Raw genomic sequence first — 69,644 nt, forward strand, 5'->3', positions numbered from 1 at the left:
CATATCTAAATATTAAATTCCAACATCATGGTTTATCAATCATCAAAATCCGCAAGAACTTGTTGCAAATCTGCTTCGGTGGGATGATCTTCACCTTCATTCCCACCCTGATCAGCAGAAGAATCAAGAGATGCAGCATAAAGACCACTACTACCACCGCCACTTTGATATAAATCAGCATCAATTTCACCTAATAAAATAGACATGTTATCATTATATTATAAACTAACAACATTCTAATAGATCATTAGAAACTAAATATACTATACTCACGCAATAAGTCATCCACATTACTAGGAAGATCATGCTCTTTCTCTATAACCTCTTCAGTCACCCAAAAGTCAACTTGACTGATACTTTCATAATCAATTGGATCATATTGTGTCTTTTACTTTCTTTTTTCTTTTTCTTTCTTAAAAAGTTAAATACAATATATGAAGATTTAATAATTTACGAATTTGTTATGATAAAGATTACAAATGAAACAATATGGTATTTCATGAAACATATATTACCCTGGATTTAAGACGCAAATTATAGGTAACATAAACAATATCATTCAATCTATCATGCTCCAATCTATTTCTTCTTTTTGTATGAATCTGGTAAAAAAAGCTCCAATTTCTCTCACACCCAGAAGAAGCAGATGCTTGGCTAAGAATGCGAACAACTATCTTTTGTAGACATGGAGCAGAGCCTTCGAATAACCTCCACCATTCATCTACCAATTATAAAACCATAACATATTACAAGATATCAATTAAGAACATAGGAGCATAAAACAAGTTACTATTAATTAAACAAATATTCAGCCATATTCTAACAACCTGTGACCGTGGGGGCGAAGGAGGGCGACAGGGCGGCTATGGTTCAGGGCGGCTAGGGTTCTCCATTGGAGATGATTCAGATGAATCATGAATGAATGGGGTCAGGGAAAGAAAGAGGGGGGGGGGATGGGGTGCTCCACGAGCGGGTCGGGTCGAGTTCATTTTTTTATTTTTTTTTAAATCATAAAACAACGTCGTTTAGCATAACCGGTCGGTCACCGGTTCGGTCCAACTGGCTGGTCATCGGTTCGATCCAATCGGCCAATTTTTGGCCAATTTATCAGTTCTTGAAGAATTTTTTCAGATGAGGACCGGATCGTTTGCAGTACTAGTTTGCGGTTAAACCGGTCGAATCGGCCGGTCCGGTCCGATTTTCAAAATCTTGATTATTATTATTATAGTTGTTTCTTTACTATTCTAAAATATTAAAGATAAATTTGCCAAAATTGATTTGGACTAATTTTGAGTTTTATTCATAAAATAATAAATAAATTATGTTATAGATTTTAGATAATATACACGGATTTTTAATAATGAGTAAATAATGATGTTTTTTAAAGATTTGTAGGCACCGTTTTGAGAAAGCACAATATACAGTGAGTTATTATACTTCTGTATTTAGTTTTGAAAATAGATAAATTAAAATTAAAAATAAGACATAAAAAATAAATATATAAAGTTTTGTATAAAAAAATAAAAAAATAAAAAATATATTTATAAAGATTAATAAATAAATAAAAAATAAATTATATTTTTTTAATATTTTTATATTTTTTATTAAAATAAATATAAAATATATTAATTTAATATTTTTTATTTATACTTTATCTATTAAATATAATTTTATATTTTTATATCTTTATCTCAATATCTTATTTTTATAAACAATGACAATCAAGAGGCTATTGCGTGCATGTGTGACACACATTCAAATGTCAATCCTATAAACCCGTGAATATGATGCACTCCCAAAATCCAAAAATATGCCCCCTTCTCATTTTAACATTCAGTTACGTCTCTCTCTCACACTTTTTTTTTCCATTATCTCATTCAATTTTCACATTCAATTTCATTTTTTCACTCCCATTTTTAACCATCAAGTTTTCTCTTTCAACCATTTAACTAGCAGTAGCACCACTGAATAGTATTAATTAGTAGTTAAAAAAAACTAATAATATATAATTAGAGAATATACTTATATGCATAGCTGTATGATGTTAATATTAATTAGAGCTTACTATTAGTTTAAATATATTTGAATTTAAATATATATTTAAATTTGAGGGTTATAATTAAGTTAGCCACTATGTTAGTTGTTGTTAGTTTTATTTAGAAAAAAAATAATTAGACAACTTTGTTATTTTTATTTTTTTTTTATTTTTTCTGATTCAGCGTAAGCGCACAAGCCTATATATATTTTTTGTGGTTTTACTATATATTTAAGTATTTTTGTCAATTAAATTTAATTAAGTTGGTTTGAGTTCAATAAAAATAACTCACAGAACAAATGCATGAATTAGACACTACTTTTTGTTTGTGTTCTTTTTTCTTCACGTGTTTCTCTTCATCATCATTTTTTTATTGCGGTTGGTGTTATGGTATTTTTTTGCCGCATTATATATTTTATCTTCTTTTTTTATTTTTGTTCTTGCTAAAAGAGTAAAATAAGAAGAATTATAAGAAGGTAAAACAAAAAAATGAAAAAAGAAAAAGAAGATAATGATAATGACGATAAAAAATAAGAAAAGGGGGAGTTTTGAGTTATACATAGTTTATTATAAAATAGTACCAAAATTTTTTAACCATAACAAAAGAAGTTTTTTAATTTTAATACCGAAATTTTTTAATAAATTCTTGTTAAAAAGGTGAAACAAGAATTATGAGAATGTGAAATAAGAAAAAGAAAATGATCATGATAATAATGATGATGAGAGTGTTAGAAAATAAAATTTTTAAATAATATTTTAGTTATTTTTAAATACAAATAAAATTTTATAAATAAATAAATTAAAATAATTAATATTACAACGAGTTTATTATGAATCATGCTAGATATTATTTTTAAAGATTTATTACTATTCTATTCTTAAGTGGAAGGATTTTGACGAAATTTTTTTAGAATTATACGTAAATCACATAAAAAATAATGTTCATACTAATATTTTTAGAATATTTAGAGCAACACAATTTCGTTCTTCTTCTTAATTAATTTTATTGCAAACAAAACTTGCTAATATAAATAAATGCTTAGGTTGTCTTGTGATTACAGAGAACATGAAAGATGGAGATGAGAGATAAAAATTTGTGTGTATTATTAATGAAAAAGTATAGGATGTTAAAAGTTGTATCTGTCAATTATTATCAATAATTTTTAAAATTAATTAAATATAATTTATTATATTAATTAGTTATTTAGTGGGTCCATTATTATTGTATTTTCAAAGAATAAAAATTGGTAACGTAACGTGAGGTTTCATGTCATCGCAGTACAATCTATTACGCAATCCTATTCTTTTTTCACAAACGCCGGCTGTGATTCATTCGTACAAATTTTATGGTCACCGGGACGTCGCCATTACCAACCGACGGTGACTGCGCCTTCCTCGGATCCTACTTTGTGGCACCACCAGTCTTGTAGAAGAGAATTGCGACGTGAGTGTATGAAGGAGTCATGCAACCCTCTTCTCCTCAACCGTTTCTGGTAATCTATCCGTTCTGAAATTCTTCACTTCTCCAAAAATTTGTAATCACTGATCGATTTGTGACATATCCTCTTCCACGCGAATCGATTTTTTGACCCGCGCTTCCCGTGAGAGATAAAGCCATCATACGCAACCATATCACACCCCACCATCGGTCTTGTCGTTGTCGTGGATGCACATTGAGCCATAGCCATAGTCTTCCAACACCATAGGATCAAGGTGAACAGCTCTCAAATATCACCGGTAACGTGAAATCTGTCAGAATAAGGTGTATATATGTGTCTCAGTTGGAGGCGAGTGGACCACATTACGTCGATAGATCAATCAATTTGTGAAGAAGTATCGTACAATACTACATATGATGTGAGTGATCATTCTAGTTTCACCGACGTTAATGTCTCATCCCTAAGTGAAGATAACATACAACGTGTGGACACAATAATTTGTATGTTAGTAGTACATTTGATTATGTCTATTTGCAACTTTTTTTTAATATTTGAGTTATTAATAGTGATAGGCTTTGTTGAAAGGATTGTGATTTCATTTGTTTAATTACAATTGATTTGAATATTTTTTTCTTTCAATTATGCTAAAATGATTCTTTTTTTTCTACACTTGATGTGGTTTATTATTCTTTTTGTTCACCAGTTTGAATTGATGTTAACAACTTTGATGAATTTTTGTTTCATAGATATGAAAATGGATAGTGTTGTATTATATGAGTTGAGTTTTGGTTGTTTATTATTTGGTGTTATCAATGGATAAGTGGTTGTTGGAAGAGTTTTTATGAGCGTCGAAAAATTCATGGTTATCTTTGTTGGTGATATGTCCTCGGTTATCAATTTTATGAAATTAGACACAACCTTCGGAAGACACGTCCGCGATTACATGAAAACACGAAAGACACATTCGTATAAGACACATCCAGCTAAAGACGCATCTAACATAGGATGCCTCTAAAGCAAGTCATTGAAAGAAGACACTTTCCTCAAAAGACACATCCTTAGGTTAACAAAATCTGAAAGAAACATTGGCAAAAGACACTTTCATCATAAGACATATCTGTGAAAAGACACACCTGTCAACATTACACAACTAACATAGACACATAATGCAAAAAACACAGCCATATGAGGATGCCTCCAAAGAAGTCACTGGAGGAAGACACTTTTTTCGGAAGCCACATCCTTAGTTAAACAAATCTCTAAAGTCACATCCGCAAAAAACACTTTAATCATAAGACACATCCGTGAGAAGACACACCTGCCAACATTACACAACTAACATATACACATAATGTGGAAGATACATCCATATGAAGACATTACAATAAGAAAATAATTCCGTTTTCAGACACCTGTGAACATTACAAGACTAACAACACATGAATAACATATGTAAAGACAACCGGGGTCAATATATTGGAACCTCAACAAGATTAGTCACTAGCAGTAAAAATACTTCAAAATGCATAAGGTGTTGAGTCTGTGCACAAAATTACCACAAATCAAGGTGCAAAAGACAAGATTCACATCCACATTATATGCATTATCGTTGAATTAACCAATAAAGTTCGTCAAAAGACACAATCACTTTGTGTACAACAAGAAAAATAAATAGTCCTAATAGTATATAACACATAATGTGTGGCATGAAGCCTTTAGACTTTATTTTCCCGTGTTTAGTTCCTTTTGATGGTCTTTTTCTTCGGTTTTCTTGCAGCTCGCCGAAACATACTCTTGGTGTCAAGTGCTGTGAATGGTGTCCTAAGTGTAAATTAAAAAAAAAAAGAATTAAGCATAGAAATTACTTCACAGGATTCAATTATCCATATTGTAACCATTTATTTTTTTTAATTAGGCTTCGTTAGCAAGTATTTTAAGTAGTAACTAAATATACTTGTATTAAACCTATATTTTTCTTAAACCAAAACACAATTCATTACAAACAAATTAAAACAATCCAACTAATTATTTTTTGTTTACTCAACAACAATGAACTATGCATATTCAATTTAAAGCAACAAATCAAAATTTTTTTAAGACACATCCAAGATAACATTTAATTACTATGAGTACTTCTAATTTTTTACTCATCATCACAAGATATGGCTCCTACTCTATGGGAATCAGCACCGGACATATGCAAAAATAAATTATACGTTGACTCATTTCGAAACCTTCTACAATAGGATAAATTATACGTTAACTAATAATAAAAAGACACAAAGAATATACTCAATTTTTTCCCTAAAAAACACAAATAAAAGAATCATCGTGTATTTATCTATCTTATATCGGTAAGAATCTATGTTCATAAGAAATGTTTATAACCACTAACCCTGTGTGACATGGCGACTAGGAGGCGAGGTTGTAAGCGGCGATGGCTTGAGCTCCACAAGCAGAACAGGGGCCGCACTTGCTACTTATTTTTTCGCGCTGGGATGGGTCTTCAACTCCTCCATGCACTGTGGCGGAGAAAGATGAGGTGTGGATACAGGATCGACAGTGACATGCAATAGAACTGGCGGCGCAGAGGTGAGTTTCCAATAGTAACGTGGATTGTTGAGTCAATGTGTTTTCGTGGGTTTTCGTGGCACAGTTGTAACCTCGAAGTGTGAGTCGACGACTGGCGTTCCAACAGGGCTAATCTTGGTTGACGGCGGCGCTGACTACGTGCAAGAGAAAATGAACGACGCCGAAGAAGAAAAGGTTGGGGAAAAGAGGCTGTACGGTAATCTTGTATAAATTAGATTTTCACTTAGCTAAATTTAATTTCTTAGAATTTACTTTAGGTAAATGGGAATGTGATTTTTTGAGGTTATTGGATTTTTTGGTTTAATCCATTAAAAATTGGCCAGAATTGGCAGATATAGTATTTATAATGTAGCATGATTGATTATTAATTTATTATTGTGTTTCCGAACAATAACATATGTGTAGTGTTTGCTTGCTTTCTTTTATAATCTTTTAAATTGAATCCATCATCATTGCCATTCATAATTGTGAATTAATTTGCCAACTAATGCATTCACTAATTACTTCAACGTTTAGATTCTTCATTTGAAAGAATAAGGTCCATTAGCACATCTCTTGATTTCTTTCGAGTATAAATATCCGACACTGTACTAACATATAAAGATTTGGCCAATTCTTTTATGTCTTTAATTTTGGTGTCGAAATTGTCGAAGTTGCTTTTTATAGTAAGCTTTAAATATTAAAAAATTGTTTACTTTTATATTTTTTAATTTAAATATTAATTTTTATCTCTTTTTAGAAAGTTAGGCAATTATATATAGGCATCATAGCATACACCTAAAGACTTTTATATTTACTACTAGAGTATCCTATCCGAAATTAAGTTTGAAACATAACAACACAAGTATATAATAGGGAGGAGGAGAAAAAAATTTTTTAAATTGTGTAAAATTTATTAAAAAAATAATATAAAATTTTTTTAGCTATGACACAAATTTTTTTTAACTAATTTCTTTTATTATTAAATTAGTTAAGTGGTATTAAATTTGAGAGATCTAGTTATATATTTTTATGTCATTTAAACTAATATATAAAATATTTACTCATTTTTTTATTATTTGTAATAATTTGTTGTATTTTTTAGTTTAAAACACATTTAAATATATTTTGTTGGTTGATTGAATGGATTTTAAATATGTGATGAGTAAATAGTCAAATTAATCCTTAAAAGGTTACTCGTTTTTTAAATTGGTCTTCAAAAGATTTTTTTAATAAAATTCATTCTTTAAAGATTTTAAATTAGTCATGTTAGTTCTTTCATCACTTTTTTTATTGATGGTGTCAAAATTTACTAATATGGCACGTTAAGTGACGCCCCAACACACACTTAGAAATCTTAATTGACTATTAACATGATTAATTTATGAAATTAGATCAAATTAACTTCAAATTAAGATATTTCAATGTCTCAAGTTCTCCCATCGATTAGATTTTGATTTAATCTAATTTCATAAACTTATTATATTAATAGTCAATTAAGACTCTTAAGTGTATATTGGAGCGTCACTTAACGTGCCAAATTAACTAATTTTGACACCATCAACAATGAAAGTGATGAAAGAATTAACATGACTAATTTAAAATCTTTAAACGACGAATTTAATTAAAAAACTTTTTCAAAAATTATTTAGAGAATGAGTGATCTTTCAGAAATTAATTTGATCATTTGCCCAACTTGTGATCTTTTAAATATTTGTGTCATCCACGAAAAATTTTGGTGTCATTTACAAATTTTTTTTGTATTATTCATAATTTTTTCTTATCTCATTTATAACTAAATAATATATTTTTATTATCATTAAACTAATTATATAGTTTAAATTAGTTATTTGTTTATTAGATTTGGTGGTAATGCATTATGTAAAAATTAAAAATGGTGTATTATAATTTTCACAATAAAATCTCATATATAAGTGATACCTAATTAAAAATCAACATAAAACTCTTTCACTTGTTTTTATCCACGACCAGAATATAAAATACTCTCCATTTAATTATATCATAGAAAAAATTAAAAACAGTGGTTATTATTCCTTTGTCGGATTCATCAGCATAAATGAATATGGATATTATTATTAGGTGACCACTCTCCAGTCTCCACTCATAATCGGAATTATGTATTGAATTGGTGCTGATAATTGTTTATTGGTCACTAATTGATTGATGGAATTATTGCACACATGCATATACATATAAAATGGCGCGGCATTTCTAAATGATCAGATCATAGCATCATTTGTTTTCTCTCCTATATTTGGATAAGTTGCAAACCACTTTTCTTTTAAGTGCGCGCCTTTTTTTTCTTATCCCTAACCTTAAACTTTTCCGTCACAGCACTCCCCATTTCACCCTTAATTTCTTGGATTTATATCTTTTATGACTTAACTTTTAATTTTTTTTCTACTTCAATCTGATAGACTAAAAAAATAATTTATCGCGTATCTAAACTCTATTTAAAAAATTGTTGACAAAAATATATTATTATATTTACAAAATAAAATTTAAATTTTAAATATTTATTTAAACGAATTAATAAATTAACTATTAAAATAATTTAAATTAATTATTTTTTAAATTTTAATATTAAAAAAATATATTTTATTTTCATTTTTTCTATAAGAACTTTTTAAAAAATATAATTAAATTTAATAAAAATAATAAAAAATAAATTATATTTCTTGACATAATATTTTTATTAATATTTTATTTACTAAACATAATTTTATATTTTTATATATTTTTTTTAATATTATGTATCTATAAACAAATGTAATCTAAAAATTGTAACGAGTCTTTACCACGTCATCTCTCTATAATTAATATCCACGTTTATTTGTGGTTTTTATTGTATAGTAGAATTTTTTCTTTTGTTTTTTATGCAATAATATTTCTGTATGAATTTTCTTCTGAAAAACGAAAAAAAGCAAAACTAGATATGATGAATTAATTGTTTTTTCAATAAGTCACCAAAAAAAATATTTTCTAATCTATAAGCTTAATACTTAAAGTTGGGTTAACGTTCTTAATATATCTTTCATGCATTAAGTCAAACAATCTAACCTTTTTTTTTTTCAATACTCAACCTGTCTACTTTCACATGATGCAGTTCACATTCTTATAAGAAAAAAAAAAAGGGGAATTCCAGTTCTCTTTTATCCATACAATTGAAGCATCTTTTTCACCTCTACGTTGTCCTTTGGAAAATTGCCATATAAATGATGACAAACTCGCTAGAATTCATGAAAAAATGCGAGGGACTTGGAGTTTGGTGGTTTAATTTCAATAGGGTCCCATCCATTTTTCTAAATATTTTTTGTCTCCTACAATAATAATAGTATAAGATAAGGATCAAAATAAAGCAGTGTCGTCAAAGTGTAAGAATAAATATGTTGAAATGCTTGAGCCACGAGGCTTTGGATATGCCCCACAAAGTGCTTGCCTTTACGAAGAGGTAATGTAATCAACCATGCATTCACAATATTTCAATTCACAATAAGAAATAGAAATAAAGAAGAAAATTTTGGGAAAAAACTCCGGCAGATTATTAAGAACGATGGTGGTGCAACTTTGAAGCAAGGTACCACGGGAACGTACATTTATTAAATAGATTGAGATTTAGAGACAGAAATTAAAAAATAAAAATTAAAAATTAAATTAAATTTTTATATCATACGTTTGATATAAAATATATAGTTAAATTATGTTTTAATATTTTATTTGGTAAAAACAGATGTGATGATAAAATAGAAATTAAGAATAAAATAGAGATGAAGATTGGAATTGGAGAGAAAAGGCTAATAAAAAGGAATAGAATAGAAACTTAAAAAATAAAATGAAGATATTTTTAAAAATAAAATTTTTTACCATTTTAGTCTCTTTTTAAGAATTTTAATTTTCTCTATTTTTATTTTTTGAGATGTATTAAAAAGATCAAAATTTTGTATTTTAATACTAAAATTTTAGTTTTAATTTTTAATCACCACATATAATAATAAGTTGCAGTGTTATTTTTAATTTCTAAAAATAAATACGATTTTAAACACAAAATAAAAAAGATATGTATAATGAAAAATATTATATTATTATTTTTTAGTAAATTAATTTTGATATAGAAAGGATTGTGAAATACCAAAATATATGACAACTTAGAATTTTCTACAACTGTGGTTACAGGTGGTCAGCCGACCAAAATCAATTTCTGCAATGAAATCATGGGGCGATTTTTTGTTTATATATATATATATAATAATATTTTAAAAATTTTATTGAAATTAAAGTATAGAATAGCATTTTTTTAATTAATTTAAAACTCATTTTGTATTTTTTATATCTATTTTATTTTTAGTATCAGAATAATTAATAAAGATAAAAAATTATCTTTTATATTATAAAAATATACGAACTAATATAAAAAAGTGTACAAATATTGTTTCTCCAAATAAAATAGATGGGATATAAGGTTCAAGAAAGATAGGTACACATACATTTTGTAAGGTACATGTATGATTATGTTTGTGGATGAGAAGAAACTAGAAGACATGAATGTAAAATAATAAAAATATAAAAGTATTTAACATGAATGTAGATATACAAATGAAATAAAGAAGAAAAAATACGTACGAATTGTTGGCCTGTTTCTTTTTATATAAAAATTACTGTTGTGTTATTTTCGATTATAAAAAAATGTTATATTTTAATTTAATATAGAGATAATTACAAATTAAAAATTTTGATTTGTATATTTAAAAAAATTAATACTAAAATATAAATTAAAGAATAAATTTTGTATTTTAAAAATTTTAAAAAATTAAAGTTCACAATCAAAAAATAAAATTTTGTGTTATTTTATAAATTGAAAAATAGATTTTGTGTTATTTCATAAATTAAAAAAAGGTTATAATTCACAAATTAAAAATTCAGATTTATAATTTTTATATAAAAATAAATTACTAAATTTTATACATTATTAAAAATACTACTATAAATTCAATATCAAAATCAAAAACTCATGAATTGTTGGGGGTATCCATTATCCATTATGCATCAATGATCAATGATCAATCATCAATCTACCGTGGAGGGGATAAAGTTTCTACACAATTCCTAGCTTCTCACCCCTGAAATGACGTGGACCCACATACAAGCGAGTAACAATCAAGTTCCAACTTCTATAAAAACTTATGCACATGTTCTTGTCAATTAGCTAGGCTATACTACGTCAATGTACCCCTTTTTTATTATAATATTTTTCTCTTATAATAAAGTAACATCATATTTAGGCATAATAATAATAATAATAATAATAATAATAATAATAATAATAAATAATAATAATAATAATAATATTTAGATAAAACAATTTGTCCAATTTAAAAGCATAACTAAGGCAAAAAATCTATCCTATTGTTGTGATAAATATGAGAGGTGAGTTAAATGTCTATTAATATTTGGACGGTTTAGTTTTTTAATGATGGATGATATTAAAAAAATTTGAAAAAACAAAGCATATTACTTCTATAAATAATGAAATGTAATTTTATATTCATATATATATACAGAACAGTAATAATAATTTTTCTTCTCTCTTTCATACTACTAATTTTATTATCTCTTTATATATCTTACTATAATATTAATAAATAAACTAATCATATATATTATATTGTGATAATAATTGTGGTGAATATTACTATCAGAGTTATATAATTATACTTTTATTTTATATTTATTATCTCTTTCTTATTTATTTATTTATTTTACAACACGTTATCAACACGAGACTCTGATCAAATTTTTAAGAAGACTCAGGTAACAAATTTTTATTATGTCGAAACTCTCTCATCTTAAATTTAATGTTTTTGATATATCTGGAAACAATTATTTATCATGGATATTAGATGCTGAAATCTATCTTGATTCAATGGATCTTGGAGATACCATTAAGGCTGAAAATAATGCATCCTAGAAGGATAAAGCCAAAGCCATGCTTTTTCTTTGTCGTCATCTTGACGAAGGATTGAAAAATGAATATCTCACATTAAAAGATCCTGCAGATCTTTGGAAAGACCTTGAAGAAAGGTATAATCATCAAAAGACGGTAATACTTCCTCAAACCCGATATGAATGAGCACACTTGCGTCTACAGAATTTTAAATCCATAAATAAATATAATTCGATAATGTTTCAAATCACCTCACGAATAAAATTATGTGGGAAAAAGATATCTGATAATGATATGTTAGAGAAAACTTTCTCGACTTTTCATGCCTCGAATGTGCTCCTGCAGCAGCAGTATCGAGAAAAAGGATTTAAAAAATATTCTAAGTTAATTTATTGTCTTCTTGTTGCTGAACGCAACAATGAGTTGCTCTTAAAGAATCACGAAGTGCGCTCAGCTGGCGCCGCCCCATTTCCTGAAGTAAATGCGGCAAATCATTACCCCAGAACAGGTAAATGGCAAGGTTTTGGTTATGGAAGGAAAATGAATTATGTTCAAAAGAGAGGATTTCACCAGAAGTGGGATAAAGAAAGAAATATTGGAAAAAATAAATCAACAGAGGATAAGTATTTTCGTTGTGGTGGAAAGGGTCATTGGTCGCGTACCTGTCGTACACCAAGACACTTAGTCGATCTTTATCAAGCATCTTTGAAAAAGGACGACAAAGGAAAGGAAACGAATTTTGTTTCAAATGATGCTGAAAATTTCACCACTCATTATGATGTATCTGATTTCTTTGAAGATCCTGAAGAAAATATTGGTCATTTGATCAATGATGGAATAGTTTAATATGTGGGATTGTTAAGTATCCATGTAAATAAATAATGTAAAGAAGTTATTGTTAAGTTTTATTTTCTATGTATTTAAGTTTCAAATATTATGTATATAAATAATGAAATATTAATGTTTATGAATTTTGAAATCATTAAATGTGTCAAGTTTTAAAATAAAATTTTAGTATATGACATTATTTTTATGTACTGTATTTTTTAGAAAAGTAATTCCGATCAAGTATTCAATTTAACTGTGCATACTACTCATTTTATTATTATTTGTCTTTGAAGAGAATGGCAAGAACATATAGTGAAGATGTTTGCCTTGCGGATAGTACAAGGTCGCACACCATTCTCAAAAGTAATATATATTTTACCCATCTTGTGCCAAAAGAAGAATATGTTAATACTATTATTGGCTTAGGCAATATGATTGAAGGCTCCGAAAGAGCTATAGTTTTGTTTCCCAGAGGAACAAAATTCATAATAAATAATGCACTATTGTCTACCAAGTCTATAAGAAACTTGTTGAGTTTTAAAGATATTCGCCGAAATGGATATTATATTGAGACTACGAATGACGGAAATCATGAGTACTTATATATCACAACTCATGATTCAGATAAAAATGTTATATTAGAAAAGTTACCTTCACTTTCATCTGGATTATATTATACCAAAATTAGTGCAATTGAATCACATACCATTGTAAACCAGAAGTTTACTAGCGCAAATGAATTCATAACTTGGCATGATCGATTGGGTCATCTGGAAACAACTATGATACGGAGAATTATTGAAAACTCTCACGGACATTCACTAAAGAACCAGAAGATTCTTAAATCTAGTGAATTTTGTTGTGCTACATGTTCTCAAGTGAAGTTAATTTTAAGGCCATCACCAGTAAATATTAGATTTGAATCCCCTGAATTCTTAAAAAGGGTTCAAGGTGATATATGTGGACCTATTCATCCACCATCTGGATCTTTTAAATATTTTATGGTCCTGATAGACGCATATTCGAGATGGTCACATGTGGACCTATTCATCCACTATCTGGATCTTTTAGATATTTTATGGTCCTGATAGACGCATCTTCGAGATGGTCACATGTGTGCTTATTGTCTTCTCGCAATCTGGTGTTTGCGAGATTACTGGCTCAAATTATTTTATTAAAAGCACAATATCTAGAGAATAAAATCAAAGCAATTCGTCTTGATAATGCTGGTGAATTTACTTCCCAAGCCTTTGATGCTTATTGTATGGCTAATGGAATAAGTCTTGAACATCCAGTAGCTCATGTTCACACACAAAATGGGTTAGCAGAATCACTTATTAAACGTCTCCAATTAATTGTTAGACCCTTACTGATGAGAACAAATCTCCCAACCTCGGTTTGGGGCATGCTATTTTACATGCCGCAGCACTTATTCGTTTGAGGCCAACGAGTTACCATCAGTTCTCTCCTATGCAATTAGCTTTTGGCCAGCAGCCAAATGTTTCCCATTTAAGAATATTCAGATATGCGATATATGTTCCCATTGCACTACCTAATCATACAAAAATGGGACAAAGAAAATTGGGAATATATGTTGGATATGATTCTCCCTCTATAGTGAGGTATCTTAAAATATAAACTGGAGATATATTTAAAACCCGGTTTGCGGATTGTCATTTTGATGAATCAACTTTTCCAAAAATTTTCTTAAAAGGAACTTAATTGGAATGCATTATCATTGATGCATTTAGATCCTCGATCAGGCCAATGTGAACTAGAAATTCAAAAGATTATACATTTGCAAAGAATAGCAAATGAATTGCCTGATGCATTTTTCAATACTAAGAGGATAACCAAATCTTATATACCAACGAAAAATGTCCCAATTTGAATTGATGTCCCAGTTGGACAAATTACCACCGAAGCAAATATACGCAAGAAGCGTGGCAGGACTGTTGGTTCCAAAGACAAAAATCTTCGAAAGCGAAAAGAAGTAAATATTATTCCTGTCGAAAAAGACATAGTAAAGACACCTACAGTTGTCCAAAATTCTGATATAGTTTTAACGCCAGAAGACGTTCAGGTACCTGAAAATTGTGAAAATGACGAAATCTTAATAAATTATGTCTTTACAGGAGAGAAATGGGATCGAAATAAGACAATTGTCAATGAAATATTTGCATATAATGTGGCATTAAATATCATGCATGAAAGTATGGATCTTGAGCCAAGATCAGTCGAAGAATATCGACAAAAAAATGATTGGCCAAAGTAGGAAGAAGCCATGAAGGCTAAATTAGACTCACTTGCAAAACGTGAGGTCTTTGAATCTGTAGTCCGTACACCTGAAGATGTAACACCTGTTGGATACTGATGGGTATTTGTGAGAAAACAAAATGAGAAAATTGAAGTTGTGCGCTGCAAAGTCCGACTTGTGACACAAGGTTTTTCACAAAGACCTGGTATAGATTATGAAGAAACGTATTCTCCTGTAGTGGATGCGATAACATTACGTTATTTGGTCAGTTTATTTGCATATCATAACCTACATATGCATTTAATGGATGTGATAACAGCCTACTTATACGGCTCATTAGATCGTGATATCTATATGAAAGTCCCTAAAAGACTAAAGATATCTAAACCATCTAATGAATATTCACAGGGGCTATACTCAGTCAAATTGCAAAGATATTTATACGGTTTAAAGCAATCTAGACGAATGTGGTATAATCGTCTTACTGGGTATTTGGCTAAAAATGGATTCAAAAATGATGATATCTGTCCATGTGTTTTCATAAAGAAATTTGCATCTGGATTCATTATAATTGCTGTATACGTTGATGATTTAAATATCATTAGGACTTCTGAAGAGATTCCAACAATTATAAAATCTCTAAAAGAAGAGTTTGAGATGAAAGATCTTGGAAGGACTAAATTTTGTCTCAACCTGCAGATCGAGCATATAAAAAATGGGATCTTTATTCATCAAACAACATATACAGAGAAGATCTTGAAGATATTTTATATGGATAAGTCACATTCATTAAGTACCCCAATGATCGTAAGATCTTTGGATGTGGAAAATGATCAATTCCGTCCTAAGGAAGAAAATGAAGATATCCTTGATCCTAAAGTATCATATCTTAGTGCCATCACTAATGTATCTTGCTAATAATATACGACCTGATATATCATTCGCGGTGAATTTACTAGCAAGGTATAGTTCCTCTCCAACCAGAAGACATTGGAGTGGAATCAAGCAAATCTTTCGATATCTTCAAGGAGCAGTTGATATGGGATTATTTTATCTCTATGGATCCAAGTCACAATTAGTTGGCTATGCAGATGCAGGATATTTGTCTGATCCACATAAAGGGAGATTTCAAACAGGATACCTGTTCACATATGGTGGTACAACTATATCATGGAGGTCCACGAAACATACGATTGTAGCAACATCTTCTAATCATGCTGAAATACTAGCGATACATGAAGCTAGTCGCGAGTGTTTTTGGCTCAGGAGTCTGATCCAATATATTCTGTCATCATGTGGACTGATTGATCATAAGATAGCTCCAACTGTCCTGTTTGAAGATAATACAACATGCATTGCTCAACGTAAGGGTGGATACATCAAAGGTGATAGAACAAAGCATATTTCTCCCAAATTCTTCTTCACTCATGATCTTCAAAATCAAGGGACAATTGATATCCAACAGATCCGCTCAAGTGACAATCTGGCAGATTTATTTACAAAGTCACTCCCAAAATCATCCTTTAAAAGATTGGTACATGAGATTGGGATGCGTCAATTTCAAGACATTAAATGATGTCGACAAGAGGAGGAGACTGTACTCTTTTTTCCTTGGTCAGGTTTTTTTTTTCATTCGATTTTTCTTGACAAGGTTTTTAATGAGGCAGTCCCCATCACAAAGGATATTGTACTCTTTTTCTTCCACTAAAGTTTTTTCCCATTGAGTTTTCTTTAGTAAGGTTTTAACGAGGCAATAATTCTAAATGGATATCTAAAGGGGGAATGTTGTGATAAGTATGAGAGCTGAGTTAGATGTCCATTAATATTTAGGTGGCTCAGTTTTTCAATGGTGAATGACATTAAAGAAATGTTGAAAAAGCAAATCATGCTACCTCTATAAATAGTGAAATGTAGTTTTACATTCATACAGACACATAACAGCAATAACAATCTTTCTTATCTCTTTCATATTACTAATTTTATTCTCTCTCTTTATATATCTTACTATAATATTAGTAAATATACTAATCATATTTATTATATTGTGATAATAATTGTGGTGAATATTATTATTAGAGTTATATAATTATATTTTTATTTTATATTTATTATTTTTTTTATTTATTTATTTTACAACACCTATAAAGATACTCTGTATATGCTTTTATATTATTGTGGATGACAACCTGATTGTTATTTTAATTAGATGGGCAATATAAAACATTCTCACAAACAAGGAACTAGTAGGATTTTGCATACTCACAAATCATTCAACTTTAGGCTACTTTGTTATTTTTGAGATTGGGATTGAATACTCACAAATCATTCAACTTTAGGCTACTTTGTTATTTTTGAGATTGGGATTGAATATTGTATTTGATGATTAAATATTAAAATTATAATTTTAATCTTAAAATATAAAATTTTAATATTTTAAAAATAAAAATATAAAAAATTAAAATTTTTAAAAATAAAAAAATAAAATTTTAATAATATATTTTTTAAAATATTTTTATTTAATTTTAAAATTCTTTATTTTATTTCATCTATTATTTTCACCTTTTCAATATCATTTTTATATAATTATATCTGCTAACAAACTATAACTCAAGTGATATAATTTTTTTTATTTATTTAAAGATCGTGAATTTAAATGTTCACTCCGGCACTTTACCACCGCAACACCACCTCTAATTAGAACAAGTGAACAACACATAAGAAATCTCTGCACAGCAATACAATACGATACACAAGAGGAGCGAAACATGCTCCATCTCCATAATCTTTCTTTTTTAGAGTTTAAATTTAGACCATTGATTATGAGAAGAGATTAAAAATATTATTGCAGCGAAGCTAAGTTTGAAGGGAAAGAACCGTATTCAGTGCTTGAAATAAAGTGAGGCAAATTCTGATGATGATGAGGGATTATGTTTTATTTTGTTTTTTATTTTTTTAATCGATAAAAATATTTAAGTAATTTTATTTATTTTAGTTTTTATATTTATCTTAAATAAAATAAGATATTAAGATATAATTTAATTTTATATATTTTATACTAAATATAATATATAAATTTAATTTAATTTTTGTTTTAGTCTAAAGACTTGTTTAGATAAGTTTATAAGTAATTTTTTTTAATTTTAAATTTATGAAAATGTATAGTATCAATATTCAAGAATCTAGGAGTTTACCCTAGCTATATGACATTTATTCCAATCTTCAAGGCCTTAAAGAACTTAGACGAATATATTCCAAAGCTATATATCTTTCCGAAGGATAAAAATCATGATTAATCAATCATGGCACCTCGGCTTAATTATTAGGACCGCCGCCGTTTATTTATTAAACGTTGTTGGTAAGAGATCACAAAGTACTTACTTCACAATGATAATCAATCTATCCCCGAAAATTACATTAATTAATTAATTTCTTAAATCTTAAGTCTCATATGAAACTTGTTTTCTTGTCCACTTAATTAAATATTTTTTTAAAAGGATAGACTCTCAATTGATAGACTAATTAAAACGTCTTTAAAATTTCATGGTATAGATATTAAAATCGCTTATTATTCTAATAGACAATCTAGAAGTTAGTTCAATCTCCCATCAATAATAAGTTATGGGAGTGGATCCAAGACTCACGCTTCAAAAAGACAAAAAAAAAATCGTTTAACTTTCACAAGACAGAGAGCTAGGAGCCCTCAGACTAACTTGGTAAAAATTATTTGATTTAATAGGATAAATTGATCTTTTAAAATTGTTCGATGGACTAAAATGAGGTCCCTCCTCATGTCACTTATACCTTTGTAAAATATGTTATTAACATCTTTTACAAATAAAAAATATCTATAAAACAAACCAAAGAGTGTGTATGAATCATTACCCTTAAAAGAAAGAGCAAGTAGAGATAGGCAGAGTATATAAGCTGGATAAATTCAAGTCCTGGTATATATGGTAACTTTATTCGGTGTATCGCTTTTAAGAGCTTGTTTGGATTATTAAAAACAACTATTTTTTTAATTTTTTCTTGACCAATAGCTATTTTTTGGAACTTCTAATGATTATAACCATAGAAATTATAATTATATATTTCAAAGTAGTTATATTTTTTGCAAAACTAACTTTAAATATTAGATAATATAAATAATCTTCCCACACATTTTTATAACAATTTTATCGTATAAAAGCTTTTTTTTTTTAATCTAACATACTTAAGAACTAATGTTTTTAGATAGTTACGTTTTGAATTATATAAAAATGAATAACTACTAAAGTAAATGTAATTTTTCAACCTTCCAAAACATGTCCAATCTTATGGAATCTGTGAAATATTTCTTTCCATCTTTCCGTGGTGACGGTGAAATGAAACAATGAACTTGACCATGATATAAAACAATGAACTATCCAGATACGACACTAATATATAAAACAAAGCATGTGCCAGCCGTGGAGCTTTATTAGTCTCTTTCCTTATCTCTTCTTGATCTGAGTTACCCACTATTTCGGAAAATAAAAATATTTCTTTTACAATTAAATTAATTATTATATTTATAAATATATATTATTTAATTTATTTTTTATATTGTACATTTTAATATATATATATATATTTTATACGAATAATTATTTTTTATAGCTGATTTTAATCTACATTTACCATGACTGTTGTGAAAAAGGGACGGGGAAGAAATGCCGTTCAAGTTCCAACTACTAGCATTCCTACCTAGTTCTCCTTCATAGCAATTTTCATGTAAGGGGAAAAAAATAAAGAAAAGTGCTACTATGATTCTATCAAGGTTTTGTAGACGTGTTTTTTAAAGAATTAAATTAAATTTTTTTAAAGGAATAAAATTACAAGTGTCTAATAAATTGATGTATTAATAATTTTAAGAAAAAATATAGGTAATCAACAACATTTTTGAATACTTTTAAGAAAAAGTAAGTAACTAATATTTTTGAACAATGTGTAAATAATGTGAATTAAAAGTTAAAAGAATAAATTTAATTAATAGCATTAAATTAGAATGTAGTGTATTTTTATTTGATTTTTGGTTGTTTATGTTGTTTAAAATAGTCATTATTTACCTAACACTTCTGGTTAACAAAATCTTTTATAATATCTCAAGTAGTTTCTTTAGCATCAAGAGAAACTTGTGTTACTTACTTCCTCTCCGATAAAAGAGAACATGAAAGAGCAAGGAAAGTCTCTAAAACACTTATAACAAAACAATACATATACGGAGTTATTAATTATGAAGGAATAACAAGTGGGAAGTATATAGAAGGTAAGACTGATTTGAAATAGGAAATGTTATTTTTTTAGATATTGGATAAGAATTGATGTAATTTTTTAATATTGAAAGTTATGGTATTTTACAAAATTTTGAGGGCAATCGAATTCATAGAGGGCGAACTGTTATATCAGATTTTTTTTTAATTTATAAAGATAATACGTAAATTATGTATTGTATTATTTTAATATTAAATTATAATATACAGATTACGTATTATAAATATATAGATTGTATATTGTTAGTGCAATACGTGTTTTGTGTATTGTGCTTGCACAGAACAGCTCCTTCAGAACACTGTAAAATTCTATTTTTTATAACATTAACGTAAAACTCTATTCACTCTTCAATATTAAAATAAAAAATCTGAAATACAAAGCCAAATTTTTTAAATAAAAAACTATTTCTAACATTTATGATATGAGATATGGAAGTTAGAATTTTAATTTAATTCTTAAAATGTTTACATATTATGATTTTAAATGAATTAATTAATTTAAAAAATTTATACTAAATCTGACGATTTTTTTATTTAAATTTTATTATGATTTATATGTATCTAATTTATTTTTTTATTTTTACATAAAATTTTTATTTTTTATTTTTTTTGTTGAAATGAACTTTAATCATATTTTTTAATATTGTTTTAAAAAAAATTTGTTGTCTACACTCTACATAAGTGCTAGGGTATACAAGAATTTTACAACCCGCCACTTTGACATTTTCGATCCTTTCTCCGCTAAAGTTTTTATTACACGAAAAAACAAAATTACTCTCCCTGTGCATTAGATTCTTGAGTCCACATTGAATTATCATGTTTGATGTTTGATAAGAAGAAAAAATATCATTATTGAAAATCTAATAGCTTGATAGACAGAGCCTCTAACAACCACAAAATTTGGATACTATAATAATGCTCGACAGAGTGCTTAAATTCATTATTATCCCATTAACCAAATATCAAAATTTAATTAATATTACTCTAGATCATTATCTAGAGTTTTTACTTTTTTGTTCAGTATTCAGTTCAATAATACTAAGTTATTTATGAAATGAGTGAAGATCTCTCACACAGACGCAGGAGACAAAACAAGGGGTCATTATTCTAAATTCTAAACCTGCTGTCTATATTGATCGCCATGGAAAGAGAAATTAGCCAATCAGGCATCCACATCATCCTCTGCAGATGATTGATTGATTGTGAAGAAGGGGAAATGGGAGAAAAGATGATGGGCGGCTTTCATTCAAATTGAAGTAGCTGAGAACCAAACCAAACCAAACCAAATCCCCATAGCGGCATAGCCATAGCCAACCCTGAACCCTCCATCGTCCTCAATCTCAACCTCTCTGGAAGAGTAGAAGTATATAAAGACATACACATACACGAATCGTAATCACGTGGGTCTCCATGCCCCGACAAAAGCCAACTACACCACACCAGTACCCATTAATAGCAACCCTGTATATTTCTACATAGTGTACCATTACCATATACTACTATCCACTCTCACCCACTTTGCCCTTTCTCTCTCTGGATTTGGATCTTGGGTAAGTGCCAGAAAAGCCACCCACAAACTAACAATCATAAACCCATTACCTACTCAGCTTAAAAATCCAATATTTTTCGAATTTTAACAGAACCCAACACGCCCCATTAACCCATACAGCTTAAAAATCCAATCTTTTTTTTTTCCGTCAATTTTCACAAAAATTCCTCTCCGTTCGGGGGCAAAAGAACACAAGTTTAGAGGAGGAAAATAATACCTGTGTTGATGGCCGGAACCGGCGAAACGACGATGACCCACTTACCGCCGGAGATCTTGACGAACGTGTTCTCCGCCGTGTCGGACACGCGCACCCGCAACGCGATGTCGCTGGTGTGCCGGAGCTTCCGCTGCTTAGAACGCCGCACGCGCACCTCCCTCACGCTCCGAGGCAACGCGCGTGACCTCCATATCCTCCCAACCTGCTTCCGCTACGTCACCGACCTCGACCTCTCCCTGGTCTCGCCGTGGGGACACGCACTCTTCGCCGCCTCCACCAGCCACCAATCAGACCCGCAGCAACAAGCCATCGAGCTCCGGAACGCGTTCCCGCGCGTGACCTCACTCACGCTCTACGCGCGCTCCCCTGTGACCCTTCACCTCCTTCTCCTCATCCCTTGGCCTAACCTCCGCCACGTGAAGCTTGTCAGGTGGCACGTGCGCCCGCCGGCATCGCAGCCGGGTGCTGACTTCGCTGACCTCTTCCACCGTTGCCGGTCACTCACCTCCCTCGACCTCTCCTCCTTCTACCATTGGCCGGAGGACCTCCCTCCGGTTCTCGCCGCAAACCCCATAACCGCCGCGTCGATGCGGCGGCTCAACCTGCTCACGACATCTTTCACTGAAGGTTTCAAATCGCACGAAATTCAGCAGATCACGGCGTGGTGCCCTAATCTAGAGCACCTTCTCTTGGCTTGCACGTTCGATGCGAGGTACCTTGGTTACGTCGGTGACGAAACCCTAACTGCCATAGCTTCTAATTGCCCCAAATTGACGCTTCTTCACCTGGGCGATACCGCGTCGTTGTCGAATCGGCGAGGGAATCCTAATGATTCAGGGTTCAGTGACGAGGATGCTAGGATCAGCAGAGCGACTATGGTGGAGTTTTTCTCGGGTTTGCCATTACTTGAAGAATTGGTGCTAGACGTTTGTAAAAATGTAAGAGAGAGTTGTTTTGCTTTGGAAGTGTTGAATTCCAAGTGCCCAAGGTTGAGGACTTTGGGGCTGAGGCAGTTCCATGGGATTTGCTTGGCTATTGGGTCGCAGCTTGATGGGGTTGCTTTGTGTCAAGGATTGCAGTCTCTGAGTGTTGCGAACTGCGGCGATTTGAATGATATGGGTTTGATTGAGATTGGTAGAGGGTGTTCGAGGCTTGTGAAGTTCCATGTGCAGGGTTGCAAGCTGATCACAGAGAAGGGGTTGAGGACTCTGACTTGTTTGCTAAGAAAGACCTTGGTTGATGTGAAGGTCTCTTGCTGCCTCAACCTTGAGACTTTCGCAGCACTGAGGGCGTTGGAGCCCATAAGAGACCGCATTGAGAGGCTTCATGTGGATTGTGTGTGGAACGGGATGAAGGAAAGTGATGATGGCCTTGGCCAGAGTTTGCTCAATTTCGACCTCAACAAGTTGGAGGACGAGCAGTGTTTTGGTCATGACTTTGCGAGCATGGATTCGGAAGGGACAAGCCAGAATAAGAGGCAGAGATGCAGCTATTCGCCGCCACCAGAGGAGGTTGAGATTGATGATTCCCTAATGCAAAGCAATGGGAATGGTTACTGGGGAACCACCTGGGACAAGCTGAAGTATCTCTCGCTTTGGATTGGAGTTGGTGATATGCTATCGCCATTGCCAATGGCAGGGTTGGAGGATTGCCCTAGCTTGGAGGAGATTAGGATAAGGGTGGAAGGAGATTGCAGGGGCAAGCCGAAACCGTCCGAGACTGAATTCGGCTTGAGCATTCTAGCTTGCTATCCTAATTTATCCAAGATGCAGCTGGATTGTGGTGACACAAGAGGTTACGCGTTGACTGCGCCGTCTGGGCAGATGGATTTGAGCCTGTGGGAAAGGTTCTTCCTGAACGGAATTGGCACTTTGAGTCTGGATGAGCTTGATTACTGGCCACCACAAGATGAAGATGTCAACCAGAGGAGTCTCTCCCTCCCAGCTGCAGGCTTGCTGCAAGAATGTTACACACTCAGAAAATTATTTATTCACGGTACCGCTCATGAGCATTTCATGAATTTTTTCCTTAAGATACCAAATCTCAGGGACGTGCAGCTGAGGGAAGATTATTATCCTGCCCCCGAGAGTGACATGAGTACGGAAATGAGGGTTGGTTCATGCAGCCGCTTTGAATATGCATTGAATAGGCGCCAAATTAGTGATTGAACTGCGATACTTCGTGATGTGACCATGAATAGAAACAAAAGAGTTGTTAATCAGGGGGTGTATTCATATTGCTGCTAACATAGATCATGCCACGATTTTGGCTTATATCTTTTGCTTCGCCCTCTATTTTTATTTTCCCCCTTTTTTGTTATCTGTAACAGTGCGACACTTATGTCCAATTATAGAGAATAAAAAACTACTATATTCTGGGAATTTTAAATGGGTTTGTTCTTTTCGTTGCCCACGGAAAATGCAAGAGGGGGATAAAATTGATCTTTACTCGTTGCCACAGAGAGTTTGAAGCACAGGTGTACAACATAACAAGAGCTTCCATTCATATTTTCACCTGTTCTGAGAAAGAGGGAAGGGGGGGGGGGGGGGGAGTAACAAAAAAGAACAAAGAAAAAACAAAATTCACAATAATCCACAACATTCAGCCGATAACACAATTGTAAAGCCTCTACCCGTGTTCTATGTACAAAAGGCATAAGATTGCATCAGCACATTGAGTACTCGATGTCCAACAAGCGTGAAAGAATCTCCTCACAACTTGGCCGTTCATGTGACTCTGCCCAACAGTCTGTAACAAAATAAAGTAGAATAGGTTTTAGTTCATCGATCAAGAAGTGATTTCTATATAAAAGTAACGTACGAACCTGAAATCAGCCTGCCTAGGGGACCTTCAGGAATCTCCAATCTAGAACCCTCGTTAGCAACCGAATAAACCACCTGATCATCAGAGAAAAAATATTGTCTCAGTACGAACGCTTCCAATTTTTGGGCACAAGTTTTCAATCCAGAAACAAAAAAATCATATGCAAAATGAGTATGTCATCCGTCTGAATATACCCTCTCAGGTGGTACACCTTCCCATGGTCTGCTCAAGGTACAGAGCTCCCAAATTATCACCCCAAGGCTAAAGATATCACATTTTTCGGTGAACGGTTCATTTCGGATGAGTTCAGGGGCCATCCATTCCGGAGTTCCAGCGGATGAGGGATCTTGCATGGGAGATTCTGTCATTATTCTTGAAAGCCCAAAATCACATATCTTGACGGTCCAATGCTTGTTCACTAGACAGTTTGCACTTTTCAGATCACGGTGAACAATCTTCATACGGTGAATGCACATCAACCCTCTATACACATAACCAATGAGTTCACATCAATGTTAACACAAATAAATGAAACTTGATATGATCTATAGGAAGATAACGAAGCAGTAATTGATGTGTGTAATGCATATTTAGCATAAATGACAGTGAAGATATAAATCACGATAACACTTGCCTACATATGTCACGCAACATCTTTAATCTTCGCCGCCAGCTAAGCTTTTTGTTTTGACCACTCAAATGTATCAAGTAATACAATGATCCCATCTCCATGTATTCCGTAACCATTGACAGATGAGGAGGCTTGGTGCAAGCACCGAGAAATAAGATAACTGCACAAAGTTTCACCACTAGATAAATAACAGCAAGCATTAAGATTCATTAAACAATTTAAGAACAATTTAGTTTGCCTTGCATTGATTGCCATATCTAGAAGACATGTGCAAGATCAGTTGATGAAAGCCATAACTATAAGAGGAACTAGTTTGGATGTTGGAGAATACCATTAGGATGTCGGAGCCGGCTTGAACCAGAATAAAAGAGCAACAGAGTCAGCAAATGTTTGGTACACCAGAAAAAAATTGACAAATGGCATATTGAAGGCAAGAAACCTGAGAATTGAGATCTCATTGCAAAAGTCTTCCATGTTCTCAGCAGTTAAATCTTGCTCCAGGAAAACCTTGATTGCAACATCTGTGCCATTCCATATGCCACGGAAGACTTCCCCAAAAAACCCTGGAGAAAGAAAAACTACATTGATGGCCAAGCAAGCAACTATTTCTTCACTGAGCTTTGCTATATACAACAGTAGATTTTCACGAAATTCCAAATAAAGCCACTGTTGCTTTATTTCAGTTACACAAATAAAAATGAAGGCAGAGATGAAAAGAATCTGGATGTCGATAACGTATTACTGAAAGCAATTCATGTAATAGATCACACATCATAATGAACCAATGGGCTTATTTCAATCATGATATATATAAGAATACAGTGGCATCATTTAATTCATATAGCCGACCCTTTCCATTGGTAAAAGGCTTTGTCGTTGGAGGTGATATCTTATTCAAGAATTTACTTTAAAAAATCAAAGGTATTATGATAGAATGTAAATTCCTTGTATGCTGAGCCTCTAATTTTGATTCTTTCTCTAAGAATTCCATCAGCTGGATTTCGTTTATCAAATGCCAAAACAATGACATTGAATTGCACTACACAAGATTGTATAGTTTCAGCAAGTATGAAAGAGAATACTTACCAATCCCTACACGAGTTCCAACAGTTAATTCTGTGAAATTAATATTCCATTCTTCATATGGCAACAGAGGCTTATTGTTGAACATTGGAGATTCAAGGACTTTATTCCAAGTTGACTCCAGCTCATGGTTCACGTCACGTCTTGATGGCCCACTTCTCTCAGAAGACTGACCTCGATATTCATGTGGGGAAGATGGTAATGACATTGCCTTTTGTGAATTTACATGGACATGACCATCAAGATGGAAATTTGACTCCTGTTATAGTTGAATATAAACAGTAACTTAGCAGGTGCAAGAATCACATTCTTTCAAATACAGTTCATACAACTCAGCAGGTATATTTTAACCCTTTAAGCCTCATCCAATCATACTTAACCTAACTAAAATTTGACCACAGACCCATTAAACCCTATTTGCTGCCCCACCAAATCTTCTTGGGTACTTTATATACTCATCCCTTTACCTTTATATTTTCTTTTTCCTATCTCAACTAAATAACAAACGGCATCCATAAAAGAGTTGAGTACAATGTTCTGGATTACGAGGGAATCAGAGAATACTGACACTCAAATATTATTTAAAAGAACCCAACGCAAGAGATATCGGAGAGTCTAGTCCAGAATTATTTTGGGTAAAGAAGTGAAAAATGCAGTTTGCCAGCTACAGAGAAATCAAAATTCTTAACATGACAAGATTGGTATCATTCAATCAAGAAATGAACATTTGATCAGGACTATCTAAATAACAGGTCAAAGATATTCCAGACAGGGAAACGCAAGGAACTGTTTCATTAGATGCCAAAAATGCTGGGAAGGAGAAACAAATGTTTAAATAAAAACATATTGCTTTGTCACCAAAGTAATACACATACATTTTGCTGAAGATTTGCTTCATTAATTTGATTGTTTCGAGAATGGGAGAATGAATTATCATCCACCCGTTTTTGCTTCAAGGTTTCATTCATTGCCCGCACAGCCCTACAGATCATGAATTGTCACGCACCATACATCTCAGCCAATACAGAATAAAATAAATAATTCAAAGAACAAATGGCTATGCATAACGAAAATTAGAAACAATGGGATATTAAATTAGTCAACTCAAATATTACTCATGCATGGTATGCAACGGCAATTAAAAGAAGCAGAACCCAGTGAAAATAATCATACCTCTCATCATAACAAGTCAAGTTAGTTCATTTTGAAGTTGAGTTAGATTAACCGATCACACAATTCTAGTCCAACGATGGTTAATTTTTTTTGTATTTTTTGTAGAAGTAAAGGGAAGCCATGTTAATGAAGACTCAATTAGCACAGACCCTCTTTAATACACTGACCTAACCTCACACCTGTTCCTTCAAAGCATACTAAAAAGTTTGTTGCAGAAAAAAAAATGAGGAGGTCAATATCTGCATCTGAAAAATCATGCATTTCCAAACAATTCACTCTAGAATTTCAAAGCAGGTATGATGTGCCAGCAAACTTCACAATGAAGTAAGTAAATAACAAGCATTTTAGAATAATAATCAACCTAACAATATCATCACCAATCTCTGGTGTAATGCTGATGCTTCTTCTTCGTGGCCGACGTGGTTCTGATGAGGATGCACCATCTGACCTATAGCTGGATCTGAGACCCAATAAGCTTCTCTTATAAATCATAGCTTTAAAAGAATAAAAATAAAAATAAAAAACCAACATGCCATGCAAAGTAACAAGAGACTCATGAACAAGAGAAGAAAATGGAACAATAAAAAAACAAAAATTAATCTTTTACAAAATCCAATTTAATATACCTCCAAATTGAGGAAACATGAACTTACATCATAGAATATACAGCAAGACAATGAATATATGCCTCCAAAGTAACAACAAAATTATGAGCAGAAAAGGTTAAGTATCACAGTAGTCCTAGTCCAGTGCACCTTCTATTGATAATTCAGGTGTTTTCACGTCTTTATTTATTTATTTTTTTGTTCCCCTCAATATACTGGTAATTAAAATGTATATTACTCAAGCTTAAGGGTTAGTTCCAGTGCAGAGACAAGATATGTGTTATATGAGACTGAGTGTTGCTACTAAAAACCAAGAAAATATGCACTTGTCACGGGGATGAGTGTGTTGCACTGGATAAGTCGACATAATAGATAGGACTAGGAACAAATACATTAGAGATAAAGATTATATAGAAAATACCATTAAAAGATGGTAGAATATTGTCTTAATGATTTAGTTACTTGTGGAGACAACCTGTAAGAGCTTAGTCAGGATACTAGATCAAATGTCGGGTTGAGTCTTATTGGAGCTAAACAGATACAAAGAAACTACTAGTGAAATGTCGTTAGTTTATTTCAGTGAATCTCAAGACAAATCTATGATTGATGTATTTGGTCACAACTCAGAGTAGCATGTCATTCGATAAGGACTATTTGAACACCTTAAAAAGCTAAACTATCACTGTATTTTACTGAAAAAGGAAAAGAAACATTAAATATCTTCCGTAACACAGTTTTAGTTAAGTAAATGCAAAATCATTAAATCTATAACCCAAAAAATTCAGTCACATATAATTATTAATGTTCCTATGCAAACAAGACAAATGCCAAAAACTCGACAAAGCAACAAAAACATGGTGAAGAAAAGGGATGAGGAGGGAATAAAGAAAACAAAATGGACTTGCCCCCTAATTGCACATAGTATGAGATTTCAAAAACATGCAAGGAATACAATCACCGCCAAGCTTTATCACAATAGGCTGAGTTAGCTACATGAATCAATCAGCACCATAGTACCCTACTACAGATCATATCTGAGTTTAGCCCATATATTTAAACTTCTTTTAATAATTTCTTCTGAAATTTCCTTAGGTCTCCTAAACGTAGCTTCAGGACTATCCTCCATCTGATGTACTCTTCTAAGTGGAGCTTCTAAAGGTCTTACGCAAACATATCCATCCACCTATGACAAGATTCTACCATCTTTATAATCAATGCTACCACCAACTCTCTATAATTACCTTCATTCCTAAACTATTTATGACCAGTCGTGCTATGGTGCAGAGCAGTTTCAATGAAGATTGAAGATTACCCTTTTATAATGGAGGGGGTGGGAACCAAACAAATAAATAGACAGACAAACATTATGTGCAATGTACAGACTCTAAAATTTAGTTATAATCTTCACTCTTCACTCAATTTTACTCGATACTAAAAAAACTCCCATTTATGTCAGGGAACTATACGACATAAGCAAATACTATGGATCAACAAAAACCTTGATGTAGCCTGATCATCAGCAAAATCTCTAAATGCTGTCCTATCACCACTTAGCAGGGACCGTGCACGCGCCCGAAATGATGGATGTTCTGGACTGCAAATCCAGAAATATGTGAATCACAAAATGACTGACCATAAATTTTTAAATTCCATATTCAGTATGTGTAATTTGGAGACAGTATAGATAAATTTAGCACTAAATTCATAAAAATAGTAAAATAGTCAGACTAATTAAAAGCAAGAAATACGCATATGCTAACCTATAAGTGAATAGACACACACAGAAAGGACAGATCATAAATTTCTTTAATTTCAAAGTTATTATGTGCAATTTGGAGATTGTTTTGACACATTTGCCTACACAGATCAGTTTGAAACACAACTACCAGGTTGGAAACAAAAATATGGGTAACATATTGGCAATTAATTCTAAGAATGGTACATAAGATATGGAGATTATTTAGATAATCTCACCACTAAAGGTAAATATGAAAACTGTGATAAAGCAGTAGCGAACTTCACAATCACAGGCCAGTATTAACTTTTTATAAAAGAATTCCCTATTTGAAAGAATAATCAATGATAAGCTCAGCTAATCTATTATATCATATTGCATAAATGACAATTTCATTGTTGATATCTTCATACTTTCATCAAAGCTTGCTCTAGTTAACAACATCTACATCTCTGCCTTATAACAGAGAGAATGCTGTAGCCCATCAACATGCTGAAACTGAAAAGCTTATATGGACCAGGGACAACAAAGCATGAAAAACTGAGATCATGAATAATAATGCTTAAATGTGAGTCTAAGCCTAACATATGCACACTCATATCAATCTTAAAAAACAAAAGGAATTATGAATAACCTTGAACTAGCTGTCCTCTGTTCAGCAATGGCTTTTCTCCGACTACGCCGACCAAATGCAGTTGCAATGTTGGGTTCACTATGAGACAAACTGAGGGAATTGACAAAACCAATCAACAAGAAACGGTTGGTGTTGTACACCTTTTAGAGACTCTAGTCAAAAAAGGTTTCACATAATCATACAAAAAGGTTGACCCTAATTAACAAAAAGACTATACACTGAAAATAAAATAGAAGAACGTCTTTAATTCAATTGAGAATAACTGGAGAAGGCTAAAGCAAAACATCTCAAGATCAACGCAAAAGTATTACCTCAAACAACTGTTTGATCGTAACATCATGTTACGTAAGGATCGGCCTGATGCATTCGAAGAAGCTTCAAATCTTCTGTGAAATTGGAGGTTTTCCTCCTTCTCAGCACTGTCAGAGGGGACCAAGAAAACCAACACCAGTAAATTCACAACTCTTACTGGAAGAACAAGTAAAAATAAAAAAAAAATAGAGGACTAAAAATTTTGTATCTCACAATCAATGGCATAATAAGAAGTAAAAATCAAAAGTAATAAAGCAAAAAAGCTTTCTTTCTCAAACTTTGAACTTCCCCTTTCTATACATCTCCAATTTGAGTCCCCCTATCTTAACTTGCAACAATGTTATCCTCATTGACTTTGCTGCTGGGAGATGATGTGGAACCATATCACATCAGAGGAAAAATATGCGGTGTCAACATTTATTTAACAAGAGAATTAGAAAACTTAATTGCAATACTATGGTTACAACTAACACATGGATGGCTTTTTTTCTTTTACTTGTAAGGAGGATCTGTTATCCTCCCATCTTCTTATATTATTTTTCTATAGTCTTGATGGTATCATTTTTTTTTCAACAAAAAGCTATACATATATTAAGATGAGGAGCACCAATATCAAATTTCAATGAAATTAAAGGAAACAAAAGTAAGATAATCCCAAGCAATAGTAACAACGGTTTTCAAATCCACTTTGATCTAACCTCTCTGAAACCCCATATAAGGGACTGTTTGGTTCTAATGGTGAATCACAAGAATCATTTTCTGCTGAATCACTCTCTCCTGCTGCAGAAATATGAGTCATAATAACTGCCTTGGTTGATCGTGGTAACAATTGGCCCGGAAATCGCATAAGATCAACCAGCATTTCCACAGAATTCAATTCAACAATCACAGACATGTGTTTGTATGAGTCTACACATTCAACAGTCCCATCATTTGGCAAGCCCTGATGAAAAATGAAGTGCAAGAAATATCCTTCAAAATTTAGATATGATTATGAACAGAACAAAATAACAAAGCAGGCCCTTAACCTATTATACCAATAGGGGAGAAAGGAACAAAAACTAGCAAACAACATGGAATAGTGAATATTTGCCATTAAGTATTTCGCTAAACACACCAACTATATTGAGTGGGCAACTTAACAAGATAGGACTTGTAGTTCGTATAACACCTATCATGGACAAAACAGTAGAATCTCATTGTAGGCAGTTTAGACATGTGAGAATACCATAAAAAGCAATTGAATGGAGAGCAGCACAATGGCTAGAGGTGGAGAACATTAAAAACGCCAATTGAAAGTTATTCACAAGACTTAATTTAATGGCTTGTCTAAAAACATGGTTTACAGTAGGAAATAATGGGTTGCAGTCTCATCTAGTGGGAAAAAGCTTAGTAGTTGTGGTTTTTGTTGTTGTTGTTGTTGTTGTTATTGTTGTTGTTGTTGTTGTTGTTGTTGTTGTTGTTGTTGTTGCATATGAATTATATTAACAACTCCATAAACTAGTAATCAAGTGTATAGAAGAGAACAAACAAGCCCACCAAGAGATATTGGAGCTCACCACCACAAGCCTACTTTCAAGACCTACAGTATCAGCTAATGCTTTGAATAAGATAGCTCGAGGACGGCATGAACCATGTTTAATTTGCCCAAGCATCTGGACACCTCGATTTTCAAACAAGTGGCAGGTTTCATCTAGTGCAGCTTTTGCTGGACTTTCCACATTGGGTCTCTTATAAAAATCAGTAACCTGTGTAGAAATATGGGTAAAAGTAAAAATGAAAGAACATAGAAATATTATTCCACTAAACAAAATTAGCCAAAAATAAATGATCCAATCATCTAATGCTAATCATCAGACTAATCACTTATAATTATTGGGCACCAGTTTCACCAAAACAAAGTTGCAGCTGGCTAAAAGCAAAAGGCAAAGTATTAGCAAATATAAATTTTAAATTATCAAAATGTTTCTTGAAAACTTTGCACTATAATTCATGTGAAAATTGTTTGGCAAAAGAATCAGTTAAATGCATTATTTGAAGCAATAAACACTGAAATAGTAAAATAATTTGTGTAAAAGGAAAAGAAAAAACTTATAAGGTGTTGAAAACTGCCCAACACTCATATAGTAGGCATCCTCATACTCAAAAAGAGAGGTACACAACAAGATATAATAAAGTACATACTAATCCAGCTATCTTCTTAATAACTGCAGCTGGATTCGAATTTAATCCTTTAACTAATGCCACAATCAGTTGCTTTAACATGGACAGCTTTTTATCTCTTTCTGAATCCACAAGAATGATATCAACCCTAAAACCCTCTCCACCCAAAGCTTGCAGCTCATCCAAGGTAGGAATACTATCAAAACGTTCTCTGAGTCTTGTGTCCTGGACATGATCAGATTAATTAGTAACAAGACTATTTAGATAGCAAAACAAGAAGCACAGTACCACCACAAAACTGAAACAATAATGCATGTCATGATCCATGGATGAGCAGCAATATTGAACAATGTAAAACTATAACCAAATAAAAATGGCATAATAAATCCTCACCGGAATGATTGAATAAAATCCATTTGGAATTGGCTCTTGTAGAATTCCTGTGCTCCAGAGAACTTGAGATGCATTTTTAGGTGACAAAATATCATTACCAGAATGTCTAGGGGGTTCTTTATTGTTTAAGGCCTCCTCTTGAGAACCCAATGAAACAGATCCAAATTTTTCAACGAAGTCAGACGGCCACCATGAAACATTAGATGGACCTTGCTCTGACGGGCCTGCATCTTCTCGTGTCTCCTCCATGGTCTTATATATTTGGAATTTAAAACCATCTCGCCACAGTTCTTAACCCATAAGAGACATATCAAGCTAAAGATAGTCTTTTAATTACAAATCATTGAAATATAAACTTCAGCAGCTTCAATTGTACCAAGCTGCAGCCTAAATGAATCAAATAACAAAATATGAAAACGAGAAATCAACATTTGCAGACAAAAGGAAATAGAATTTTCAAAGTCATCACATAACACATCAAAAGCATGTGCAACTAACATGCAATAAAATCAATGTACAAAAATGAAGCTTGCAATTTTGCTAGAATTTCCTCAACTCCACCCATATATCATCTATAAATCTGTTAGGGTAGCAAAATCATACAGGGATCCATTAGCCATCAAGTTCAATTATTTATGGAAAAGTATGATTTCAAAAGTGGACAGTTATTTCTTAATGGAGGTAGTATTTATTAATTGGGCCATGCATGAACTGAACTTTTCAAATACAATTTTTATCATATAATGGATTAATGGTTTGGTTTTGACCCATCCATTTTTCACTAATAAAAAAAATCCATATTTGGAGCTCACAGGATATAAGGAGGCAAAGACAATCTAACTCAATCATCCACAATGCAAGAGAGTAAATCTCTCAGTTTAACATTTACAACCAACAAAAACCAGATGATACTAAATGTGGGGTGGGTAGTCTTTCCTCACTCTCTGAAGGTAAGAACCCACATGATAAAAGGTTGACTATTGAGAGCTTCTGTATATCATTTCCAACAGAGATCCATTTCCCATTAATGAAAATTGTACATATAGAAACACTACGATTCATTCTTGTACATCAATGATGCAGAATACTGATTCATATTCCAGAAATACAAGGAAAACAAAAAACTAGGATAAATGGCAGAACTTATCTTCAGTATGCACAAGTGGACAAGGTTATACTGCATATCCATTAAGTATTCAAATAACTTAACCATTCTTGTAATGGACAAACAACTTATGTTCACATCCTTGCTCATAATGCTCTGGGGATTTACATAAATGCACCAATTTAAACTGTAATGTGCTAAGATAGAACTATAAAGGTTACTGATGTCAAATTATGCTAACATCTATACAATCAGATTATCTTAGTGCATGATAGGATAACATTGTCCAATGTTCTAGCGTTTAGACATCCAAGTCATGTTATTTATTCAATTGTAACTGTAAATGCACCAGCATTCCCATAGGAACTTACCATATTTTGTACCTCTTTTCTAAAAACTCTGATTTTTACTAGTTTATTAAATTATCCTCCAAATTCTAAGCCAAACAATAACTCGGCACTTCACGTGACCAACAATGGTTTATATATGGAAACACTATATGCATTATGCATATCAGTATGTAAGCTCCACTGAAGCAAAAAGGAAATCCTTTAGTGTAAAATCAAACACTGCATCAACACATGAAACAACATTGGTACCATTATTATTCTTTACAATCCTCGACACAATAAATGTTGCACATACAAGTGCAAACTCTAGCCAAGCTAAAGTCACCAAAAAATAACTATTATTTGACATACCAAAGCTCTCTTATCTCACGTATCTCCGTTTTGAGCGATACTACTTCATTTTCCATCCTCAATTTTCAATCTAAACTGATTATTCCTGCGCAAGATAATCCTAATATATTCTCTTCCCAGGATAGATTGTTTTCATTATTCCCCTACATTGTCTTCCCGTTTGTGGTTTCTAGAACGTGTTTTAGGGAGCTCCAGATTTCGTTTCAAATAAGGCATTCGAATAATCCGATCAGTATTATTGCCAAAAAAAAAAAGGCAACGAAATCTCATTGCACTAAATGTGGTCAACTACATAGTATTTTATCATAATTATCTATAGTCAAACCACTAAAACACAACAACACTGTGATTTACCACACAGCAATAGAACTAGTCGCTTCTAAAAATAACGACACAAAAATCCACTTAAATGTAAGACTCTACTCATATGACGAACACTCAAATAGCAGGGAAAATGAAAAATCAGAAGCAAATATAAGAATGCCTGCACTGCACAATTCAATATACACTGCAAAACCTCAAAAGTTCAGCTCGGCCAGTTCGTTTTCACGGATTCTAATTCCGATTTTCATAACCGAGAGCAGCACAACAAAACAGATTCACTTAGAAAACTGCATTCGGATCAAACAGAAAAGAAAGAAAGAAAGAAAGAAAGAAAGAAAGAAAGAAGAGTAGACCTACATATGTATTAACGTAACGTACGAACTCAGCTCGTTATAGTTTTGACTCGAAATCAAGAGGAAAGCCAGAAATCGAAGTCGATCGTAAGAAAGCACGTGGAAAGAAGCAATGCGGAAACGTGAAACCGATAATGCTAAGGTAGAAGCTAAAGGATAACGGAAAATCGAAAAAAAGAAATGTAAATAAATAAAAGGAAACGGTAATCGAGAAGAGAGAGTGAGTTTACCGCAATTGGATCGGAGGATTGGAGGTGGAATCTGGCATTTGAATCTGAAATTCCGTTACAGAGAGAGTGGAATCAAAATCATCATCACCGTGTGGAGAGAGAGAGAGAGAGAGAGAGAGAGAGAGAGCTTTGTATGTTGTGAGGTTAGTCGTATGGGTTTATGGATTAAAGAGAAGGGGAGAGGGGAGAGGGGAGAGGGGAGAGAGGAGAAAGCGATGGGGTTATGATGTTGGGGGTGTTGATGAGAGAAGAGAGAGTGATGAATGAAGGGGGAGAAGGGGGGAGAGAGTAGAGAGGGGAGAGGAGGTGGTGAGTCACGTGCAGGGAGAGAGGGATCTGGGGACCTCTCCCCGACAGCCAGCTAGCAAAAGGGTTGGCTCACCAACATCCACACCTTCTTACGCGTCTAAACTAATACAACCATCTTCCCCTTCTCTACTTCCTCTCTTACACTTTCTTACCCTTACTTTTACTACCTTCTTTTTTCTTTTACTTCTTTAATTCCTTTTTCCTTTTTTCCCCATTATTATTGCATTTGATTAGTATTTACGAATGTTATGTATTATAAATATAACTTTTAAATGTCAAGTATTTTTCACCTCTTAAATTAATTTTTAGGATTAAAAAATTAGGGTCAACAATATTTGAATTGGATGGTATTTTATATTAGTCTAGTAACTCATCCAAAAATAGAAAAATATTAATTTTACTTATAAGATAAAATGAATATTTAAAAATAGCTAGAATTAAATAAGTGATAAATTCTCCTTTGTTTTAATAAAATATTTTGAATCCGAATCACATAAGTGGGGAAATTTGTTAAGAAAGCTTTAATTTGTTGATGACTTTTTATGAGTCTAATGTATGTAGTTAACCATATCTATTATATACTATTAAAATCGATTTTCTTTTCAATTAATAATATAGCTAACGTGTAATGTATTTTTTTATTTATTTTATTTAATTTATTTAGATGCATTAATTAATTAATCACTTATTGATTTAATTAAGATAAATATCAAATTATTGATTAAAATTATTTGATCATATTAGCTATAACTAATAATCACATTAATTATTTAATTTGATTGAAAAAAATAAATTAATTTTGTCTTAATTTATATTAATTTTTATCTTATGTATTTTGATTAATAATTTTTTAAAATATTATAATTAATTATTATTTTATTTAATTGAGATAAATATCAAATTATTTAATATTTTGTTTAACTATTGACTATAACTGATCAATTATTATTTAATTTAACTGGAATAAATAAATTAATTTTCTTTTAATTTGTATTAATTTACTTATTCATTTTGATTAATCATTCTTAAAAGTGTTATAATTTTTATACGTCATATTTATAAAAATATCTTTTATTTGTTTAACGTACTTTATTGAGCCAAATAATTATTAAATCTTTTAGTTGAATATTATCATTGATTTATGTTAAGACTCAAATATTTTAACAAAAGACACTTAAAAGGGTGTAATCTTTCTTAATTAAAAAATAAATAAATTTATATGCTTAATATAATAGTTAATGTTTTGAACTAAGATAAAAAAAATAGATTGAAAAATTAGGTAAGAAAAATTAACATTTTAAAAAAAATTGAAGATGATGCACTTGATTAAAATTTTTTATTGTGTTTTGTTTTTATTATTTTAAATTTAACTTTTTTTGTATGAGGTTTTTTAATATTATTTTTTTGTATCTTGGTATTTTAAAAAGTTTTTTTGGTCTAATAATTATTTTTTATAGAAATTAAAAATAATCCCAAATTAAAAAATTATATTGATTAGTACAAATATTATTGCATTTAACTTAATTTATTTATATATTAATATAATTGATTGAAAATGATGAATGATAAATAAAATTACAAAAAGTAAAATATTTATCATTATTTTAAAATAGATAATAAAATAAATTTTAGGGTATTATTTAATTTGGATCGTTAATAATTAATGAATATTTCCTTCAACATAAATTGAAATGTTAGTAAAGGAAGATCGATGAAAGAGTAAAATGTGTACAAAAAATATCTAAAAAAAATCAAGCAACTTTTTTTTTTTAAGGAATAACCAAACAACTTTATATATTAACAGTATTAGTAAATAAAAAGAACCAATGCTATTATTTAATTATGTTTCTCCGAGTTATTATAAAATATTTAATTTTACAATACCTTAAAAACATATACAAAATTATATGTAATTGACTGATTTTGTAAGTTACTTTTACAAAATTAATAAGTTTGATGTCATGTATTTGCATCTTTAATGCAGCATTACTGTTATTAAATGTAGTAACAATGGCCGGGGACCATTTCACTCTATTTTGCCATTAAGTCAACGGAATTGTTCTAATGGTGTGGAAAGTGTGATTTTCATTTTAATTGATTGTATCCTTTCTTCCCCTCATACATATATAACCAATTATTTCGCATAACATAGACTCATCTTAAAAAAATAGATTGAAAAAAAATTAAATTTTTTCAAAAAATTGAGTTTGAATAATTGAATAAACTCTTGAGATATTTTATTTGTAAGTAACTACTATTCACAACTCACAAAGACATTTAGTGTTGTTTTGAATTTATTTATTTGAGTAAAAAAAATTATAAAAAATAAAATATTTTTATTAAATTTTAAACATGTTTAGATACATGTCTTAAAAAGAGTACTTTTATTAAAAAATAAATTAATTGTTTTTTCTCTAAAAATCAATAATATCTTATTTTAAAAATAAAAGTAAGTACAAGACATTTTTAATATTTAAAATTTCTTTTTAAAAAATCTATCTAAATAAAGAGTGATTTTTGTCATTCTTTAAATGACAATATATATTACTTTTTTATTTTATATTATTTTTAAATTATTTTTAATAAAATGTTTTATAAAAATAAAACAATAAAAAGAAAAGATAACTTAGAAAAAAATGACCAAAAATTAACATTATCAATTTTTAAAATAACAAAATTATTCTCCAAATTTTTAGTATTTTAACAAGTATATTATTAATTCTTATATATCACTTAAATAGAAAAAAAAACACTTATCCTTTGAAAAATAACCGAGAATTCTAATACATTCTTCTATTTTCTAAATAAAAAAGGGTTTTTCATGTTTTAAAAAATGAAAAAATAAATTAACACTTTCAATTATTATTCAAATACTTTTATTTGAATTTATGTGAAATATAAATAAAAAAATATTAAAGACCATCAAAATATTTTTTATCATCACTTATTTATTAACTCAATTTTTTTAATTTATTTTTTTTAGTTTAATAATTTAATAATATATTTTATCTCATATTTTAAAATATTAATAAATAATTAATAATAAAAAATAATAAATTCTAATTCGCCATCTAACATTTCTGTATAAATAACTATAGAAGTGAATACAGGCAGTCAGGCACACATAACTAAACAAAGACTTTGAAGTTTGAATATATGTGGAATAGCAGAGTCCTTTGGTACTGGTAGGTACAATCTTGGTGGACCCAAAGGTCAATGGACTCCAGCCAGTCCAAGCCTGATAAATCAAGCTGCCACACACGTGGGGTATTAATATAATACCAAGTCACCAAAATATTTGGCAATTATTATAAATTGCTTATCATAATTTTTCATTTTTTTTTTCTTTTCTAGATCTCTTATCACATTTTCTTTGCCCTTATCTTTGATTCTTCGTATAATTGCTATCGTATATTCTTTTAAAAAAATATTTATATACCGAAAAAAATCAATCATGAAATTATTGAGTATATATTTATATATTATTTAATTTATTTTTAATGTATTATATTTTAATATATATATATATATATATATCATAAAAAATACTAACTTTTTATACACATATTTAATGTAAAATAAATTCACAAAATGTAAAAAAAAATAAATTGAAAATGTCGTATTAAATTTTAATTAAAACCACCAAAATCAGAAAATTGTTTATTTTATTAATACCATCCTATTTTAAGTTTTCTATATTTTTAAAATAAAGAAATTAAATAATAAATTTTAGTATTTACATTCACAATAAAGTATAAATATTAAAAACAAATTAAAAGGAAAATGATAATGTATTATTGTGATTAAATTTATGAAAATAAAAAACGAAAAAAGAAAATATGAACACACCATACTTTCTTTATTTGCTTTTTCTTTCTCTAACGATATGCTCATTTTAACATGCTACGCACTGACAATAAATAAAGCAAAGTTTTAAACTCTCATCTCTAACTAATTTATATTTGTAAGAATGTTTCCTAACAAAAAAATAGTGTGTAAGATTTTTAAGATGTTGACTGTAATTTAGTTAAATATTTTCATTACTATATATTTATTATGAACTTATGATAATATATAATTAAATCTTGTGATTTTTATATATTAACATTGTATACAATTAAAAAAATTAATTATTTTATAAATTTTTATAATTTTATCAAATTTTTAATTAATTTTTTATTTATTTTTTAATTGTGTCCGTATATTATTTATTTTTTTCAATCAAGTATTTATTGACATTAAACATCTAAAACATTAATAAAATGTGAATTTACTTACTTATCCATACTTTATATTTATAATTTTTATCTTGGATTTGGATCCTCTAAAATTTGAATTTCACTTTAGAGAGTAAAGTGTGATATTCTATCCTTAAATAATTTCTCTTTTATATTTATTTTTGGTCCTATCTATAAAATTAATAGTGAGACATCTTAAAGGATCCAAATCCTTCTACCTTTATTGCCTTCTACCACTCCCCTACCTTATCTACTATCTCCTCAAACAACCCAAACAAATAAACAGGTAAAACACTAAAACTATCACAAATTACCTTATTTGGAGTTATTCAAATTCAGTAACTAAATTTTAAAGACGGCAATTGAAGCAGTTACTAGAAACTCTAACCTAGCAATCATGAAGTTACAAGTGATAATAATGTAATTGTACACCAAAAATATAAATTTTTTGTATAAAAATAATTTTAAGATGGTTCAAAAATATGGTAAGAAAGAGTCTAATTTCAGCTAAAAATGTTGGGTAAGAAAATGAAATAAAAAAGAACATATTGAGGAGTTGAATTTTTTTTTAGTATGCACTAAATCGGTAGAAGTAGATTGGTTGGATTTGAAGTGTAGAGAGTGTCATCTAGTTAAAAAGAAATCAAACTAGATATTCATTCACTAATGTCACATGTCATGAGCACCCTTTTATTAGAACTTTAACTTGTGGAAATAAACTTTTTCCATTTTTAGTTATAAAAGACTTGAAATGTTGGGAACATCCAACACTATTTTCTGGCAACTACCCTATTTAGTAACGAGTTTTGGGATAAAAAGGAATAGACTAGACATCACATTGTAACTATTAGACAATAAACTCCCTCCTCAAAATGGCTTTACACTATAAAAGAACATCAAGTCACCTCTAAAGAAGGACTTTTTTTTTTGTTGAACTTTGAAGCTCATATCCATTCTTTTCTCTCCTTAAATTTTTTTCATTGTTCTTCATTTTGTTCATCAACTTCATAATAAAATTAGCATTTGGGACAAGATTAATAAACTCTTGTTCACTCTAAAAGAGCTCATTTATCCTCTTGTCACATTAGTGGAGGTCTCAACACTCATTCTCCACCTCTGTTTCTCATCATTAGTTCTTCTGTTGCTTATTTTATTCCTCACAAATTTATTTATCCTTGATCTCTTATTTTAATCTTTTTTCACTTAATCTATTTTCAACAATTGAGAATTTTTTTTAGGGTAAAGAACACTTCCACGTTTAACTTCACTTTGTCTTCTCACTTAGTATGATTCTTTTTCTTCTTCTTTACTTTTTTTTTTCAGCTTTGCTCCCCATTTTTTTGTTACCATATGATGTGTGCTCTTATTCTTTTGTATAAGATTCTGGCACTTGAACTTTTGCCATTATATTTTTAATATTTTTGGTATTCTGAATTCTATTCTAAACTCTTGTTACTCTGTACTCGTGTCATGAGCTCTTGTTATTCTGAACTCTTATTATTCTGTATTTTTGTTACTCTAAATCCTTGTGATTGTATTCTTTATCTTTGCATCTGAATATAACTCTTTTTGTTCTCATATAAATAGGGATGGAACTGGGGGCAAGTTTTTGCCCTACCTGACCCTACCCCGCCCTCCTTGCACTCCAATATTATCCACTCCTCCCCTACCCGCGAATAGTAGACTGCTCTACTCTAATCTACCTCCATGGGTACCTGTCCCGCCCCTATAAAAATTAAATAATATTTTAATTCTTAGACATTCATACATAAATTAAGGTAAAAACTTAAAATTTATAACTAAATTAAAATACAAACATAAGATTTATACTATTTGATAAATCAGGTGTTTGGTGGATCGGTAAGGTGAATGACGGAGCAAGGAGATGAGAGGATTTGGACCTGAGCGTGAGCTGCTGGAGTGGTGCATTTAGCCTGTGCGTCGGCATGTTGGAGTTACCGGCAAGGATACTCCGATGCTAAAGTCAGAGTCTATACGAATAGGCGGCCAATTAGGATTAAAAGAGTGACGTACCTCTGGGGAGGGGCAGGTCCCACCCTATTTATACTTTGTATCCAGGTGGGCCCATTGTGATCAGGTCCATCTTTCTGGAAGCTTCTGCTATGTAACAACCCCATTTTTCGAGTACGCAAGATCTTTTCTGAAGGCACGGATTTCTCAGGAAGATCAGTATAGGGAACACCTCTGATGTATCATCAAGCATATCAATCTTCATTGTCATTATGTCATCCTTAAGCCAAAACCTCTTTTGAGGTAAGCTCGACAACGCGGTCACGAAGAACCTAGTTTTTTAACCGTATCGATTAGGAGTTTTGATTCTAGTTTTCGTAAATAGTCTCTGTTTGACGAACCGGACTCGATTCATGAGAGAAGAGAGATAATAGTATAATATTATCATTATATTAGTATTATAATATGTTTGAATAATATTATAAGGTTACCTGGTCTGTTTTAGTTAAAAATAGAAAATCAGTTTAACCGGGTTCACAGTTTACTGGTGCAGCTTAGCACCAGTACTCTCTGATGACTTTAGCAATGTTAATACCTCATGATACATGTTCTATTCTCATATTAAATATGTTACTAGTTTTATTTATGCTAGTAGCTCAAAAAATAATTTTTAGAGATGTTTTTACGAGTGTTCCGATACATATAGTTTTAGTAGTTATACACCTGAGATATTTTAATATTATTTTAATCCACCTCCAAGTCAACCAATCACAACTCACCCTACACCCCCAAGACCTCCAAGTCTGTCTCATTTGCTCCTTGTGGCCGAAAATAGTTAGAGAGAAAGAGAGAAAAGTTCTTAGTTCCAAATCTTCAAAGCTTGATTTCTTCTGAACTAAAACTCAAATCAAAATTTCAATTCGACCAAAATGATCATCCCTTCTTTCTCTACATAACCATATAACATATCAAGGTTGGAAATAAGGTGAGATGCCTGTCTCCCTCCCTCTTCAATTCGGTTTTCAAGGAAAACCATGCTAAACATGTGCTTTTCTTGGTGGTCTTCCTTAGATCTCTTGCTTAGCTTGATCTGTGAGCCAAGAATATTCAATTCCCAGTACGTTTAATATGAGGAATTCCTTCCTAACATGTTGATTAAGGTTTGGTCAGTTGAGATTTTATAGATTCAAAGTTGTTCTTGATGTGATTTAGGAGGAAAAAGTGCAAAAAGAACACCTAAAAGCATAACCAGATTTGACGCAGCAAATCAAGGTAGGATTTGGTAAAATTAATCTTGATTAATTGTGTTTGAGTTGTGTGATTATGATATGGTTTGGTTATGCTTGAAATTGATTATTTATATGAGTGATTCTTGTTGAAATTTTGGTGAAATTTTGATGAAATTTGATGATATTCAAGCTATGAATGCATGTTCTTGTGGCTGCTGGAATTTCGAACCCTAACCTTTAAATTGGGGTTGATTTATGTTGAAATCAAGTGAAAAAGATGGGGCTTTAGTAGCTGCCAATTTATTATGAATTATGGTAAAAATTGGTTACTGAAAAGATTGAAAAACGGGTAAAAACAGAGAAAGAATATGAAAAATTTATGAAGAACACGAAAAATACTTTGAGTGTGGTGAAGAACAATGAAAAATATCTTTTTGATCCTTAAAAGGGCAAGGAAGTAAATATTTTGGTGTTTGGGGGTTATTTTGTAATTTCCAAAAGTAAGGGTGGTTAAAATAGAAATATTAAAAGTTACGGGTGGTAAAAAGTGAATTTTAAAGGTTAAAAGGTAAAGATAAGGTAAATTTAGAAAATTTAATAATAAAATAATACAAAAAAGACATTTTTTCATAAAAGCTTTAGAAAGACAACTTTGAGTTCAGAATCTCATAATTACCTTTAAAAAATACCTAGAGAGTGGTAATAACATATTAGTGAGGTAAAGACAAAGGACAGATAAAAGGTTGAAGAAAAGATAAAAATTGAAGAAAAAGTTTGTAAAATTTTAATGACAGAAATGAACAGAGACTAGTGAACGAACTAGGAGCAACATAGTTAGTTCTTGAGTTGGGCCTAGAATTAGGTATAATATGAAAAGTTAAACTATTTCAGTATAGATTTAATGAACCTATACTTGGGACACGCTAACTATTCATACCGAAATTTACATAAGCTATAAATACATACATTAAACAAAGAAAGTAGAGTAGAGTAAAGAGATATGGAGAAAAGAGTAATCAGAGCAGAGTAAAAAAATAAAGAGAAAAGAGTAATATGATAAAGAGAATAGAGAACAAGCAGAGGCGTTGAAACGTCATTTGTTGCATTAAGGCAACTCCAGAGATATTTGTATACTCATCTGCTGCTTTTCTGTTGGCCCTAGAGGTCTTGTAGGCCCAAGTTTACCTACAGAGAGTTGTTATTCCTGTAGGCCGAAGTTTACCTGCAGTGAATATCAATTATGTATCTCAGAGTATTGCTCCTGTAGGCCGAAGTTCACCTACAGAGAGTTGTGATTCCTGTAAGCCGAAGTTCACTTACAAGGGCGCCATTTCTGTAAGCCGAAGTTCACTTACAGGGGTGCCATTTCTATGGGCTGAAGTTCATCTACAGAAAGTTGTTGCGTTATGTTTAGACTATTCCTGTAAGTCGAAGTTCACTTACAAGAGTGCTATTTCTGTAGGCCAAAGTTCACCTACAGAGAATAAGCCATATCTAGGACTAGTTCCTAGGTAATGTGGGCTGTAGGGTATAAACCGACACATGAGCTCATGGCCTGCATAGGACAGACATGCATCATATTTGGTTGTGTATTTTCTCTGTTATGATTGTTGTATGAATGTATGCTTTTCTTGTTTGTATTCTATTATGTGTTTGTGTTATTTTCTTGTATTCTTCTGTTTATGTTCTGCTTTTTGTTTTCTCTAATTATCTATTTTTTATTTACCGCTTCTCGGTATTTTGGTTTCATCTGCTGAACAACATATAATTAATGAACTTAACTAATAACCTCGAACCTACTAAGAATTCCCCAATTCTTACCCCTTCTCTCTCCCTTCACCCTTCAGATGGAAGCAAGAGTACCCTTCCGTAGTTCGTTGATGATCATTCTGCAAAAAGAATTTCGCTCTAGATAGTCTTTTGAGTCAAGAGTGGACTCTGTTATCTGTTTATATGCATATACCGTGGGACCAGTCGACATCTATGCCCCATTTATCTATGAACTTTAACCTAAGTCTTCCGTACGACGTTGCTGTTATGCGGCCACTCAATAAAGTACCAGTGGTATTCTCTAAGACGATGTATGATCGTACAGAGGAGTAGTAGAAGATGTTCCACCTTTTGATGACGTTCCACCTGGCTTGATTTTTGAAGACCTAGAACGTACTTTCCCTCGCTTTAGTAGTTTAGAGGGACTAGGTGAGTATAGAATCTAGGCTAGCCTAGATACCAGCTTAGGGACTTCTTGAACAGGTCAGGGCCTGGGATGTTGTATGTATATATATGTATATAGATATTATTTAGCTATATCTAGGGGTGTTTTAACTAAAAGTCTATACTCTAATAAAGGCTAGATCACCGAATATTGTCAACTACTTGTGATGTATTTATGTGTGGTTGTTTATAACTATTTTATCTGTTATCAGTTGTGAATTGATTATGAATGATTTTGTTTATTAATCCAAATATTTTTAAAAAAAGTACCTCACAAAATAACTACGCTTTTAACAATGAATCAGGCTCATATAATAAATGATAGATAATAATTAGGAAGACAAGTTGGTAGCGCTCAGTTTCTAGTATGATCATGACGTACCAGAAATTGGATCGTTACATGCTAGCTGTCCAGGTTCCTTGTGGAATTAGAGGTGACGTGCGAGTTGTCTCCTGTCTCGAGTCGGTGGCTCGTAACCAGACCCGGCTTGTTAGTGAGTTGGGCCGGAATATATACAATATCAAATAATGTGAAATTAAAAAAAGTTAATATTTGATCACTACAATTCAACACCATAATAAAAAAATGCATCATTAAAATATAAAAGTATTCCATCCTTATTTTTTATCACTTTCCACATCTTCATCATCAATTAAAGTTTGAAGATCAAGATTCAAATCTAAAAATAAAAAAGATAGCAATTAATACATTAATTAGTATTATATAAAAAATTAACATAAATGAATATTAAGTAACATATCATCTTTACTCCCTAAGGCTGCCCACAACCAACTTTGGCCACACATCAAAGCTTCAATTATGCTTTCTTTGAGCTTTTCACAATGAAAAAAGATTACATGACCACTTGTACTAAAAGCATATTCAGAAGCAACAGTAGATATCGGAATGACATATATATCCTTGGCTATTTTTGCAAGAAATTTAAATTTCATTTGATTGTTCTTCCACCATTTCAAAATATTAAAGTTAGGATCATTTAAAGGATGAATTTCCTCAAGATAACGATCAAACTCAATATTTACACATGAACTCTTTGTCATTTTTCTTTTTTTAAGATACACCATATAATCATCATCCCCAAATAGGCTTATATTTCCATTTTTATCAACTTTTTTTGTACCAACATGTGACACATCAGAGTTCATTTTTTGATTGTATTCATTAACCAACTCATTACACAACTGATGAATTCTGTCAATTTATTTAGAATATTCTATTGGATCTGGATACATTTTTTTAAATTAAAACTAAATCCCAACCATCTTGTACCTAGGATCTAAAACAACAACAACACCCATAATACCATGAATATCAAACTATTTAAGTTAAGCATTATGATTAGTAAACACAAAGTTCATACAAATGATAAATCATATCATAAATGCACAAAGAACAGAATGCACAACTATAAAATTAGAATAAAATCAAAAGTCAGAATGCATAAAAATGATAATTCAAATCATAAATGCACAAAAATGAGAATGCACAATTTCAAAATTCAGAATACATAAAAATTATAAATGAAAGCATAAATGCACAAAAATCAGAATGCACAATACAAAAGCAGAATAAAATCAAAATTCAGAATGAATAAAAATGATAAATCAAAATGTAAATGCATATAAAAAAGAAAGCACAATTGCAAAATCACAATAAAATCAAATTTTAGAATGCATAAAAATGATAAATCAAAGCATAAATACACAAAGATCAGAATGCAAAATTGCAAAATTAGAAATACAGTATAACAATGGGTTTTACTCAAATCTATAACATCAATACTATACTATTCTACTTTTTTTTTCATGTTGAACAATTCTACTCTTCAAAAATTTCCAACCTATAGTAATTTTAAGTTTTCTTCAACACACATAAAGCTTCATACAATACTCAACCTGAATTTAAAATATCACAATATACAAGAAACTGAAAATGCAAACTTAATTCCAATGCTTATTGCAATGCCATTACATAATCTAACAAAAATTTAAGAACAAAGAGACAAAAGATAAAAACTTGCAACTATAAATAGCAATTAAAGCAACGGGAATTGAAATTAGCAATTATGGGTCATGCAGAAATATTCAAAAAACAAAACATACACATAAGAAGAAGAGGAAGAAACAGAGTAATTTGAAGGAGACTCAGAGAATGCAACTCCTTCATGTTTGAAGCTTGAAAATAACCAACACAGTAAATTCCAAAGTGCACATTAACAATACTTTTCTAAATCCACAATCTCACAAAACAATCCTCAATGCAAAAAAGAAACAAAAACAAAAATGGATAGAAATGTTGAAAAAGGAAAGGAATGAAATAACTTGGGCAGTGACGGTAAGGATAGTGACAACAAGGAGAGAAGTGGGAGCGACACCGACGTAAGCTCGGTGAGGGACAGCGGTGAGGTGACCGAGGTGAATGAGGAGGGTTGGTAACTGACAACGACTGTGATGATGCCGACCAGCTACAGCGACAGAAGGAGCTATGACGATGACTGACTGGTGCAGCAGAGCAGAGGCTGTGGTCCTTGGAGAAGAGTTGAAGAGGTGAGTTTGGTTGAGGATTGGGAACTGAAGTGAGTGGCGGTGAGGATCTGAGCCCTAATTTCTAGGGTTGGTGAGCAACTACGGCTGTGACAACGCCGACCAGCTACAACGACGGGACAAGCTGTGACAGTAACTGACTGGTGGTTTGGTGCAGCTGAGCAGAGGTTGTGGTCCTTGAAAAAGAGCTAAAGAGTGAATTGGTGTGAGTTTGGTAAAGTTGGGAATTGAAGTGAGAGTGGCACTTTAACCCTAATTCCTAAAATTATATATATATATACACACACATACTCTAGGGCGGGTTGATCTTGAACCCGATCCCGTCCCGCCCCGCTCTAAGTCAGGTTTTAACTCGTCCCGACCGGGTAGGGGTGAGTCGGGTACCTGTGAGTTCGGGTACTACTGCCATCCCTATATATAATCCATCTCAATCTCCATGTATATTGGATTGTTAATTCTAAAATTAGCTATAGGGATTCCATGATGAAGGTCCTTTAACTTTGCAACTTTAAATTTCATATTTTCATTTGCATATGTTTTCAATGACATCACAAAATAAAAAAAAATAAATTAAAAATTATGAACAATACTCATTTGTAACTAAAAAATAGATATTTAAAAATATTTTAAAAGATTTTTTTATAGCATAATCAGAGTAATTTGATAATAAATTTCTTTTAATTAGAGCATTTTACTAATGTAGTGTTTAATATTAGTATTCTCCCAGAGTTGTAAACTTATAATATCATATAATACTTTCATATATTTCACCTAATGAAATATGGTATTGTGAGGATATGAAGAATTAGTGGTCTTATCAAGTAAAGAATATGATGAATAATTTTTTTATCTTTGATTTTTTTGTTTCATTTGATAACTCTTTGGTTGTTTTCTTGACATGAAATGTTATTTGGCTCTGTTGATACATAGTTGAAAACTTTTGAGGATATGTCTCTTTGTGAATTGAGGAAAGATTTGCGGTGAGTGTTCTATAATTTTCTCCTTTATATTTTGAGTTGGTGGTGTTCTTGATTTTTTTACTGCTAGAATTGTGATGATATTGGTACTCTTTTGATTTTGCTACTGGTGTTGAGTATTTTTGTCGTTGATATTCATGTGATCTTAATATTCACTCTATTTTGTTGTTGTTGTTCTTTTTTCTAGGACTTGTTTCGTTTTGTTGCCATGCTTCATGGAAAATAATTTGCTGGGATAGTGGATAGTAACCCAGAGGTCTCTAATAACAGTTTGGGTACCGAATCTTATATGGATGATATGGACGATGTTTCTCAAGAGTATGCCATCGAATTTTCTGAATCTGTCCCCCAACCTTGGGTTAAACCATCAGACAAGAGGGTTACTTTTGTGGATCCTTCTCTCATTAAAATACCTTTTCTGGACCCTCCTTCTTTTGGCTCGTTATTAGTTACGAATAAAACTATAAAATCCGGATTTGATTCATTAGATTGTAAAGTTTTAGGTGAATTTATTGAGAAGTTTTCATATCAAGTGGGTCCTGCTTTACTTCCTTCTCGGCTAAAACGCCAAAAATTTTCATGGATATCTTTCAAATCTGAAGCAGTTACTCACGTGAATATGGTTTGATAGAAATGGGTATTCACAGTATTATTTAAGGAGGGTGGTGATTTTGTGAGGAGATTGAAGTTTGGTGGTGTTGCTGAGGCTATTCGCACATCCACAGGTTAGTTGTTCTCTACCATCTATTATCATAATTGACTCTCATCACTTCTTTATTTTGTTGCTATATATTGAAAAATGGCTAATTGATTTTTTCTTGGCAGACTTGGGTGTTCAATGAAGTGGATATGATATGAGTTTACTTTGGCAGTGGTGGTGTTCTCAAACTCACACTTTCCTGACTTTTTGGGGGTGAGTTTTTACTCACTCTAAAAGATGTTGCGGTTCTTCTTCAACTGCCAGTGTTTGGCTGTGTGAATCTCACTATTCTTCACTCAGACTCTGATTTATTTAAGCTTGCGAGACATCTTTAGGTAAGTTTAAGTGATGTTGACCGATATACAAAAGAATTGTCCAAGAGTAGGCGTGTTAAAAAATCTTCCTCCAAGGATAAGCATCCAAGACTCGTGGGTCCTCCAAGCAAAAAGAGGTGGTTGGCAAGAAGCAAGATTCTAAGAGAAAGAAGATTACTGTTAAGTATTCTTACTCTAATTAGTCTCGTTATTTTTTTTTGGTGATTTTCTCAATGGTGAGTTTGTCCCTGCTCCTGCTGTTCCTTCAGATCTTTGGGAAGCTGCTTTTGTAACTTATTAGTTAAGTAAATATATATTTTTGAAACCGTCAGATGAGTATATGAGCCACGGGGTGTTTCTCTTAGCTTGCTTGATTGCTGAAATGTCTGCTACTGGCTTTTCTCTATCTGGGCAGTTTATATCCGTGGCTTGATCAATTTTCTGAGCAACTCAAAATTGCTCATAGTCGCTTTCTGGTATTGGCTTTCATTGATAAAATATTTCTTCAATTCTTTCTTTTTGAGCGGTTCTCTCGGTTTGCTCCCATCTGTAAGCCTCCTATAATTCTTCCGGACAAGAAGGGAAGTCCTCGTGCTTGGATTTGGGGTTCAGTTCATCCTTTTAAATCTTTGGAGGATCTTATTGATTTAGAGGAAAATTTTTATTTCCTCCTATACATGACCTCTTAAAAGCCTAGTGCATCGGTTTTTCATCATATATATTCTACTGATCTTGAATATGACCACAATGACATTTTCACTGGTAAGGAAGGGCCTTATGACTTTTGGCTTCTGTGTAGTTTTCCTATCCATCTTCCTGATTTGATTTTTATAGATAAGAACTTTCATTGTGGAGCTTTTATCTCTCTAGTAATCTATCGCCCTGATAGGTTAAGTCGTCAACTAGGGTGGGACCAAGATTGAAAGAATGTAGAGCATATTTTTTTTTCACCAAAAAAATTAATGAAAAATGTTTAGTTTCAAAATGAACTCCCAGAGTACAATTCTTGTTTAATTGTTCCTCTTGATAGAGATGGGGAAGTTACAATGGAGTATGTGGATTACCTTGTGCATATGAAGAAGTATATTAGACAATATGAGGGTACCTCTGCTCCAGATGTCAAATTATTTGTTCTAGTTTTGATCAAGAATCCATATTTGATGACTGGCAATCTTTCTCATTCGACCATTACAAGTAATATTTGCTCTTTGCTAATTCTTGTTTTTGTTTCTTCACTTTTTGTTTCTTCTTTTTTTTGGCTTTGTGTATTTGACTGTTGTATCTTTTGTGCTGGTGTTTTATAGACTTGGACGCCAGGTATTACAAACATCCACCTTTTTCAAAGAAAAAATATGATGATTTTATTGTTACAGCTGAAGCGGTCAAGCGTGGTAAAGTACAGGGTTCAAATGTTAAGATTGCAAAGAGGTCTCCTAAGAAATCACCTAGGCCTCCCATTGATGCTACACCTTCACCAATTTCTATAAGCTTGGGAATTTCTCCTTCTTCGACAGCCAAAGCTAAAGGTTCTTCTACTACTGCTTGCTTTGTTAAGTCATCACAATCTCCTGATAAGGATGTCACTAGCTTAATTGGATGTGCTGTGAAGCGTATGTCTCATAGCTTTTTAGATAAAATGAAGACAATTCCCAATGCACCTTCTGATCTAGTAAATATAGGTGATGAGAGTTCTCAAGAGGGGGTCAGTGGAGACTCTCCTAATTCATCTGCTGTTGGCAATATTTTTGATGAGGGTACTACCCAATGTGTTGCTCAAGATAGCCTCCATGCAATAGCAAGTTCTAAGAACAATGTTGGTATTGAGTCAGGTATTACCTGCCAAGAGAATCCTGCCAAGGGAGTCCATCTGAATGGAGGTAACACCCGACTCAATGCCAACATTGTTCTTAGAACTTGCTACTGCTTGAGGGCTATCTTGAGCAATACTTTGGGTAGTACTCTCATAAGGGAAATTGCCAACAGTAGATGAATTAGAAAAGTCTCCACTGACCCCTTCTTGGGAGCTCTCATTACCTACATTTACTGGATCAGAATCTGCATTGGGAATTGCCTTCATTTTACCTAAAAAGCAATGAGACCTACGCTTCACAGCACTTCCAGTTAAGCTAGTGACATCCTTACCAGGAGATTATGATGACTTAATAAAGCAAGCAACAGCAGAAGAACCCTTAGTTTTGGCTGTCGAAGAAAGAGAAATTCCCAAGCTAGTAGAAATTGGTGAAGGAATAGCATCAATGGGAGGCCTAAGCGGTTTCTTAGGAGACCTCTTTGCAACCTTGATATTTGAACCCTGCACTTTACTACGCTTGAGCACTTCAACAGTAACAACAGAGTCATCAGATTTTCTCTTTGAAAAAGGTGGATGTTTGTAACACCTGGCATTCAAGTCTACAAAATACCAGCACAGAAACACACAAAGCCAAAAAAAAGAAGAAAAAGAAAGTGAAGAAACAAAAATAAGAATCAACAAAGAGCAAATATTACTTGTAATGGTCGAAGGAGAAAGGTTGTTAGTCATGAAATATGGATCCTTGATCAAAACTGGAATAAATAATCTGACATCTGGAGCAGAGATACCTTCATATTGCCTAATATGTTTTTTCATACACATAAGATAATCCACATACTCTAGTGTAACTCCCCATCCCTATCAAGAGGAACAACCAAACAAGGATTGTACTCTGGGAGTTCATTTTGAAACTGAACATTTTTCATTAAATTTTTCAGTGAAAAAAAAATATGCCCCACATTCTTTCGATCTTGGTCCCACCCTAGTTGACAACTTACCCTATCAGGGTGAAAAATCATTGGACAGATCAAAGCTCTACAATTAAAATATCTATCCATAACAATCAAACCAGAAAGAGGAGTAGGAGAAGTACATATAAGCCAAAAGTCATAAGCTCCTTCCTTACCAGTGAAAATGTCATTGCGGTCATGTTCAAGATGAGTAGAATATATATGATGAAGAACCAATGCACTAGGCTGGTAAGAGGTCATGTACGGGCGGAAACAAAAATTTTCCTCCAAATCAATAACATCCTCCAAAGATTTAGAAGGATGAGCTGAATCCCAAATCCAAGCACAAGAACTTGCCTTCTTGTCTGGAAGAATTGTAACAGGCTTACGGATGGGAGCAAACTTAGAGAACCACTCAAAAAGAAAGAGTTGAAGAAATATTTCATCAATAAAAGCCAATATCGAAAAGCAACCATGAGCAATTTTGAGTTGCTCAGAAAATTTATCAAGCCGCGCATATAAACTGTCCAAATAGAGAGAAGCCAATGGCAGACGTTCTCCTCTAGCAATCAAGCAAGCTAAGAGAAACACCCCATGTCTCACACACTCATATGCCAGTCCCAAAAACACATATTTACTTAACCAATAAGCTACAAAAGCAACTTCCCTAAGATCTGAAGGAACAGCAGGAGTAGGGACAAACTCACCATTGAAGAAATCACCAAAAAAAATAACGAGACCAATAGAGTAAAAATACTTAAAAGTAATCATCTTCTTCTTGGAATCTTTCTTCTCGCTAGCCACCTTTTTTTTTCCTTGGAGGACCCACGAGCCTTTGGATGCTTATCTGTGGAGGAAGATTTCTTAACACGCCTACTCTTGGACAACTCTTTTGCATATTGGCCAGCATTACCTAAACTTATTTGAAGATGTCTCGCAAGTTTAAATATATCAGAGTTTGGGCAAAGAAGAGTGAGATCCACACGGCCAAACACCAACCATTGAAGAAGAATCACATCTTCTAAAGTGGGCAAAAACTCACCCCAAGAAGTCAGGAAAGTGTGAGTTTGAGAACACCACTGCTGCTAAAATGAACTCATCATATCCACTTTGTTGAACACCTAAGCTTGCCAAGAAGAAATCAATTAGTCCTTCTTCAACATATAGTGTAAACCCTGCTAAAATCGGTAAATAATTAGTCAATAAATCAAATTTTAAATAGGAAAATTAAAAATACAAAACTAATATCAAAATAGAATAGAGCTCGTCGAAACGAGAATTTTGATACTAATTTCGAAAAATTTGGCCCAAAATTGGGCCGGATGGGCTGGACTAGTTGAATCGGACCCAAAATGGGCTCAAGGCCCAACCGAACCCAATCCATTAAAGAGGCACAGCTTCTTATTTCCCTTCTTCTTCATTATTCACGCTGGGAAACATTTCATAGGGGGAAGAAGAACACAAGCAAAAAACCTAACCCTCACTTTAATTTCAAATCCATGTAACTTTTGATCCGGAGCTCCGATTGACGAACCGTTTGTGACCACGCGTTCACCGCGATGAGCTCTATAAAACCCATGGAACAATTTAGTAGGTAACTCATTATTTCTTTCTCAGCCAACTTCCCCTAATTTCGAAAATTTATGAACAATTAAGTTAAAAATTGTTCAATTCTTGTGTTCTAGGTTCAAGTTAGCTTCCGGGACTTATGGGTTCAAGCTATTGACCATATGGGTATGGTAAGGATACCATAACCCTAGCTTAATCTTGTATTTATTATGGGAAAACTGAAATTGGAATATGTATATGTATTAGGTGTAGATTAAGTGGATATATATGCATTGGAATTTAATTGGGAATATTTAGAGGCTTGTTGGTGATCAAAGCTTAGTTTGTGGCTGTTTTATTTGAGCTTGGAGGGGCTGTAATTTTGTGTTGAGAGGCTGCATTGGGTGAATTAAGTGATCGGCCAAGGTATGGTTTAAGTTTCGCACGTTTAACATTTACAGTGTTGTGAAAACTTAGGTTAGAAGAACCATAGGATAAGTTGAATTGTTTGTTGTATTTAATAATTAGCCTTGTAATGTTGTTGGAATAGATTTGTTGGTGGATTTATATATTGGATTATGAGGTGTGGAAGTTATTAATGGTGTGCTCTTATATTTATTTATGATGGATTAGGTTTGGTGTTTGCTAATAAGGATGTAGAGTTGTGTTGTGGTGGTATTGCATATTCTGTAACTAGTTATGTAATGATCAGAATTGCATGAGATCAAGTTTGGACTAAACTTGGGAATATAAGGAACTAAACTGGAAAATTTGGGACCTTTTTGTTAAATATACAATTTATGCAAATTTTTAAAGTTAGGTTATTAAATCTGTCCAGCAGCAGAAAAGGTCAAACAGGGCAGCAATTTGTTTGTCTTGCTACGACTTCTACGAGTTGAGTTTTGGAGCGAAACTAATTTTTTTATAAAATTTGATTAACTTTATTTATTTCTCTAAAACTTCAGAATTTTAAGAGTTGAGGATTGGGAGTTGTGAATTTTTTAATATTGGTGGTCAAAGCTGAAAAGAAACAGATTTCAGCAAGCTATGCATCAACTTCCAATACTTGTAACTCTTAGAATTGAATAGCAATTGGGTTGCAACTAAGACAAACTTGTTTCTAGATGAGCTAGGAGTTCCCAAATTAAAATTTAGCTTAATTGGAGTTTTGTAATAAAAGTTATTCAAATTGAAAGGTACTAAGCTTGTTGATTTCAAAAACAGATTTTGACTCATTTTTACTTAACTTCCAGGTAATGTAACTTCTTCATTAAAAATGGTATTAACTCAGAAATAATTGAGAAAGAAACCTGGATGAGTAAAGTTTAACTACATTAATTTATAAAGTCATTGGATTTAACTTGGATTTTATATTGAATTTTGAATATCACATGCTGCTGCTGTTTTTCTGGTTTTATGCACTGTAGAGTAGTCACGGTTTTTCCTTTATTCCTGAGGCTAGAGAAATCAGAAAATTATTATCTTTAGTTTTTTAGAAAGCTTATTTCAAGATGAACACCTGAACATAAAGTTTCTGCAATTCCGAGTTCATTTGTTATATTAAAAACAGAAAAGAAAATAGAGTGTCGAGGATGTCTTAGTGATAGTCATGGGTTCCAGAAGTTAAAGTTTAATTTTCGTGTGATGTGATTGATTCAATGTTAGATTTGGGTTGATTTTAAGATTATTCAATATTAAGAAGTTTGAGAAGAATTTGATAAATAGTTTGGTCAGGACCTGGAAAGGATAATCAAGATGAATTATAAGGGAATGATGATGAAAAATGTGAAAGGGAGGTTGTTAATAAAAGGAGTTAACATGCCATGGCTTGATGAATGATTAAATAATGATTATGACTATGAAATGGCTTATGAATGATGATATCTGAGATATGAATTTCCCTAGGTAAAAACCATGGCTCGCCACCACGTGTTCCAGGTTGATTCTCGATACTCTGTTAACCTTACGTCGTAAGGGTGACCAGGCACGTATAAATTCCCGGGTATGGATAACCCCCATTGAGTGATTTATATGATGATTGAATGTGAACTCTATGCATAGAATCTTGGGGATGCGCGACGGGAGACAGTCTAAGATTTTCGGACTTGTCGGGTTGGCTGGATAACCGACAGATGGGCCCCATCAGCCATAGGACAGACATGCATCATATGCATTTGTTTGTTTTGATTGTTATGCATTTCCTGGGTTTGCCTAATTGATATATATCACCTGCTATCTGTTATACTTGCTATTTGTACTATCTGCTCATTACTTGTGCATGACCCTGTTTGGTTGTTTGTTTCTGTTGCATTCTGGATGATGGAGGGATGGAGGAAATGGAGAAATAGTTTGGTGTTAAATTAGGATTGAAATTGAGTAAGTTAGGTAGATTTAGAATACCTACCCCTATTTATAGCTTCTAATTAGTAATTAAGTTGGATAATTGTATAACGGAGTTCTAGGATTGCCTATGGCATTCTTAGGACCTTATTTATTATACGTGTGACACTTTTACCATGCTGAGAATCTCCGGTTCTCATTCCATATTGTATTGTTGTTTTTCAGATGCAGGTCGAGAGGCTCCTCGCTAGGCGTCTGGATCCTGGAAAGCGAAGTAGTCCTTGGGTGTATTTTGGTTTCTATTTGTATATATGTATATATATGTGTAGCTTACTCTCCAAGTAACTTATGTACGCTGCTCCTCTTAGAGGTTGAGGGAGAGATAGGAGTTTACTTTGATATTTTGGTATATTTTGGGGACACTTATGTATGTTTATATGTATATATGTATCCTCCGGCCAGCCTTAACTTCGCAGGCTGAGTCAGGGGCTAGTTATGCTGTTCCTTGGCTTCTCTTTATCCTTTCGTTTATTGTTTTATCATGTTCCTATTAGGTTTCTTAGCACGCAAGTAATCCTTTCCTGAGCATTGCGCTTTTTATTTTGCGATTTTGTTTTACCCGTTTTTCAAGGCTCCTAGTTAAATAACTTTTTCTTTATTATTATTATATATATATTACTATTCTTAAAGGTCGTAATACCTTACTATCTCAGTCTTATGACTTAAGCATAATACTAAGTATTGGTAGGGTGTTACATATAGCAACAAAGTAAAGAGATAAGAATAAATTATGTTAATAGATGGTAGAAAACAACCAACCTGCGGATGTGCGGATAGTTTTAGCAATACCAGCGAACTTCAATCTGTTCACAAAATCACCACCCTCCTTAACCAATACTTTGAAAAGACTGTGGTGGAGTAAAAAGAAAAAGCCCTAATAGAAAAAATGATGAACACGCTCTTATCGCTTCCTGCCTTTTTCCAAATTCAAGTTAAGTACTCAAAATTTAAAACACATCAAAATTAAAAGGGTAAGAGTTTCTTCCCTTCTCCTTTCTTTTAAAAAAAATTATATTAAATCAAATCATCATTCTTTCTTCATTTAATAATAACAATAATAATAATAATATGGTGAATTCTACTCAATCTTCTCTAAAATAGCATGTATGTTACCTTTCATGATGTGTCACATTTTAATTGGTCATTATCTTAACCATAGTTGCGTTATTTTATAATTTATTATTTGAGATTGGTAATGATATAATTTCTTAAAAGATCAAAACCCAACTCCTGTTAATTGAAGCACATTTTCGCACCTCCATTCTTTCTTCATCACTTTATCACGTAGCTTCTGTAATGACCCAATTTTCAATATGTCTAGATCATATCGGAAACTAAGTGCTACCAATTTGTCTTCCTAATTATTACCTATTATTTATCATATGAGCCTGATTTGTTGTTAAAAACGTAGTTAATTTGTGAGGTTTTTTTTACAACGTCTGGATTAATAGACGGAATCATTCATAATCATTCCACAACTGATAACAGATAAAACAGTTATAAACAACCCCACATAAATACATCACAAGCAGTTAATAACATTCAGTGATCCAGCCTTTATTTAGGTATAGACTTTTAGTTAGAACACCTCCAGATATAACTAGATAATAACTATATACATATATATACATACAATATCCCAGGTCCTGACCTGTTCAAGAAGTCCCTAAGCTGGCGCCCAGGCTAGCCTAGACCCTATACTCACCTAGTCCCTCTAAAATACTAAAGCGAGGGAAAGTACGTTCTAAGTCTTCAAAACTCAAGTCAGGTAGAACGTCATAAAAAAGTAGAACATCATCTGTTACTCCTCTGCACGATCAGACATTGCCATATGACGTCTCTCTGGTACCTCATCAAGTAGCCACACAACAGGAGTCTCGTACACAGGATTCAGGTTAAAGTTCATGTACAAACGGGGTGCAGACATTGGCTAGTCTCACAGTATATACATATAAACAGGTAACAGAGTTCACTCTAGACTCAGAAGACTACATAGAGCGGAATCCTCTTTGCAGAACGATCATCAACGAACTACGGAAGGATACTCTTGCTTCCATCTGAGGGAGAAGGGAGAGAGAAGGAGTAAGAACTGGGGAGTTTTTAGTAGGGCCGGGGTTATTAGTTGCGTTCATTAATTCCGTGTTGTTTAGCAGACAAATAGTAGAATACCGAGAAACAGTAAACAGAAGACAGATAAATAGAGAAAATAGAGAAAGCAGAAAGCAGAACACAAACAAAAGAATACAAGAAAATAAAACGCAAATACAAGGAATAGAATACAAACAAATAGAGCATACATTCATACAACAATCATAACAAAGAAAATGCACAACCAAGTATGATGCATGTCTGTCCTATACAGGCCATGAGCTCACGTGTCGGTTTACACCCTGCAGCCCAACATTACCTAGGAACAAGTCCGAGATATGGTTTCCCTTTGTGTCCTTAGTGCATACGTGTCGGTGGTAAGAATACCACTCCTTCGTGACTACCGGCAATCGGCGCAAAGCTCGACCCCATAATATACGCACAAGGGGAAACAGTGATCCTCAGTTCGTGGGCGTCCCCGAGATCAATTCATAAACAAAACAATGATCCTCAGTTCTTGGGTTTCCCCGAGATCAACATACAACAACAAACACGATCCTCAGTTCGTGGGATATACCCGAGATCAATACTCAACAATACACTAATCTTCAGTTCGTGGGTTATACCCGAGTTCAACATACAACAGTTCGTGTGTTATTCCCATAATCAATGATTATCAGTTCGTGGATTTTTCCCACATACGAAATAGTTAACAGTTCATAGGTTTCTCCGAGACCAATGATCATTCAGTTCGTGGGTACTCCCCGTATTTAACATTATCAGTTCGTGTGTTTTGCTACTCTTTTATCTTTGTCTCTTTACTCTGCTCTAATTACTCTTTTCTCTTAGTCGCTTTACTCTGCTCTGCTTACTCTTTTCTCTTAGTCTCTTTACTCTGTTTTGATTACTCTGTTCTCTGTATCTATATTACTCTTTTTCTCTTTACCTCTTTACTTCACTCTGGTTACTCTCTTTTCTGTGTTTCTCTACTCTGCTCTGATTTCTCTACTTAACGTATGTATTTAAATCTTATGTACATTTCGGTATGAATAGTTAGCCTGTCCTAAGTATAGGTTCATTAAGTCTATACTAAAACAGTTTAACTTTTCATATAATATCTAACCCTATTCGCAACTCAAGGACTAACTATGTTGCCCTAGTTCGTTCACTAATCTCTGTCTATTTTTCTTTTATTTAAACTTTACAGACTTTTCTTTGGTTCTTATCTTTTCTTTAACTTCTTATATTTCCTTTATCTTTGCCTCACTAATATGTTCTTACCACTCCCTAAGTGTTTTATGAGGGTAATTATGAGATTCTGCACTTAAAGTTGTCTTTCTAAAATTTTTACAGAAAACTGCATTTTCTGTATTATTTTATTATTTTAATTAAAATATTATTTTTAATTAAATATTATTATTTAATATTTTATTATTATTTATTATTTTATCATTAAATTTTCGAAAATTACCCCACTTTAACTTTTAACCTTTAAAATTTATTTTTTACCACCCGTAACTTTTAATATTTCTACTTTAACTACCCTAACTTTTGGAAATTACAAAATAACCCCCGAAACACCAAAATATTTACTTCCTTGCCCTTTTATGGATCAAAAAGGTGTTCTTCATTATTCTTCATCACACTCAAAGTGTTCTTCATGTTCTTCGTAAATTCTTCAGATTCTTTCTCTGTTTTTACCCTTTTTCAGTCTTTTCAGCAACCGATTTTTACCAAAATTCATAATAAATTCCCAGCCACTAAAACCCCATTTTTTCCACATGATTTTAATACAAATTGAACCCCAATTTAAAGGTTAGGGTTTGAAATTCCAGCAACCACAAGAACATGCATTCATGGCTTGAATATCATCAAATTTCATCAAATTTTCACCAAAATTTCAACAAGAATCACTCATATAAACCATCAATTTCAAGCACAGACAAACCATATCATAATCACATAACTCAAACATAATCAATCAAGATTAATTTTGTCAAACCCTACCTGGTTTTGCTGCTCCTAATTCGGTTATGTCCTTAGGTGGTCCTTAAGCATTTTTTCCTCCTAAATCACATCAAGAACAACTTTAAATCCAAAAACTCTCAACTGACCAAATCTCACTCAGAATGTTAAGAAGGGATTTCTCACCTTAGAGTTGCTGGAAATTAATGTTTCTTGGCCCTCAAGTCAAGTTAAGCATGATTCCTAAGGAAGAACATCAAGAAAACACATGTTTTGCATGGTTTTTCTTGAAAACCAAATTGAAGAGGGAGGGGGACAGCCATCTCAGCTTATTTCCAGCCTTGATATGTTATATGGTTATGTAGAGGAAGAAGAGAGGATCATTTTGGTGAAATCGGAATTTTGATTTGAGTTTTAATTCAGAAGAAATCAAGCTTTGAAGATTAAGTGTTCATGAAAGTTTCTCTCTTTTCTCTCTTGATATTTTCGGCCAAAATGAAGAAATGAGAGAGCATTGGAGGTTTTAGGGGTGTAAGGTGAGTGGTGATTGGTTGGCTTGGAGGTGGATTAAAATAATATTAAAATATCTCTAGTGTATAACTGCTAAAACTAGGTGTATCGGAACACTTGTAAAAACATCTCTAAAAATGATTTTCTGAACTACTAGCATAAATGAAACTAGTAACATATTTATTAAGAGAATAAAATGTGTATAATGAGGCCTTAGCATTGCTAAAGTCATCAGAGAGTGCTGGTGCTAAGCTGCACCAGTAAACTGTGAACCCGGTTAAACTGATTTTTCGTTTTCAACTAAATCAGACCAAGTAACCTTATAATATCATTCAAGAAGCTTCTAATACTAATATAATGATAATATTATACTATTATCTCTCTTATCTCATGAATCATGTCCGGTTTGTCAAACAGAGACTATTTACGAAAACTAGAATCAAAACTCCTAACCGATACGGTTCAAAAACTAGGTTCTTCGTGATTGCATTGTCGGGCTTATCTCCACTAAGGTCCTGAGTTAAAGATAATATAATGACAATAAGGATTGAGATGCTTGATGATATTGCAAAGGTGTTCCCTTTACTGATCTTTTTGAGAAATCCGTGCCTTCAGAAAAAATCTTGCGTACTTGAAAAACGGAGTTGTTACAACTTTGATCCTTCCAAGTATCGTGTCACGCGTTCGTGACAAGAAGCGCCACTACCCTACTTAGTAACAAGCCTTGGGATAAAAATGAGTAGGCTAAACATTACATTGTAACCATTGGACAATGGACTCCCTCTTTAGAATGGCTTTACATTATAAAAGGACATTAAGTCACTTCTTTGGAAGGAATTTTTTTTCTTGAAACTTAGGAAGCTCATATCCAACTTTTTCTCTCCTTAAATTCTTCTGATTGTTCTTCATCTTATTCATCAATTTCATATTGAATTTCCAACAGTAAGATTAATTAACTTTTGTCTACTCTAAAAGAGTTCATTCATTCTCTTGTGACATTAGTGGAGGTCTCAACACTTGTTCTCCATCTCTATTTCTCATCATTAATTTTTGTGTTGCTTATTTGCCATTAATAAAAATTTACTCTTTATAAGTTTACTTACCCTTATATCTTATTTTAATATTTTTTTCACTTAATTTATTTTCACAAAATTCACCGGAATCACAATACTAACAATGCATTCATTAAAAGAAGAAATCCATTTCCAAAACCACCCTCCTCCTATTTCATTCAACCTCCATAACTATTTTCTCAAAAGTCTCAAACTATTAGAACTCTAGGAAATTAAAGACCATTAGAGGAACAAAGAATTCTCAAATTAGACAGAAGAAGACAAATGAGCACAACCCAAATTTAAAAACTTGAACCTTGCAAGAAAATTTTTTGAAAATTTTCAAATTTTATATTCTGCTTACTTATATAGGAAGCTTTCAACATAAAGTTAAAAATGTAGTTATAAAAAAGTAAGAAGTTGAATTTGTCGTTTAAGTTTGAGTCTTTGTGAAACAAGTGACCAATGTTGGACCAGAGATAATCAATTGAGAAAATTCAGAAACAGGAGTTGGTTTACTATAATTTTTGTCCCTTCTTTCTATGGTTATTTTAGTTTAATTACCCTTTATGTTCGGAATGGATTGATTGGAGAGTTCAATCGCGCGAGCCACACGTTGAGGTTGGAATACCACCGTGTGAGGATGTAGTTTTGGATGACGATATAGTTGGTTTGTGTAGCAGCCGACGGAGGAAACATGTTGGCCTCGATCTCTTCCTCTACGAGGGAGTCGACAGATAAATCGAAAGATGACGACCAGGAATCGTTCTAGGCATGTAGTTGTGGGTTCTAGGCATGTAGTTGTGGGGCAAGTACCCTTTATTTACTTTTATTAAATTATTAAATTTGACTTTCCAATAATTTGTTTTATTCAATTTTCATACTTAATAATTAATTTAAAAATTTTATATTAGATATTTATTAAAATAATTAATTTTTAAATTTAAACGAGTTTGTTATTTTTTTTAGAATTTGATTCAAAAGCATATTATTTATTTTCTTTTAAAATTAATTTTAATTTTTTTATATCAACTACATTAATTAAAAGAATTTGTCTAATTATGAATATTAATAAGAGAGTTTTTAATTGTATTAAAAAGTGAATTTTTAAATAATTATTTAGTGATATATATAAAAAGAGAAAATTTTCAATTAAAGAGTTAAGAAAAAGTTGCTTAATCTTTTTAAAATATAAAACCTAAAAGAAGATCATTTTTAATTATAATTAAAATTTTAATTAGAATTATTATTTAATTACTATTTTAGTATTTTAATTTATAAATTAGATATTTTGAAGACTAATCATATTTTACAGTAACAAAATATAATCATAACAACAATTATATTAAATATACATAAAAAATAACAATTCGTATAAAATATATATTAAAATATAAAATATACATTAAAAATGAGTTATATAAACTTTGTCCCACAGTTAAAATTTTTTGTATCCGTCACTGAATTGGGGACGAGGGCGACGTCGCAGTCTTTGGCGACATCATACGATGGTTCGTTTCTGGCAACGATGGAGACGGTGCCATTGATCTCAGAGGAAACTTCTTAGAGATGACAAGGTGAGCGACAGAAATGAGAGTAATCTCAACAGAATTTATCGAAAAGGAAGAAACATTTAAAATGTGGTGTGAAAAAATGTTAGAAAATTTGTTTAGAATTTAAAAATTGAGGGATATTTTCGTTTAAGAATTATGTCTTTTATGTATGGTATATTCATTTGTTTAATTAAATGTTTCATTAACTTATTTTTTTATTACAGTGAGGGTTTAACTATAAAATTTTATATGATATAAAAATTTAATTAAAAAAATATAAACTTAAAAATATGTTTTTCAAAACATATTTTTCATGTACATGCATGAATCACAAACAAATTTCTTACAATACCATACTCATCAATAAATACACCGCCAAAAGTCATAAACGTTTTAAAACATGTACAATGAACAAAGCCATAATTTAACCATACTTACAAGTGAATGCATGTAACTTGAGATAATAATCTAATCTAGGTCTTACAAAGGAAGAAATTATTATTGATAAATATAAATATGTGAACTAGGATACTTATTACATTCTTTTCTATTTTTTTTTAAAAATAACTTTGGTTTTGCGATCTTGTACCCTTAAGACAAAAATTAAGAAACATTAATTATGTGTTAAGTATGAATTATTGTGCTATTTAGTAATTAGTTGGCCTACTTCATTAATATGATTCTTTGTTATATTTTTATGACTAAATTAACCCTTAAAATTTTAATTATACTATTAAAATTTCTCTCCAAAAAATTATGAATACAATTTAATTCTTAATTCAAGCGTATGTATTTTTTTTTTTACTTTTTTTTATTGCTACAATATAACATCTATAACCAAGTAATTAAACTTAATAATCTTATAAAAAGTTATATAAATATATTAAAATATCATCCACGAAAAAATCCTTAACATTACATAAAAATAAACATAAAATTAGCTATTTATCAAAATATAATGATGTACTCAAAAGTCAATGAGTTATAACTCAAATGACATAGTCTCTTCATACTTATCTAAGAGATTACAGATTTGAGTTTTCCTATCTTTAATTTAAAAAAATATAAAAAAACCACAATTAGAAATTAGAAATATGATTATATTGCGTGTACACTAAAATTAGCTACTAAAGTCATTCATCAGTATAAAATATATATTAGAATATAAATACACATTAAAAATAAATTAAATTACACATGTATTTATATACAAATACATTAATAACTGATTTTAATATATGAATAATATTTTTGTTAAAAGTATTACTTGATTTTTGAAGAAGAGCAATGGATTTAAGCCAACATCTTCTGAAATGATTTTCTTTTTCTTTTTTTTTTGGTTGAAGAATGTGAATTAATATTTTCTTTTTCTGCTTTGTTAATTTTATAGCTACTCTGTTCCTCTTTTTATTAGGATGTTCTTTTATCTTTGAAATCAGAGGACAATAATGAACAAACTCTTCGACACTTAAGATTTTCTCTTGTTTTTGTTGAGTAAAAACTTGTTCTTTAATTTCTTGTCGATCAATGTTGTGAGATGTTTGATATTGCCAACGACATGAGAAGTACTCACAAGGAATTTCATAACAATTCTTTATACATAAACGTGTTTATAGTATATGATGACAAAGTAATATTTCCAAAATTCAGAATGCTTGCAACTACAACTAGCATTTTTTTCATCCCAACTATCTTTATCTTTTTGGAAAAGTCTAAGGACCAGCAATTTTATTGAAATCTGGCCAGCACTTAATCTGGCAAAAGTAAAATGAGTAATTTTATACCCTTAGATAAAATTTCATATAATTAAAATCATCAATGATAATTAATTGATGGCTATAAATCACAAAATTTATCGGCCTCTTAACACTCCTTTTTTTTTTATTCCCATTTTTATAATGTTTACTATGAAAACGTTATCGTTCTTTTATTTTACCGAGTATATCTTTCAAATTCTTCTTGGAATTTATGAAAATCAAATCTTGTAAAGACACGTTGGCTTAATCTTAGCTTGCAAATGTGACATGATCGCTTAATCTTAGCTTGCAAATGTGACATGATCTTCAAAGAAAATCCTTTATACTTTTGCAGCATCACATCATGCTCCTTTGTATTCTTCATGTTTTGCACGGCTAAATCAATCTGAAATTAATGAAGGAAAAATATTACTAGAATAGAATATAATAAATAATATAATAATTTTATAAATGGCTAACCCATTCAAAAAAATCACTCAAACTTACATGAAAACTAACAAATCTTTTCACAAATGTATTTATACTTTTTAATCTTTCAGTAGGTGTCATTCCTTCAAAGAAATAGTCACGATGATGAGCAAGTACCCAATTTTTTCGAATTTGATATGATTCTTTTAAGTGCTTATTGTATTGCAAGTTGTACTTCAATATGATCTCATACCATTGCTGCTCCAATTCTTTAATTGCCTCTAATTTATATAGCTCAAAAAAATTTACACACTATTTGAATATTTCTCATGAATTAAAGCATTAAACTACTACTAAATTTAGATGTAATATGCCGTATACAAAAGACTATATACTCATTTTGGTCTTCAAAGAATTTCAGATCAGACATTTTAGTTTTTGACTAAAATTAATTACTCGATAGGTCCCTAAAAGTTAATTTCGTCAGTCACTTAAATTCTTTACTTCGTCAACTCTAATGGAGGACAAAAGAGTTCCTAACAACTCTAACAGGGGACAAAATGGTCCCTGATCTCCTCTGTTTGGAAATGACACTATTCTCTCCCAATTTTCTCTCCTAATTTTCATCATATCTCGCATAACACTAACAGTCTAACACTGTAACTTCAAACTACACAATGCATACTCTATAACTTTAATGTTCACAAGAAAAAAATTCTCAACTTATTCTCAATCAATTCATACTCAGGAAACTAATGATTATATCTCTCAACTACTTGTTGTCTTCGATGGATCCCCTAAATCTAGACAACAAGTCTGATTTGTTAAGATCCGTCGTCATTGTTGCCATCTCCCTCCTCCTCTGTCCTATCATCTCCATGACCACATTGTTCACCACTCCAATCGCTTCCTTTAACTTCTTCTCCGGACCAATGTTCAGTAATCACTTCAGTTTCTATATGAGTGGCAACGGCGATATTGCTCGTTGTACTGATAGTTTGGATGCGAGGTCGAAGCTGTCTGCCAACTTGGACTCTGGGAAAGAAGGAATGAAGCACTCAGTGTCTATTTCAAATAAGAATTTGCATATGATGTCGAAGAAAAATTTTCTCATGATGTCCTAATGTCCAACAATTTATATTGATTGCCGGAGAGTGGAGAAAGACGTGTCCTTGGGGTAGTTGTGGAACTTAGTCTTGAGGATGTCGTGGACGTTGTTGGGGTTGGAGGTGATGTTATTGAGGACGTGGAAGTGGATGCTTCTGGTGGGTGAAGTGCAGAGGAAGTGGATGTACCAGTCACAGAGATTTAGGAAGTGTGTGGTCCATGACACGTTGAGGTAGGTGGGACAAGTGTGCAATTACACCATAGTTTAATTTTGGAGCTAAAGAGGAAGATGAAAAAGATGACTGTGAAGGTGAAGAAGGATAGTATGAATATCAGGGTTATGCGAGATATGATAAAAATTTGGGAAGAATAGTGTCGTTTTCGAATAAAAGGGTCATGGATCATTTTGTCCCTTGTTAGAGTTGTCAGGGATCATTTTGTCCCCTGTTAGAGTTGTCAGGGACCATTTTGTTTTCCGTTAGAATTGACGGAGCTAAGGACTTAAGTGACTGATGGAATTAATTGTTAGGAACTAATGGAGTAATTAATTTAGTTGGGAACTAAAGTATCTGGTTCGAAATTCTTTGAGAACCAAAATGGCTATATACTCTATACAACAATTATGCTTAGTAAAAATGACAGCTTTTTTGTGATTGCTTTTGTCATTCATGAATCTTGATTAGTTAATGGTTTTTTCATTAATAATTCAAAAATCTAGACATACAATAATAATACAATAATTAGATATTGCAATAAGATTATTAATAATGAAAGGATATTGAGTATAATTATAAATAAAAAAATAAAAAATATCTTCATTAGCCAAAAAAATATTGCCATTGTCTTATTATGCAGAAGCACACATCCCACGAGTATAGTCTTTCCATAAATATTAATTCTAACAAAAATACCAACGGGCATTTTATAGACATTTATTGTATGTGGTATCAAAGACAACAACATCATTATATTTTGGTACCAATAGAAAGTGACCAAAAAAGATATTCTAATTTTTTTCCTACATCTAATTTTAGAGTTACACCTTTTTAACTTCTTCACTGAGCTTCAAAAGGTTGATTACATCATTGATCATTCCCTGCTATTTGTTTCTTTATTTTTTCAAAAAGATTGTTAACATCTTTTTTCAAAAACAAGGTGACCATTCTTAATATTTTTCTCAAGTTCCAACACACGTGTTATTTGTTTAATTGAAAGACCTGCATCTTTAAGTAAGACAATACGATCTTGATTTTCTTGAGAAATAATTCAATTAACTGATAAAAAGCGAACCTCATTCGACCCAAAACGAATAGACTCAAATAAAAAAGAACAAGAAAAAAGGTATAGAAGATCCTTTATATCAATCTACCCCATTTACATGGAGCACGAATCTCTTGATTCGCACTCAACCCAACTTGTGCAGAAAGAGAGGGCTCGGTTGTACTAACATTCACGCCTATAAATTCGCCTACTATTTGACACTTGGGATAACTAATTCCCTAAATCTTGGAAAATAATTATCCACCAATATAGGTGGAAGGGTTCTAGAATCATGATCAAATCATCAC

The 69,644-nt window shown here is 31.9% G+C and overlaps 2 protein-coding genes and 1 long non-coding RNA gene across 6 annotated transcripts; 2 read left to right on the top strand and 1 right to left on the bottom strand.

Moving 5' to 3' along the window:
* Positions 1 to 20,951: 20,951 nt before the first annotated feature.
* Positions 20,952 to 24,527, top strand: LOC112707202 (F-box protein MAX2 homolog A). The gene has a single exon (XM_025758845.3). The coding sequence runs from the start codon at positions 22,155 to 22,157 to the stop codon at positions 24,312 to 24,314; it is 2,160 nt and encodes a 719-aa protein (XP_025614630.1). The 5' UTR covers positions 20,952 to 22,154; the 3' UTR covers positions 24,315 to 24,527.
* Positions 24,528 to 24,625: 98 nt separating this feature from the next.
* On the bottom strand, positions 24,626 to 36,854 carry LOC112707201 (serine/threonine-protein kinase EDR1). Of its 4 annotated transcripts, XM_025758840.3 has the most exons (17): positions 36,412 to 36,854; positions 33,699 to 34,085; positions 33,327 to 33,530; positions 32,702 to 32,890; positions 31,841 to 32,085; positions 31,142 to 31,249; positions 30,831 to 30,920; positions 29,960 to 30,055; positions 28,218 to 28,316; positions 27,559 to 27,664; positions 26,687 to 26,942; positions 26,040 to 26,163; positions 25,932 to 25,951; positions 25,604 to 25,760; positions 25,164 to 25,452; positions 24,971 to 25,043; positions 24,626 to 24,894 (listed from the first exon to the last, which is right to left on the bottom strand). In XM_025758840.3, exons 2-17 carry the CDS (start codon positions 33,945 to 33,947, stop codon positions 24,812 to 24,814), a joined length of 2,388 nt encoding a protein of 795 aa, XP_025614625.1. In that variant the 5' UTR covers positions 33,948 to 34,085; positions 36,412 to 36,854; the 3' UTR covers positions 24,626 to 24,811. The 4 variants fall into 4 exon arrangements, with proteins under 4 accessions (XP_025614625.1, XP_025614626.1, XP_025614627.1 ...); XM_025758841.3 differs by lacking the exon at positions 29,960 to 30,055 and having other exon boundaries at positions 36,412 to 36,808; XM_025758842.3 differs by lacking the exon at positions 28,218 to 28,316 and having other exon boundaries at positions 36,412 to 36,808.
* An 18,246-nt stretch (positions 36,855 to 55,100) lies between these two features.
* LOC112708413 (uncharacterized) lies at positions 55,101 to 58,080 on the top strand. Its single transcript, XR_003156329.3, has 4 exons — positions 55,101 to 55,282; positions 55,374 to 55,427; positions 55,504 to 55,662; positions 57,802 to 58,080. It is a non-coding gene; the product is annotated as an uncharacterized lncRNA (long non-coding RNA).
* Positions 58,081 to 69,644: the final 11,564 nt, after the last annotated feature.

The sequence above is a fragment of the Arachis hypogaea genome, chromosome 8, assembly GCF_003086295.3.
Source record: "Arachis hypogaea cultivar Tifrunner chromosome 8, arahy.Tifrunner.gnm2.J5K5, whole genome shotgun sequence".
In the NCBI taxonomy this organism is placed as follows: Eukaryota; Viridiplantae; Streptophyta; class Magnoliopsida; order Fabales; family Fabaceae; genus Arachis; species Arachis hypogaea.

Bases quoted from the DNA above. Each gene is read 5' to 3' on its own strand.
- LOC112707201 (XM_025758840.3), bottom strand. From the start codon at position 33,947: ATGGAGGAGACACGAGAAGATGCAGGCCCGTCAGAGCAAGGTCCATCT. The intron at 32,086-32,701 runs GTGAGCTCCAAT...ATTTTTCATCAG, and splicing joins TTGAAAGTAGGCTTGTGGTG to GGCTTGCCAAATGATGGGAC. The intron at 25,453-25,603 runs GCAAGTGTTATC...TTATGTGTATAG, and splicing joins ATGTTGCGTGACATATGTAG to AGGGTTGATGTGCATTCACC.
- LOC112707202 (XM_025758845.3), top strand. From the start codon at position 22,155: ATGGCCGGAACCGGCGAAACGACGATGACCCACTTACCGCCGGAGATC.